The sequence below is a fragment of the Phragmites australis genome, chromosome 5 (genome assembly GCF_958298935.1).
Source record: "Phragmites australis chromosome 5, lpPhrAust1.1, whole genome shotgun sequence".
In the NCBI taxonomy this organism is placed as follows: Eukaryota; Viridiplantae; Streptophyta; class Magnoliopsida; order Poales; family Poaceae; genus Phragmites; species Phragmites australis.
In genome coordinates, this window is record NC_084925.1 from 44,695,534 (window position 1) to 44,765,217 (window position 69,684).

At 41.0% G+C, this 69,684-nt stretch overlaps 5 protein-coding genes and 1 pseudogene across 9 annotated transcripts; 4 read left to right on the plus strand and 2 right to left on the minus strand.

The window, feature by feature from the left end:
* Nucleotides 1-8,340: 8,340 nt before the first annotated feature.
* On the plus strand, nt 8,341-20,110 carry LOC133919944 (alpha-aminoadipic semialdehyde synthase-like). 2 transcript variants are annotated; one of them, XM_062364524.1, is made up of 26 exons: nt 8,341-8,560; nt 9,498-9,568; nt 9,668-9,931; nt 10,086-10,172; nt 10,242-10,371; nt 10,617-10,790; nt 11,290-11,369; nt 11,546-11,662; nt 12,031-12,106; nt 12,531-12,702; nt 12,965-13,061; nt 13,157-13,320; nt 14,095-14,149; nt 14,295-14,435; nt 15,702-16,022; nt 16,210-16,290; nt 16,893-16,958; nt 17,094-17,211; nt 17,414-17,543; nt 17,681-17,760; nt 18,149-18,307; nt 18,396-18,654; nt 18,852-18,960; nt 19,438-19,599; nt 19,685-19,754; nt 19,842-20,110. In XM_062364524.1, exons 2-26 carry the CDS (start codon nt 9,548-9,550, stop codon nt 19,895-19,897), a joined length of 3,189 nt encoding a protein of 1,062 aa, XP_062220508.1. In that variant the 5' UTR covers nt 8,341-8,560; nt 9,498-9,547; the 3' UTR covers nt 19,898-20,110. The 2 variants fall into 2 exon arrangements, with proteins under 2 accessions (XP_062220508.1, XP_062220509.1); XM_062364525.1 differs by lacking the exons at nt 8,341-8,560; nt 9,498-9,568; nt 9,668-9,931; ... (4 more) ...; nt 11,546-11,662; nt 12,031-12,106 and adding an exon at nt 12,421-12,440.
* Nucleotides 20,111-20,625: 515 nt separating this feature from the next.
* Nucleotides 20,626-24,609, minus strand: LOC133919945 (26S proteasome regulatory subunit 7A). The gene is made up of 10 exons (XM_062364526.1): nt 24,420-24,609; nt 24,083-24,164; nt 23,466-23,557; nt 23,236-23,313; nt 23,087-23,148; nt 22,120-22,264; nt 21,800-22,018; nt 21,517-21,698; nt 21,108-21,283; nt 20,626-20,955 (listed from the first exon to the last, which is right to left on the minus strand). The coding sequence occupies exons 1-10, from the start codon at nt 24,504-24,506 to the stop codon at nt 20,798-20,800; spliced, it is 1,281 nt and encodes a 426-aa protein (XP_062220510.1). The 5' UTR covers nt 24,507-24,609; the 3' UTR covers nt 20,626-20,797.
* A 1,575-nt stretch (nt 24,610-26,184) lies between these two features.
* Nucleotides 26,185-27,145, minus strand: LOC133918119 (beta-1,3-galactosyltransferase pvg3-like; annotated as a pseudogene).
* Nucleotides 27,146-33,057: 5,912 nt separating this feature from the next.
* Nucleotides 33,058-35,115, plus strand: LOC133919946 (large ribosomal subunit protein eL33w-like). Its single transcript, XM_062364527.1, has 4 exons — nt 33,058-33,220; nt 33,321-33,549; nt 33,656-33,699; nt 34,824-35,115. The coding sequence occupies exons 1-3, from the start codon at nt 33,153-33,155 to the stop codon at nt 33,695-33,697; spliced, it is 339 nt and encodes a 112-aa protein (XP_062220511.1). The 5' UTR covers nt 33,058-33,152; the 3' UTR covers nt 33,698-33,699; nt 34,824-35,115.
* Nucleotides 35,116-37,802: 2,687 nt separating this feature from the next.
* Nucleotides 37,803-47,731, plus strand: LOC133919948 (anaphase-promoting complex subunit 4). 2 transcript variants are annotated; one of them, XM_062364528.1, is made up of 19 exons: nt 37,803-38,013; nt 38,680-38,791; nt 39,498-39,589; nt 40,222-40,305; nt 40,498-40,737; nt 41,673-41,750; nt 41,884-42,023; nt 42,364-42,524; nt 42,613-42,713; nt 42,795-42,869; nt 43,243-43,422; nt 44,619-44,701; nt 44,788-44,877; nt 45,381-45,485; nt 45,751-45,889; nt 46,013-46,225; nt 46,327-46,476; nt 46,722-46,803; nt 46,902-47,731. In XM_062364528.1, exons 1-19 carry the CDS (start codon nt 37,936-37,938, stop codon nt 47,006-47,008), a joined length of 2,310 nt encoding a protein of 769 aa, XP_062220512.1. In that variant the 5' UTR covers nt 37,803-37,935; the 3' UTR covers nt 47,009-47,731. The 2 variants fall into 2 exon arrangements, with proteins under 2 accessions (XP_062220512.1, XP_062220513.1); XM_062364529.1 differs by having other exon boundaries at nt 46,016-46,225.
* Nucleotides 47,732-50,121: 2,390 nt separating this feature from the next.
* LOC133919949 (uncharacterized) lies at nt 50,122-60,078 on the plus strand. 3 transcript variants are annotated; one of them, XR_009909978.1, is made up of 23 exons: nt 50,122-50,514; nt 50,599-50,747; nt 50,842-50,923; nt 51,051-51,466; nt 51,910-52,339; nt 52,453-52,676; nt 52,993-53,188; nt 53,285-53,427; nt 53,498-53,672; nt 53,785-53,838; nt 54,015-54,191; nt 55,070-55,182; nt 55,332-55,514; nt 56,135-56,192; nt 56,465-56,524; nt 56,621-56,662; nt 56,745-56,875; nt 56,954-57,089; nt 57,174-57,251; nt 57,930-58,046; nt 58,968-59,030; nt 59,111-59,457; nt 59,734-60,078. XR_009909978.1 is itself a non-coding variant. In XM_062364530.1 (22 exons), the coding sequence occupies exons 1-22, from the start codon at nt 50,269-50,271 to the stop codon at nt 59,210-59,212; spliced, it is 3,375 nt and encodes a 1,124-aa protein (XP_062220514.1). In that variant the 5' UTR covers nt 50,122-50,268; the 3' UTR covers nt 59,213-59,622. The 3 variants fall into 3 exon arrangements, 2 of the variants coding, with proteins under 2 accessions (XP_062220514.1, XP_062220517.1); XM_062364530.1 differs by lacking the exon at nt 59,734-60,078 and having other exon boundaries at nt 59,111-59,622; XM_062364533.1 differs by lacking the exons at nt 50,122-50,514; nt 50,599-50,747; nt 59,734-60,078 and having other exon boundaries at nt 50,862-50,955; nt 59,111-59,622.
* Nucleotides 60,079-69,684: the final 9,606 nt, after the last annotated feature.

The window sequence follows — 69,684 nt, forward strand, 5'->3', positions numbered from 1 at the left end:
CATGGAGATGATGTTGGAGTCCAAGTTTATGAGCATTTCGGTGATGCATGCTATCGATTCTTCTGTTGTCTATATTTCAGAGTATGAACAAATAATACTCATTTTCTTTCTTATTTTCTCAACACTATTTACTTATCTCATATATCACTTTTCCTAGACAGAGCCAGCAATGTCAGTAAACGCTATATCCTGTCTCGCATGGCGGGTTGGAGGAATAACTGGGAGTAATATCGATGTGTTCTAGTGGTTGACTAAGGATTTAATTTTGTATTTGACTTGTACTATTTTTCATTCCCTAAGGTATATTAGACGAAACTCTAGTTCACCACTAGGGCTATCGTATATGCCATTGTACGTTCGGTCGATATGTTTATTATGATTGTTACGGAATGGTCTGAATACAAGTCAATGGTTTGAATACAATCACAAAACAAATAAATGGTACATGAAAGATATTATGACAGTAACAATAATATAATATAATGAAGAAAGACAATTACATAACACCATAAAACTAATAATGACATATGAGCCTACATGTTACGTCCCTTCTTAGGGATGAGGTGTCTGGTCGTATTCGGCCACGGGACCATGCACCTCCTCACTCTCACCTAGTTAGCTAAGTACGTCAAGGGGTCCGGTGGAACGATCGGCCGCTCAGGCCGTCCGGTGGGTGGTGGAGTGGTGTACTCGTCATGTGAGGGTTGTGTCCCTAGGATTGGCGCACCAGGTAGCTGTGACGCACCAAGCTCGTCACTTTGTCTGAAGATGAAGTCATACCCAGGGACCTGAGTAATGTCCCTGCTAAGTAGCTCGATGTAGCTACCATGCGCCCCTACGTCCTGGAGATCGTCGATCTCTGCACATGGAACAACGAAGGAAACACATTATCACTGATAAACTATGACATACGTAACAATTTAGTATGCATGAAGTGAGTGTCATACCTGGCGACACAAAAACTCGAAGGACCTAGTCCACGGAGGAAGGGCGTGTCACTTCGCTGGCGACGTAGAAGTGGTAATCGACACTGGTGAAGGCTGGCCTAGACGGTGTGATGCCATAGTTGGGGTCACCGGCACCGAATAATGAAAGCTGAGGCCACGTGCCACTGTAGTGTGGGTTACCAGCCCCAGTGAAGGACTGCCTCGCAGTAGTAGGGGTCGAAGAGGAAGTCGGGGGTCGAAGACGTCCTCAACGACTCGACGGCGAAGGTCGGACATACCGGTGGGCGTGGAGGCTCAGTGAACATGGAGGACGGGCTTGTTGGGAGATGAGATAATGCTCGCGCTCCCGTCGTAACGTCTGAGAACGATTTGCAGCTCATCGATCGAAAGACCTTCACCATGTTTCGAATAATCCAGCCAAACACCGCGCTCATCTCACCCCTGGAGACCTCAAGGTCACTGTCCGTCAAGCTGCAGCTTCGTCACACATGCATCAGGATCAATCTGGTGCAGTATGTCTCTCTGCAAAGAAAAATTTCATTTGATTACATAATTTCTACCAACAATTGTAGTAAATAAGGACTCACGTAGTATTTTTTTTAACCTCAAACGATCGTGTCTAGTCCCTGTGTGTTAGATACATGTCGCATACGTCCGTCATGTGTCGTGTAAGCTCAATCGATTGCCCACAATGTTAATGGTTAGCTCTTGAACCTTGGAGTCTATTTTGAAAACCTGCATCAACCAGGCGTACAAGTGTCTGATATTTTTGTGCATAGGTCTAAAGATACTCTTGTCCATTGACTGAAATATGAACTGTATTATCCCTTTCAGATCATATACTATTTCACCGTCCCTATAAAAAATTCATAAACTACCACATATTTGACATACCTGATAACCATCGACAAAAACCCTCACATTATTGTGATAGAATAGAAATAATTATATAAAACTACATCTACAATGAAAAAATCATTACAAATATAGCCCAACATATAATCTATACTACAACAAAATATTGCTGAGTCGCTACATTAAACACCTCTAGATCTTACATTTACCACATCAGTTATGACTACACTATGTCTCGATCATACATCTAATACCTAATATATGTCTGAATACTACATCTAATTGTTAAAATATACGTACACCAACAAGATCTAGCTACTAAACTATATCTAGGCCTGATTCTAAAACTAGATCAACATTCTAATTACGTCTAGTGACTATCCTACCATGTTTATAAAAGAATCATATATCTAACATATGTTAAAACCTAGTACTAGTAGCTATCCTACCATATTTGTTACAAAATCAGAGGAAAAAACATATCTCATTTCTCCAGCAACGCTTCACCGCAAAATTTCCGCTCCCCTTCCCTCTCCTCTCCTCTCCTCCCTCTCTCGGCTCAGCTGGAATCAAATGACGGCTGATATTGATAGGGCCGGTATGACCGAAATATATACCCAAAGATCTTGCCTACAGGCGAGACCTTTTGGTGGACCCACTTGACGTCGCAGCCATGAAGTTCTCGCTCGTTCAGCGGGCATGATCAAGTTTTCGCCCAATAAACGAGCGAGATGTGGATTTATCTGATTATTTGATACACTAACCACCAGGATCCACAAGTATTCACCTATTTAACGAACAAGATCTTGTTCTCATCCGTTGAATGAGCGACGATAGCCTATACCTATTATTTTTTGAAACGAGCATATATTCTTAAAAATATTTAAAAAAAGTATATATAAAAAATCCACCGCTTGATGTGTATCTATGTGCCAGCTCAATGCCCTCATCTCTTTGCCTCGCATTACTGTCACTAGTAAATGCCACAAATATTTTGCTAGGTGTGGATTACAGCTCACTCGAGTATTTCTCCCCCCTTCACTTAGTTATTTTTTTCTACCATCCGATCCACATCCAGTGGACATCCTATCTTCTTCTTTAGCCCAATCTATCTCCTTTGGATCTCTCGTCGATACATCTCCATAACGTGATGCTCTCACCCCACCCTCCTGCTACTGTCCCCGGTGACTCCCGCTACCGAATCTACCATCATCGTTGGCCACCGCACTAGCCCAACTTTATTGAGTTGTTGTTATAATGCCCCTGCCCCAACCGGTGGTCTTCCTCTCACCATCGCGTCCCTACGCTTTTCACCACCGCTAAGCTGAGCATTCCTCTAGTAAACCTCATCCCCAAACTCATCCTAATCTCGCTGGAGACGAAGACTATGAGACACACTTGGATAGAGTTTAGCAATACCGTTTTGTTATTGCAATGTCTTTAAAAACCGTGGCTCTGTACTCCGATGAGTTTGTGTTTCACTAGTTCGATGCCGAACTCCAACTCACAGACTTCTTTTAAAAAAAAAAAAATTAGCGAGGGAGCTTCTTTTTCCGCTAGCAGTGTCCACGAAATAAGCAGCTAGTTCCGAAAGACAACCTAAACTACGACCCCAGATTGCGTGTGATGTGCTCCGATCTACTTGGGGTGGTCCACGCAAGCAACCATTTTGTGCACCCAAGCACGGCTCTTCTCGTCGATCGTCGTCCTCACAACTTATCTCATTGTTAACTTGTTCTGATCGTCACCCAACCATCCGCATGAGCCATTGCTAACTTGTTCCACTTCGACACGCTGCAAGAACGTGGCATGATAACTACTGAACAATAGAGCCAAATAACACTAGTGCTTATCGTGTTTATTACCTGGCTATTTAATCCGAAAAAAGTCTTCGTTTGCCACGTCGGCACCAACGTTCGGCTCCTATGAAAGCAGAGAAGAAAAGAACTCCACGGTCTGTCTGCGTCATCGTTCTGGGTGCTGTGCATCAGTCCACGGGAGGCTCATGCGGATGGGTAAAAAGGCCCGCTTTTTTCTAACGGTGTTTCCTTATCAAAACCCACAAATTCTTAATATGTTATCGATATGTTTATAACGTATGAAGCTCACCTTAATCAACAGTGACATGTCAGCGATTTTTCTAACTTTTTTTTTTGCTCATTTTCTCAGTTGCGTTTCAGCCAGCGAGAGGACGAGGCCGCGCAAACGCATGGGGGTCCTTTTCTGGATCTCTGCCGTTCGACGTCGTTTTCTGAGGTGGTGTCGAGTATAGACTGAAGCACGTCAGACGGCGATCGAGCATAGACTGGGACTGACTTCACTCACCTTGTGCGTGACAAGGCACCGTCCGATGCTAAATAATCCACAGGGAGAAAAAGAAATATTGGAAACGTGAAGAGTGTAACCAGCACAAGCAGCAACACAAACATTTGCGCCGAATTTGATGGAGATTTTGGGTTTGCGCATAATCAAGCAAAAGCCCGGCGACATTTCGACACGAATTCACTTGCTTAGCCATCTCTAACTGAATCCCTTCGCAATTCTCATTTCTTTCGTGAAAGTATTCTTATTCTTTTCAACACTCCAACAGTTTTTTCTTCACAATTCTTACATATATTTCTTTCATCCTGAGATTCTCTTTTTCTCTTCATAAATCCCTTCGAAAGTAAGTTATTAAAGATAGGATAGAAATAAAGAAAATGAGAAAGGAGAGATGAATCAATAAGAAAATGAAATAAAGAGAATATAGTTATGGATGATCTTATTGTATAAACCGGTGGCTTCGCAGTCCGTATGGGGATCAGGCAGAGTGCATTATAGCCTTTTGTGCACCACGACATGAATACAAAAATTACATCAAACCATACAGACACATGTTTTATCATGACTTCTCATATGTATTGAGATTCATACTATAGAGATATATAAAAATAAGAGTATATAAAAAGGTCATAAGATATATAAGAGAGAGAGAGAGAGTGTGTGTTGAACATCAAAGACGGACAATTACTAATCACTGACCCCATGCGTCAAAGATATACAGTTACTCATCGCTTACCCATGCCTTCAATCGGGGATCTTTTTTGACGTAATGTAAGAGCATCTTCAACAGCTCTTCTATCGTACGCGCCATTCTACCTGATAGCTAAAATGAGCCAAAATCAATCAATCTCCAACATAACCTCCATCATCCACGCCATTTTGACGAGGACACCATCCCGCTCCTCCGCACGTGACATCTGGCGTCCCTCTCCCCACACACCATACTCCAACCACCGCTGCCCAATGCGCTCCCGCCACCATCCAGAAGGAGGTAGCTCTGGTTGTCATGGAAGGAGAGGACGAACAGCGAGACGGTGACAACGTGCCGGTTGAAGGCGGCAGGGCAGGGCAGGAGGAGCTCCTCTGCTCCTGCTAGTCCGGGTTCGTGGGGAAGGAAACGAGCAGCGCTTGGTGGTGTCCAGCAGCTAGTCCAATTGATGTGGTTGACGATGATGCTCGGCTCTAGTGCAACATCAGTGGGTGGTCTCCACGTGGTCGCGAAATCAGGGAAGAAGACCGTGCTTCAGTAGCTTCTTGGCGATGGCAGCGGCTTCAGCAGCTTTAGGTCTTCATGGTGGCGCTGTAGGTTGGCGAGGTTTATGCACATGGACGCGCTGAGCGAGAGCAGCAACAGCAGCAATGCCTAGGTCCGATCTGGCTTGGTGGCCATAGAGCGGAGGTGGTAGAGAAACGGGTAGTGGCATCGATCAGGTTGCACTAGCAGCCTGAGGAAGAGGAGTGCTAGTGCTTATGATTGGTGACCACGATTTGGTGGAGAAAGAAGGGGAGTAGATGAGATGGTGGTAGATTGGATTGAAAAGCAACGGTGGCGGTGCTCACTTGCTTTGGTCTATTTTGATGAGGGAGAAGAAGAAAGGAAGGAGTGGTGGCTAGCTTGGAGAAAGAGAAAAGGAAAAGAAGATAGAGGGTAATTTGGGAACAAGTACAAGGTTAGGGTTAGGTTAACTAGTGGGCTTTATATGGGCCTAATTATTGGTCCAAAATAATTTTAGCCCGCAAAATAAATTGATACAAATTTATTTTCTAAAAATTGGTATGCATGAATTTTGTGAATTTTGGACTATTTTTTTGAAATTGAATTAGAGTGCAATGAAATAGTGAAACAAGCCGTTGAAAAATAGCCGTTGAAAAAATAGATTTTGGAAATGCTCGTGTTGAAAAAATATCTGTTAAAAATATAGCCATTCTAAAAAATAGTCATTACGTATATATTGTTAGCTATAGAATACTATTAAAAAATAGGAGAGATAATATAGAGGGTGAAATATATTATATTTTTTTAGTTGTGGTATGAACTATTTGTTGTGCAAACTATATGTTGTGCGAATTATTTATTATACGAGTTATTTGTTGTATGAGCTATTTGTTGCGCGAACTATAGGTTGTGTCAAAAGAAACTGATACATTAATTCACAAAGAACTGCATATTTCATCATATATAATTTAAAAACACTACTTGATAGGTTTCAACTATATTATTGCAAATGTTTGCACTATAAGAACTACGACTCTATATACAGTTACCATAGGTGCTTGACTAGATCATCTTGAAGCTGGGAGTGAGTTTGTCGGTCCCTAATATCATGATTGCTCTTAATAAACTCCGTAAACTGAGACAGCTCAAGGGTATGCTCATCTTCAATTATCACCCTTTCTCCCTCATGATCGTAATGGAACCCTTTCGGCTCATGATCGTAATCAAAATCTTCCAGCTCATCTTTAATTATCATGTTATATATGATGACGCGTGCTGTCATAATTTATCCGAGTGTCTTTTGATCCCAAAATTTTGTTGGTCCATGAACAATGGCAAAAACGAGTATGTAGAACTCTAAATGCTCGTTCGACATCCTTCCTAGCACCTAGCACCTTCTTGAGCTCACAAGAAAAGTTTTTTCTTATTCCCTTACGGAGATGGTATTATCTTCATGAATGTTGCACATGGTGGATATATGTCATCTGTCAAGTAATATCCCATTGTATAGTTGTGACCATTGATATTGTAATTCACTTCTAAAGCCTGTCATTCGGCTAGCTTTGCAAATAGAGTGGAACAGTGAAGAACATTAATATCATTGTGAGACCCTGATAAATCAAAGAAAACGTGACAAATCCAAAGATCTTGTGAAGCAACAACTTTCAGAATAATTGTGCGCTCATGCACATGTCCGATATACATTTCTTCAAGACATTTTTTCCACTTCCAATACATGCAATCTATGCTCCCTAGTATACTGTAAAAACTTCTTTCCTCTCCTATTTCAAGTAACCTAGCAGTATCAATATTATTTAGAGATCTTAAGTACTCATCTCCAAAGACTTCCATAACAGCTTATACAAACCTTTTAAGACTCTCAATAGCAGTACTTTATCTAATCTGAATAAATTCATTCGTAGCATTCATTGGTACTCCATAAGCTAGCATGCGAAATGCAGCGGTAATCTTTTGCAAAGGATAACCTAAGAATCCCAGTACTATTTCTTTTCTGCACGAAATAGTTATCATGCTCTACTATAGGTTGCACTATATGAAAGAATAGAGAACGAGCAATTCTAAATCTGTACAGAAATAATAATAAAATGAGACAGAAGGATAAAAAATAAGACGAATAAAATCATATTCACTAATTACAAACTTGCGCTGAAAGACAGCTAGGCTGTAGGTGGGAGCCTCTGAAAAGTAGTCTTGGTATAGTCTCGCATGTCCGGCTTCTTTGCCACGATGAATTACTCGAATGTCCTAGCCCAGAGCCGCTATGGCGTCGGCATTCAAGTGTTGATCTTCATCGTACACTTGGAATGCTATAGCGACAATAAGTTCGTCGCCGTCGAATGAGGTCGACAACGAATCCATGAGAATTTGTTTGACGATGTTGCGACACCTTATTGTGATATCGGAGAGGAGATAAAGATATGTGGGAGGGATATAAAGAGAGGTAGGAGAGGAGACACAGCTCAGGAATAAGAAATGGACTTGCATATATAGATATGAAAAAAATAGTTGTTGGAAAAATAACTATTAAAAATATCCATTGAAAAAAATATCTATTATAAATGTAGCTCTTGAAAGAATACCAGCTAGAAATATACTCGTTAGAAAAATATCGATTAAGAAACCATTAAAAAAATAACTGTTGGAAAAATATCCGTTAAAGAATATCGCTTAGAAATATAGTCGTTACAAAATATAGTCATTACGAATATATTATTAATTATAAAATACTATTAAAAAATAGGAGAGAATATAGATGGTAAAATATAGATGTGCTTTGAAATAGTAGAGTAATATAATTTTTTTTATAAGCAATAATTATAAAAAAAATATGAAAGATGAAATATAGATATGTTAATGGAATTACTCTACGTCCGCTGACACGTAATAGAACCCTGTCCCACGCCTTCCGTACCTTTCGGGTTCCCGTCGGCTAGTGCGTTCCCAAACGTGAGACAACTCAACCCCCGTCTCAGCTCATGTGCCTCCCTCGTCGGCGTCGCCATCCGTCCTCGGGGCCGGAAGCCCACGCAACTCGCTCCCAAAACCTCCAAAAATTTAAGCCGAAATCGTTGGCGTGTCCAAATCGAAACGAACAGCTCGTCCTCCACCATCAGCACCGCCTATTAAGCTCTCCGCGCGCGACTCCCCACGCCACCTCACCTCCGCTCCGCCCTCTCCATTCCGCCGCGATCCTATCGAGGTATGCCACTGCTTTTCTACGGTGCCGCGTCACCAGCCTAGCTAGCTTTTGTCGTCGTCGTCGTTGTTGGAGCTCCGCACGTACGCGAGCTCGTGTGTGGTGTGGGTGGGGATTCGCGACAAGGTTTTTTCGGCGTCCGGGTTCGCGGCTCGGACCGCAGGCGGGGTCCGACGATCAGTGCGGTTTGCCGCCGCTGGATGCGCTGGTGCTGGCGATCGGTCAGTCGGCCGGGAGGGATGGGTTTCACGGCGTTCGGGACCGACACCGACGGCGCCGTACACGTGCATTTCCTCCTCCCGGGGACGGGGAGGGGCCTGCCACTGCCAGCGCTTTAGAAGCCAGTTTGGGTAGTGGTGTAGGGCTGCGTGTAGGCAGGCAGCGAACCAACGGCTCAAACAAGTGTGAGCTTGACACTGCGGCAGGCAGCCCGTGACGAGGTAGCTACGGACAGTATGGGCGTGAGTGACTTCACTAGGTGGCTGCCTGGCTACATGCGTGTCACTGGAGCCGTGTTGGTGGGGTGTGAAAACGATTAGTTGCAGTTCAAGCGGGGCAGGTAACTTCTTTTTTTTAAAAAAATCACTCTGTTCAATCATGTCGATAAGTAGTACTACCTTCTCTTTGTCCGGCCGGAACCTTGATTTGGACCCTTTGATTGCATCGTTGGCCCGCAGAGAGGACCCTAGGATGCTGTACTCACTGTGACAACTCTTTGTTTGGATTATTAAAGTCCTTTTATTTTTTGCCACCCAACATCTGGCAATTAGCTAGCAAAATGGGTGATTTTTGACAGATAGTTTTTTGTTTTAACGCTACGTTGGCATGCAGTCAGTCTTTATTCTGAACCCTACTCCTCGGACAGACATGTTAACTATAATAATTCATTCGTTGGAAATTTTGTGACGACCTGATTATCATACACTCATTTCATTTTCAGGAGTTGCTGATTGCAGGCTCGTGATCGTGGTGCCTTAATTGGGCTCCTATATGGGTTCTGCTGTAACTGAAGTGTGTAATTTGATCCTTTTTGTTGTTAAAACTGTGCGGTGTATGCTAGTTGGTTCTTTATATCAAGGTTAATTATGCTGATTACATGTCCACTCACAGAGCAATGATACCTTGCTGGGAAATGGAGTTGTTGGGATTCTTGCCGAGACTGTTAATATGTGGGAAAGGAGGGCACCGTTAACTCCTTCCCATTGTGCTCGTCTTCTTCTCGGAGGAGGCAAGAGCGGAACTAGAGTAAATCGGATCATTGTGCAGCCAAGCACAAAGAGGATCCATCATGATGCTCAGTATGAGGACGCTGGATGCAAGATTTCAGACGACCTGTCAGAGTGTGGTCTTATTATAGGCATCAAACAACCAAAGGTTATATTACTCATTAAGCTAGATACTCTATTTGATGTAACAATGAGAGTTAATAAAGTTCCCTTTTCCAAAAAAATATACTCTATTCGACCATGCTCTGTACTCTGTTTGGACCATGGTTCTAAAACGTTTGGAGTTGTCTTCCCTTGGGCAGTTACAAATGATTCTTCCAGATCGAGCATACGCGTTCTTTTCTCACACCCACAAGGCCCAGCAAGAGAATATGCCACTATTAGATAAGGTATGTAACATATATTCAACATGCATTACCATTCCTGTGGAATATCAAATAGTTTATTTATGTTCTCAGATCCTCGAAGAAAGGGTGTCTTTGTTCGATTATGAGCTAATCGTTGGAGATAATGGGAAAAGATTGCTAGCTTTCGGGAAGTTTGCTGGTAGAGCTGGGCTGATAGACTTCTTACACGGTCTTGGACAGCGTAAGAACAATTACCATTATTTCTTGGTTCATGTATTCACCTGATAATATTATGCCTTTGGTGCTTGGGTTAGCTATCTCTACTTATTATCTACTGAACTAGTGTTTTTCATCACGGAGGCCAATTTGCTTGTTTACAAGTAATTGTTTACAATGAAGTCAATTGCTGATTCATAGTACAACCTAGGTCTGTGTTTGGTGTTGTTGATTATTCAAGCGGCTCAAGGTTTTCCCATACAATTTCAGGATATTTGAGCCTTGGATTCACAACTCCGTTTCTCTCGCTGGGGCGATCTCATATGTATCCTTCACTCGCTGCGGCCAAGGCTGCAGTCATTGCAGTTGGTGAAGAGATAGCAACATTCGGACTCCCATCTGGAATTTGTCCGATAGTGTTTGTATTCACTGGAGTTGGAAATGGTAATTCTGCTGTTAACATTTTCCCATTTGTTGATTTTAATTAATAGAAGCCTCTCGTACAAGTAGCGGCAACCATTTGTTTGGGCATATGCATCTTTGAGGGGTCTTGCGCCGTTAGGAGTTAAGTGTCCTTTATTGTGTTGTACATTGTATAATTTCGCTGATGAACATGCTTATAATCTTGCCTGTCATTTTAGTTCAAGCTCAAAGAAAAGAATATTTTATCGATACCCTTGCCTTTTCAAGATTGAAGTGACCTTACCTTGTTGACATTTTCTTGAATTGTGGTGATTAAATATAATATTTGAAACTGAATACCCTTAGGACAAGGGGACATTGATAACGTTGCGTAGACCAAAAAGGTGTACAGATATAAACTTTCACAAAAGGAAATGGAAAAGTTGGACCTTATTTAATATATTATCACCTTTATTATCTTAGGTATGCAGTTTGATCCTTAAAATTTTACGCCTCACGTATATAACTTCATATGTGACAGTTTCTCAGGGTGCGCAAGAGATATTCAAGCTATTGCCCCATGCCTTCGTTGATGCTGAGAAACTTCCTGAAATTTCTGCGGTATTGCGCTATTACTCCTTTTCTTGTCATCAGTTCAACTTAACTAGTTAATTAACAATTTCTTTTGTAAGTTTCTCTTTGTCCTGGACAATTATGCAGAAGCATAATTATCTCTTTTTTTTTTTTTTTTGTGAGCGTGCTTCCTAACAGACCTACTCTATTATTTAATTTTACAGGCCAGGAAGCTGTCTAAACAGTCTCAGTCAACCAAGAGAGTATTCCAACTATATGGCTGTGTTGTGACTTCAAGAGATATGGTCTCTCACAAAGATCCCAACAGACATTTTGACAAAGTAATGCACATCTCTTGAACCATAAGTAGATTTGTAGTTTCTACTAGGAAATGCTCAGTTATAACAACACTACAATAGATGTATTAGACTGCATGCCCCACATTTTAATTTTATCATGTCCAAATATAATCATTTTTTCATTATACTGGATATGTATTAATTACATTAATACCTATCTGTTTTTTGTTACATTGACCATGCCCTTATGTAATTATCTTCTTATGCATGTGATATTTTTGTCTAATAAAATTATGTTCAGGTGTTTTTATACACATTTTTTATCCTTTTTTCTTATTAGCCGAGTACCTCAGTAGCAGTTCCTTAGCTTTTCCATGGCCTCACTTAGAAATCTTAAAATGACTCTGCAGGCTGACTATTATGCTCATCCAGAACACTACATCCCTGTTTTCCATGAAAGGATTGCTCCGTATGCATCCGTCATTGGTATGGTCTTAGCTGAGTGCTTTTTATCTGATATTGTTCTGTTGTGCTCTTCATAAGAACCAACTAAAACAGGATTTGTCCATCTTGAACGTGCAAGGCCATTCATGTTGGATATTTCCTTATTTTTACAGTTCACACAATCTCTAAAACAACTCTCAGACATGCAATTCTCTTCATATGGATGATTTAAGTATTGTGAGACATGAGTACCATATTCTCTAAAACGTGAGAGCCGTTGTCTAACTCTTATTCTGCATAGCTTAGAACAGTGCTAGGGGAAAAAAATGGTGTTGCCTTGATAAGATCGTGAATCTGGTGAGGCTGTGGTTGTAATGCATGTAAACATGCTACTTCTTGTAAAAATTTGCTGTACAAACCATTTATCCATGATATTCTAATATGTGCCTATTGATGGTTTCTACAGTAAACTGTATGTACTGGGAGAGGAGATTTCCACGATTACTAAGCATCAATCAGTTACAACAACTGATGAAGAATGGTTGCCCTTTAGTTGGTGTTTCTGATATTACTTGTGATATAGGAGGTTCCATAGAATTTGTGAACAAGAGTACATCAATAGAGAGGCCTTTCTTCCGGTAATGCATTCCTTTTTTTTTCTGTTGCGTATAATTAAAAATTGGAAAAAGTCTAAATTACCCTTGAAAAGTAGTCATTATACTCTAAGCTATGTTTTCATTACCCGCATCTGTCCTCCTAATTCTTTTGGATATTTATCACAGATGCATAATCTGCTTTACAGCGCCTGTAGATACTTGGTGGCTGCTTCATGTGGTTACTGGTTTTAGTAGTTCTCGTAACAGTAATAATTTTGACTAATTACTGGATATACAACTGCAGCTATGATGCTTCTACTCATTCATACCATGATGATATGGAAGGTGATGGTGTGGTCTGCTTAGCTGTTGACATTCTCCCTACAGAGTTTTCTAAAGAGGTAAGAGATTTCTTATTGAACGAAAAAGCAATTTTCTATCAGCATCAACTCATTGCATTGAGATTACAGTTGCTCCACTGTATTTAACCCTGTAGGCTTCCCAGCATTTTGGAGACATGTTATCTAAATTTGTTGCTAGCTTGGCCTCGGCTAAGAGACTGGTGGAACTTCCTTCCTACTTGAGAATAGCTTGCATTGCACATGCTGGCAGACTGACTTCTCTGTATGAATATATTCCTAGGATGAGAAAGACTCTGGTGTAAGTTCAAATACTCCTCTTCATCTGCATCATTGTACTCCTCTTGGATATTTCCCTGAGATCCTGTAAAGATACAAAGGAGCTAAATATCTAATCTTGTTAAAAATGTGGTATATGTTAGAGTGTACTTATGCTCATTACTATCCAAGCTTCAGTTGGCAGACTTCTTCATGAAGTCACAGACTAGGGCGTAACATAGCTTGTATCTCTCCTTACTCAGTGTTGTTGATCCGCTCTGACTTTGAGGGTTATTAGAGTGTAGTTATGCACTGCTTCTAGTCTCATGTATAGGGTGCTACTTTGCAAATATTCCTTGCACTCCTCTATACATATATTGTCCCATTGGACCTGGGAGATGTGTGTTTGCACTTGTATCAGTTTACACCAAACAATAGATAGCACCAAATTGTTCATGTCTTATGCTTCTACAGTTCTACTCCTGTAAAACAAAACACTGCAGGTTGGGTAATTAAGGGGGAATCCTCAGTGGTCTAGCTTTTTCTTTGTCATCAATTCTCTGCTTTGTTCGAATTAGTATTTTCCATTACTTAGCTTTTGAGAAATGAACAAGCAGACTATTATTCATGTTTCTTCTGTTATCATGTAAGTAGTTTGAGCACGGTCATTTTCCTCTTTCATTATTATTTTTTCGGCATTCTGTGTAGTATCTTATAGCCATAATTTCCTGGTTATGACATTGATATTCTTACCAGTGTCTGCCATGTTTAAATGGAACATAATGTCCTTTTGAAAATTATATTTTATTCTTTGCAGAGATTTGGCACCCATCAGGGCAAATCCATTGCCTCATAAGAATTACAGCAGCCTGGTTAGAAAATATTTTTTTTCTCGCAGTACAGTACATTTATGATCTATATCTGACTATTATTTGATATATATGCAACAAGGAACTTGAATATGATGTATACTGAAACTCAGTTATTTTTTTCTCATTTTTTTAATTAATTAAACAGGTATCTCTCAGTGGGCACCTCTTTGATAAGTTCCTTATAAATGAAGCTTTGGACATTATTGAAACATCTGGAGGTTCATTTCGCTTGGTTAGATGTGACGTTGGACAGAGTATTGATGATATGTCGTACTCGGAGCTTGAAGTAAGAAAATAATTTCTCATTGATGCAGATTATCTAGGATGGAAATTTGCCCTAAAAAATTGGATGAAGAAAAATCAATATTGCGTGTTATAACCTGTTTGTACTTACTAGTTTGTTTTTCAGAAGAATTGTCTAGTTTGTTTTTAAGAAGAATTCATCTTTTGCTGCCACACAGAGAGACAAGTTTTATAATTGCCAAGAAAGCGAAGTGATCTGAGAATCGGAATGTGTCATCTTTTTGGTGTCACATAATCAGACATTCAGAATTATAAATCTCCCATAAAAATTATCTTTTCCTTTTGGGTACCATGGTAAATCGACAAGGAGAGTGAGTAATACTTAGAGGGGCTCTTTTTTTATTGACTAATGAATTTAAGACAGTAACTAATATGATGGATTTCATCCAAGAGAAACTAATATAATGAATTGAAATGGTATCCAAAAAAATGAATTAAGCACCAGGCCCACTTCTGCCCTAGTGCCACAGCAAAAGGCAGAGGTTTCCATTGCGATCAATCCCTTAGTACGTCCATGGTAGAGCTTGAGGAGTTGCGGCGATTGTATGGGTGATCAGCAGAGGGATAGGGCTTGTAACCCCGCCGGCCAGGCGCCGTGACAGTATCCTGATCGACGGTGTCTAGAGAGAACCAGAGAACAAAAGAAGGGGCACAAGAGACTTCTTATTGATTGTTTGCAAAACAAATGGCAATTGTCGTGCTACTTATAGCCGGCCTTTCCTAACAGAATGATCCTAACAAACTCAATCGAATGTTGAACAAACAAACCAATTGAACCTTTGTCCTAACAACTAAAGTCTCTGGAACTTATCTGCTCACCTAAACCTGATCCTTGGTCGCCTGCTTAGTACTGTGCCTATGGTACTTCTGGCTTTTGGCCCTCCTTTCAAAGTTGGCAGCTATTTTTACCAGTTCATTGGAATTTGACTCTTCTTTTAAAAAAATATCAAGAACTCGTCCTTCTATTAGATGATATAAAACATCCTGTTAATTTAATACTAAATCTACCTGAAATACCATATCTGAAGTAATGAGCATAGATCATAGAAAGTACTGAATGATTTTACCTTATTTATCTTAGCTGCCCTGGATCTTCTTTGTTTTGTTGTTGGGTGTGTTTTGGATCTTTTCTTACCTTATATCCAATGTTTCACTATTTTTTAGCTTAACATTTTACTGGCATTTCTTTGTTGTCAACATAACTATAGTTTGATTTGTGTCTGAAACATATGATACACACCTTTTTCAGATAGGAGCAGATGATACTGCCACATTGGATAAGATTATTGACTCCTTGACTTCTCTAGCTAATGCACATGATGGAGATCATTATGCCAGGGAAGAAACTGAATTATCTCTGAAGATAGGAAAAGTCAATGAGTGTGGAACTGGCAACAGCATGGATAAAGGAGGGCCAAAGGTTTTAATTCTTGGAGCTGGAAGAGTCTGTCGACCAGCTGCAGAGTTTTTAGCATCATATCCAAACATTTATAGTAATGGTGCTAATGACAATAACACAGACCAACTTCATGTTATTGTGGCATCTTTGTATCAAAAAGATTCAGATGAGGTAATTCTCACAGCGTTTCATTCCCTAACTCTTGACACTTTCTATGTACTTTTTGGTTGCCTGCATGACTTGCTATTAACATGCTCTATGAACGTCAGTGAGCAATAATTCAAAATACAGTATTCTGGATACGGTATTTGTAGGATTCAACCATTACTTTCTCATGTCTATGTATCTGTACATGCAGACAGTTGATGGAATTAAAAACGCAACAGCTACTCAGCTTGATGTTACTGATACTGGAAGTCTTTCAGATCTTGTTTCACAGGTAACTTTAATTCTGATATATTGTCTGTTGAAGAATTCACCTTTCACATTTTACAATGAACATAAGAGTGGAGACTTAAGAAAACGTGTCAAAAAAAGGTACCAATTATTTGCAGTTCAGGATGTTTATTTGTACTGATTTGGTCGCCCAGCCATTAAAGAATGGTCTGAACTCCCTAGTCATACTTGGGGCCTGGTTGCTTTGGAAGCATTGAAATGATTGTGTTTTTAACGGTGCTTTGCCAAGTGTACAACGGGTTTTGCATTTAGCCAGTGAGGAAGCGATTCTTTGGGGTTTGGCTGGTGCTAGGGATTTAGCACAGCTAGACAGAGGGTTAGATTAGCGGTCTGTTTTTGTAGTTAGTCGTTTCTTTCTTCTTTTTAAGGGCGCGTGTGTGCTTAGAGTGATGGTTGGGTGTGTGTGTGTGTGTTTGGGTTTGTGTGTGTTGTATTTTCAAACTCTTTTTTCCTCCTTAATGCAATGATGCGTAGCTCTCTTGCGTATTCGAGAAAAAGATATTTTAAATTTACACCTGAATTTGTTAATTACTACACTAATTGGCCAGCAGATTAAGAATTTGATTATGTGAGCTTCTCTTGCAGGTTGAAGTTGTAATTAGCTTGTTGCCTACTAGTTTTCATGCTGTCATTGCAAGAGTATGCATAGAGGTAGTCTTCTACTCTTCTTACTTGCCCCTGATGTATAAAATCCTTGAGCCTCTATTGAGGCCCTAAACCATTATTGACGAGTTATCTATACTGAGGAATTTCTTCAGCTGACTTAGTCAAATTCATCCATTACAGCTCAAGAAGCACTTGGTCACAGCGAGCTATGTTGATGAATCCATGTCAAAGTTAGGCCAAGCTGCTGAAGGTGCAGGTGTAACTATACTTTGTGAAATGGGCCTGGATCCTGGCATAGGTATTTCCTCAATGTAATGGTCAATCGTTGCAGTTAGATGGAGATACTTCGTTTGCATATGGTACATGTGTCCATGGAATTATTAGGGAATAGAACATGCCTAAATATTGTCACTGCAAGTATTATGAAGAAGTGAGAAAAGGCATTCTCTCATCTAGGTTAAATTTTCTTGTAAAATCAAGCTTAAATATATTTACCGCAGATCACATGGTATCAATGAAGATGATTGATGAAGCACATGCTCGAAAGGGAAAAATAAAGGCATTTACATCTTTCTGTGGTGGACTTCCATCTCCAGCTGCTGCGAACAATCCACTGGCCTATAAGTTCAGGTTAATGTTATATCTTTCGAAATAATTCAACTATCTCTTGTAGTATAATGATATTTCTACATCCGAAGTTTGTCAGTATAACACTGCATGCAGCAAGCTTTTCCAGAAATAGTAATCGTTATTTTTCTTCTTTTTAGTTGGAACCCAGCTGGTGCCCTCCGAGCTGGGAGCAATCCTGCTGTCTACAAATTTCTTGGACAGGTCGTCCATGTAGACGGTAAGTTAGCTAAATGTATCATCACGTGGCTAGGAAGAAAGGAGCACACTTTCAATGACCTGTCCTTTTTTAAAAAAATGGATGGTAGGAGCTCTGCCTATTCATCAAAGACCGAAGTAGAGTTTACAGATTACAACACCCTACCCAAATAAACTCACCGAGAGGAATATTACCAATACAAGACCTACATATATGGCCTGTCTTATTAATGACACGTGACTGTTTCAAGGACCAGTCTTATACTTAACCCATATGTCAGTTTCCTATCCACTAATAGACAACTGTGGAGATTTCACATAAGTTTTAGTATCCTGAAATCTAACAAGCTGTTGAAACAATTATATATTCCACATACAGTGGTCGAGTGTTTTCCTTACCATTTTGACAGGTAATAAATTATACAACTCTGCAAAGAGGCTCAGACTACCGGAGCTTCCAGCTTTTGCTCTTGAACACTTGCCAAATCGGAATTCCTTGATATATGGAGACCTGTATGGGATCTCCAAAGAAGCATCTACTGTATACAGGGCTACTCTTCGCTATGAGGGTAAAGGATTGATTTACCTTTTTCAGTGAGACATTCTTTTTCACTGCAAAATTCATTTCCAATCCGCAGTTTGGTTGCATTTGAACAGGATTTAGTGATATAATGGCTACCCTGTCAAAAACTGGGTTTTTTTATGCTGCAAATCATCCACTGCTGCAAGAGATTAATCACCCAACATATATGGGTTTTCTTGATGAACTCCTTAATGTAAATGATATCTCTACTACTACCACAAACGTAAATGCTGAAGTTTCCGGAGGACATGATGATGAATTGGTCTCGAGACTATTGATCCTTGGGCATTGCAAAGACAAAGAAACAGCTGTTAAGACAGTCAAAACCATCAAGTTAGTTCCTGATCCTGTGCTCAAAAAGTCACCTCTTTTATGAACTGCTGCTATAGTGTCATGTAAATAATGTCATCAAGACGTATATATCTAGATAATACTCTGCGCAATAAATAAAAATTTATGTTAGAAACAAGCATCATTAATGTTGAAGTTGTATGCTTAGAACTGACAAAACACAATCATACACTGGCTAGGTTCTTGGGACTACATGAGGAGACACAAATTCCTAAGGATTGTTCTAGTGCATTCGATGTGATTTGCCAAAGAATGGAACAGAGGATGGCCTATCACGATGATGAGCAGGTAAGGGTTACTATCTGACCACCTGTCTTGCTTATATATCATGTATTGCATGTAACTGTTATATTGGGTTGTAGTGCAGAATATTTCACAAAGTAATATTTTTAAAAAAAATATCAGTATATGAAGACTCAACATCTGTAACATCTGTTTTTAAGAAAAAGAAATTAGAGAAGATAATATCAGAAGGCAATTATCCTCATACTAATAATTGCACTCTTCGTCATTGCCTTAATCAAACATGAACTTGACAGGGATGAAATTCACATGAATAAACACACATTATCGATCGACTATAGATTGTAGTAGATTGTCAATTTAGTGAATAGTGATAAATCTGAAGTCTGAGCTTCAGCTTTTCAGACTGCGATCTACCACGATATGTCATAAGCTGCTTTTGCATCATTCTCGAAAAGGATAATTAAATCATTAACCTTCCTTGAATCATCACTATTCGCATATATTGCTCTTGTAATTTAGGACATGGTACTGCTACACCACGAACTGGAGGTGGAATACTCTGACGGGCGGCCGACCGAAAAGCACCAAGCAACTCTACTGGAGTTTGGAAAGGTTGAAAATGGCAGATCCAACACTGCCATGGCGCTCACCGTCGGGATACCAGCAGCAATTGGGGCGTTGGTAGTTAACTTAACCGCATTTGTCCTCACACATGGATGAAAACAAAAGCATGTGTTCATTTATTTACTCTCGATTCATATTGCAGCTCTTGCTCCAGAACAAGGTACAGAGGAAAGGAGTGATCAGGCCTCTGGAACCTGAAATCTACATTCCAGGTGAGCGCAACGCAGACCATGGTTCTTATGCTTATGGAAGTACTACGATGTGCAACTGTACTGAATCGTGTGTTTGCGCGTGTGCAGCACTAGAGATCTTGGAATCATCAGGCATCAAGCTGACGGAGAGAGTGGAGACTTGAGAATTCCAAGTTACTGCATAGATCGATATAGCAGCGTACTTATAGCCTCCGCTAGCTTCTCTACATATTATGTTTTGTTGTAAGCGAGGGCAAAGAACCAACTCCCAAAGAACATACGATGGCTTGTCCTTGGTGTAATTAGTGGACCCTCTGCTCTATATACCCCCTATGAATGAATAAAATACCAAATCAGCTGGTTCGTTTTCGGGCTTACCTGGGCTGTCCCATTGCAACATCCTGAAGTTGTTCACGCAGAAGGCACAATCGCTCGGCTCCTCCTGCATCTGCAACTGCGTGCGGACCTCAGGTCTGATCTGTGCTATTCCCCGCGGCCGGCGCTGGTCCTGGAACGCGGGCCGCGCTGCGGCACCGCGTGCGGCCGTGCCCGGGTGTGCGTGACGCTCGGTTGCGCCCAGTCCACAGCATGCACAGGCTCTCGGCTCGCCCGCGGCCGAACGCAATCCGATTGTCTACCTCACTGGCCGGACCAGCATACTGGAGATGCGCAGAGCAGTAGAACCTGCTGCTTTCATAGTGCGACAGGTTACGTCGTGGACTGGCCGGATCAGTCCGATAATTTGTACGCTTATCATACAAAAGTATTCACTCCGAAGGTATACAACCTGCGTTGGGGCTGGAGTGCGTTATATCAGTTCACAACATGAACTTCAGAACCTCAATCTTTGCACAAGTTCATCACAGTGATAAAGACATGAGCAATGAATCGCTGAGTGAGGAACTCTGGTTGTCTTAAAATTTGTGGTACAGGATCATGAAGTCACCAGTTCACCAGAGAGATTTTTGAAAAACAACAATCTTGGCAGAGAATCTCATGCTGATACAACCATTACAAAGACCCAGAATTCTAAAAACAACAGGTCTTATACTGTGACACTCTGATTAGTTATACACCATATACTTCGGTGTTGCACTGAATTTCTGATAGCCCTTAATGACCTTGTTCACTGCATCAAGGAAATCCTTTTCCGTCACGGTTTTCCTACGGGCACGAATGGCATACATCCCAGCTTCTGTGCAAACACTCCTTATATCGGCTCCTGAGATAGTAAACATAAGTATGTGAGAACCAGATTGATAGTAAACATAAGTATGTGAGAACCAGATTGTCTAACGTGAGAAGGCTTCCAGGTCATATGCCTAAAACAACCGGTAAGTCTTCATTAAAGGAAGTTGCATGACATGCACTAACCAGTGGAGTTGGGACAGAGGCGTGCCAGAAGTTCGAATCGGATATCCCGCTCACAGTTCATGGTGCGTGTATGGATCTTGAAAATTTGGGTACGACCCTCCAGGTCAGGTAGGCCAAATTCTACTTTCCTGTCCAGGCGACCAGGACGCAGAAGCGCAGGATCTAAGGTATCAGGCCTGGAAAAAACAGAGAAAATGTGGTCACCTTCTCAGATCAATTCATATGGCAAGATGTTTTAGCCGTGTCAGTTCAAGACATTGAGTCTCTTAATGACACTTTTATTAGATTTTTGCATTTTCAAAATCTTATGTTTCTTCAGATAAATCTTCAGAATACCGAATACAAGCTAAGCACCTAACAGAATGAATCTTAAATCACATGATAAAGCAGGAGTGAAAAAATAGAATACCTATTAGTGGCCATGAGAACTTTGATGTTCCCTCTCGCATCAAACCCGTCAAGCTGATTTACTATTTCCAACATTGTACGCTGCACCTCATTGTCACCACCAACCCCATCATCAAAACGAGCACCACCAATAGCATCAACTTCGTCAAAGAAGACAATGCATGCTTTCTTGGAGCGGGCCATCTACAATAAAAGAATTCATTTCAGAATGACTGTTGATGAAACAGAACACTCTAGTTCAAAAAACTGGGTGAATCTTTGTGAATTTGCAACCCTCAATATACCTGAAACAGTTCCCTAACCATCCGAGCACCTTCCCCAACATACTTCTGAACTAATTCACTTCCAATTACACGGATGAAACAAGCATCTGTTCGATTTGCTACAGCTCTTGCAAGAAGTGTTTTGCCAGTACCAGGTGGACCATAGCAAAGCACACCTTTTGGAGGGTCAATACCAAGCTTGACAAACTTTTCTGGGTGAAGCATAGGAAGTTCAACAACCTGCAACAGTGGTTCAGTAAGGAGTAAATAAAATAAGTCCAGAACTAACTATATGATGTAGTATGTGCAGGCTTGCAATGCAAGGAAAAAGGTTTGCATACTTCACGCATCTTTTCAATCTGCTCCTTGCATCCACCAACATCGTTGTATGTCACATCCGGTTTTTCCTCAACGGTCATCATGGTAACACTTGGGTCAATTTTCGGTGGCAAAGGAATTTGAATCTGGTACTTGTTACGGTCAACACTGCAATAGACATCCATTGTGAGATCACATATTTCACTCAGTGGGTACAGAGGTTCAATTTATTTAAGAATGATAGTGTACAAAGCATAGGGAAAATAGCCTAGATATCCCAATCCCAAAGATGCTTAATCAAGAAAAAATGCACAGGATCAGTTTTAGTTTAATCAACTTTGCCATCTTTGAAGATTATGTAGAGCAGCAAGTTCTATATTCTAGCATTCTAAGAGCAGAGGAAAGGAACCTGTACCTAAGCCAGCAGCTGACAAGAAATTGTTCCCAGATCCAAGATGTTCACAACTAATAATTATTTTCTATATTCAGATAACACTACGAAGCAAATAATGTTTATACACATCTGCCAAGTTTTATAGGAGTTATATGTACATTGGATTCAAGAAAGCAATGTTTTACCCATCTATGTCAAACATGTAAAGTTCATGACGCCTTTCCATGGACACGGTAATCACCACAAGAAAGGTCATTGCTTTTCTAAGCACTGTTCTAGTAAGTTTCTCATACCAACAAGCACTGTTTCAGCACTGTTCTTGCCTTCTCGGAAGTTTCTCAGTTTTACTCATATCAATAAGCACTGTTCTCGGAGGTTTCTCGGTTTGCATGATGGCGTATAACATTTCTTCCACATAATCACCACAAGAATGAAACAGTCTTATAGATTACAGTAACTCAAACACATAAATGCATCAGGTGAAAACAGCAGGCAAAAAATGCTTGAGTCGAACTGAACAGTGTCATACGATACACTAAGACTAACATGCATAAAGATTTGTAATACGCTAAAGACCAAAAGGCAGGACAACATACCCGACCCTCATTCCTTCCTCAATATCAGTTGGAGAAACCTTATCCCCCAATCCGACCACAAACTGCATGATCCAAAATAAAGCATAAGAAAGAGGTGTGAAATTTCTAGGCAATATATGATTTAGAAAAGTGGCATAAGCTTGGCATACCTTTGCAATTTGTTTTACATTTATCACATATTTAGCATCATCAGTATTAGGGCTTATAATCTTTGTACACCTTGCTACCTGCAGAGGGAGAAAGAAAACTTATTAGTACACTAGCACATGTAAAACAGAAAAAGAAATGACTTAGCGTCTAGCTATCATGCACGCTGGCTTGCACCCAAAACTGTAAAAACTAGGAAGAAGTGGCATAACAATGGGTTCAGTTAATGTACTTGTAATGGTTGTTCTTCTTGCATCATCTGTTTATCCGAAACCAAATCCCACTGGCTAGGTGGAGCCAGCCCTGTATCAGACTCCTTTATCCCTGGGATTTAGCAGAGAGCAAATGTCTCAGGTAAGAAAATTGAAAAGTGCAACTCTCCTAACATCCAAACAAGCTGACAAACTGCACAGGACTATGAATATAATAGAAAACTGGAGACATGAGTTAAGGTCGTGATAGCTGGTTCATCTAACTACGCTACTGAGAAAGGTCAAATTTCTAGTACAGAAATAAAGTTGGGAGATATATTTTGTATGCTATATATAACAGCAGTTGTATGTCGATACCGTCAGGGCACAAACTAAATAAGCAAGGCAACAATCCTTTCCCTTTGTTGAGAAGAAATAATGACCTAAAATCTTTAATGTGTGATCAGCTGAAACAAGTGTTGCCAAGTTAACTATACATTTACCATTATAAACCGAGAGACTAATTCTCGATTTATCAACTGATCTTAAACTGGCATATGAATAAAATACCAACTGATCCCAAGGACCCGAACTCAGCAGTAAGTTGGGCTACATCTCTAGGCTAAACCAATAAATACATAATAAAATTTTCACTCACCACAAAGGTCATTGATCTTCTTGGCCATTTCCTTAATCTCCTTTTCGACCTTCTTAATGCTGGTCGAGTATGGCCCAAGCCCCTGCAGCAACAGCCAGTCAACCAAAATTAGCAAACATCAGCGGTTTCTCGCCCAAGCAAATCGGGTCACAAATCACACACACACACACACACACACACACACACACACACACACACACACACACACAGAGCTCATAAAAGCCCAAACCCCACCCAATCCAACTCTCAAGCCCCAGCCCGAGACAAAATCACCAAGAAGAACCCTAGATCCAACAGATCGGGGAGAGGAGATCCAAACGGGGGTCGCGGCACGCACGTAGGTCTTGAGGAGCGCGATGTCGTCCTCGTCGAGCGGTCGCGGGTTCTTCTCGTTCATGATGTCGTCTTCCGGCTCCGGCGCCATGGCTGCCCCCGCGCGCGCTGTGTGTTCTCCGTCGGCGGCAGTGGCTGCTCAGGTCCGTGGGAGCGGGGAATTTGGGGGTGCCTTCGGTCTGGGCGTCTGGCGTACCTCGACTTTTATAGTTTTATGTTGGTTTTTTTTTTCTTTCCTCCTCTGCAAGGGACGTTTCTGCGCCGTTTGATTTGGCTGATCGGACGGAGGTAGGTATCGAAGTTAGAACTGACAGTTAGGATGCTCTCGTTGCCTATATGTTCTCCAATAATTTTATTTAAGGTGTGTTTGTTTGGTTGCACGAGTTTAATAACTGAGCAGTCCGTTTTAATTTTTTTATTTTTTTTAAATTTACTTTCTATAGAATATGATGTAAACGATATTATTTTTGGAAAAAAAATTCACAGAAGGCCTAGAATTATCTCTAGTTTTGTTTAGGATTTTTTATTTTTTTAAATTTTCTGAATTCAAATTCGGGTAGCGTTCGGTTTTTGAAATTGGACTGGAGCGGTAAACTCAGTAGCCGTGAATTTCATCCAGTTGCCGTCGATGAATTGAACCATGTGTCCATGCCGCCGAGTCCATTCATCATCGACCATAATTATAGGTCAATGCAGGCCTACCTCCACGCACCACCATCTGGGAATCCCGACCCTAAAAACAACAATCACATCCATACTTTGTAGGAGAAGACGGACACAATTCACATCACCAATTGGAAAAATGAATGCTCAAGCAAATCCAATTGCAGGGTATTCAAGTGATGTCCTATAAAAATAATACTAGATAAATTCGTTTATTTTGTTCTCCAATATGTAGAAGAATTGTACATCTTTGTATTAGAGATAGAGAAAACATACATATTTAGTTTACAATGCGAACATGAAACATGAAGTGCTCGCTAGGTGGAGTAAATGCCCCAATCGTTAACCTACTACTCACAAAGAAAACAACAGAGAATAAGACTACGGGTAGAAGCCTAATCCTGAGCTAAGATGCTCCCTATCCAAGAGAAGAGTTGTTCCTTTATCCTGACAATGAGCTGTGTACTGGACATGCTCCCCTTCCGGAAGAGGCGCGCATTGCATTCCAGCCAAAAGGGTCCAAAGGATGAGCAGATGCAGTTCAGTCCTCGCCCGTACCCCGCCACTCTGTTATGGAGTCGACTTTGTGTTCATTCCTGAACAAAATGACAAATTCTTTTACACGTTTTCTAATCTTAAGGTGTATTAAATCATGCGAGATTTTAGTGACGTTCACCTCCGACCAAAGTTAGGGATTAGTAGGTTTTGAGATTCGGATTTGAGATGATTCTATGGATTCTTGACTTAGAAGAAGCTCTGGAGGAGGTAGATCGTGCCGGCAAAGGAGGCAGGCGCGGGGGTTGAGCGGCGTGGGCAGCGTCGGTCGTGGGAAGGGGAGGACCTTTGGTAGGCCAGTGTCAGGATGAAGGAGTGAGAAAATGAGTTGTTACAGAGGCGGGGAGGTAGAAGAAGACTGTTATGGGGCAGGTCGAGAGGTTGAATAAAAGTGTGAGTTGTTGGATGCCTATTCAGTGGCTCACAATTGTCATTTGAAAAAGAAAAAAAAACAGGCACCTCGGTGGTGCTTAACGCTAAGGAAATACATGATCCTGGTAGTGAAAGCTCCTCAAATTAACCGGCCGGCATGCAACTCATCCGATCCCTAGTTAGTTGATCTTGTAGAACTTGTACGGCTTGAGCCCGGCGGTGACGTTGAAGTACTTGAGCGTCTCCGCCCACCGCGGGTTGTTCTTGAGCCGGTGCACGGCGATGGTGCTAGGCATGAACTCGTGCTCGCACTCGTCCACCGGCACCGGGTTCAGGTAGTCGTGTATGGCCGGCTTGGCGTTGGACCGGTTCTTCCCCTTGTCCCCGATCCGCAGCCACTGCCCAGTGAGCATGTCCTCCGTCCCGACGCTGTGGTGGCGCGCCACGTCGGAGGTCGCGATCCACTCGACGAGATCCCACGACAGCACGTACCCCATGCCGGCCATGTACTCCCTGAACGGGTCCGTGCTGTTGCACGGGATGGTGGCGCCGTAGTACATGTCTTCCCGCGGCATCGCGCCCAGCGACTCCGGCAGCTGCGGCAGCCGGATGAAGATGTCGTCGTCGGACTTCATCACGTAGTCGTACGGCTCGTCGGCGTACAGCTCCGCCACCGTGGTGAGGTAGGTATAGGTCTTGCCGCCGTTGAGGTTCTCCTCGCAGCCGTCGAGGATGATGACGTCGTCGTGGGCGAGGATCTCGAGCGGGACCAGCACGCGCTGGTCGTCTTTGTACAGCCGGCAGAAGACGAACCGGACGTCGATGTGCGCGGTGAGGCCGCCGGACGCTAGCTGGTGCCCGGCCGTACACCATGCGGAGCAGGTGCCGCCGCTCGTAGAGGTCGGCGCGGGTGAGCACGCTGATGAGGAGCCGGAAGTCAGGCTTCCGGGTCACGGCCGGCTCAGCAAGGCGCGCCGCCGTGTGCGCCCCCGGCGGAGGGACGCACGCGCTCATCATCGCCTGCAGCTCGAACTCCTTGGGGTACACGAAGAAGAAGATGAAGACCAGGAGCAGGAGGGGAAGCAGGACCGGCGCTTTGCTGGAGGCTGACAGCTTTGGGAAGGCGCTGTGCCTCTTCATGGTGGCCTGGAGATTCAGTTGGTGATCTCCAAGCTTACCGGTGCTTATGGACTTAGCAAATTGCTCGGCGGCGGCGGCGGCGGCATCGCGAGCAAGAAACAGAGTCGTTGCAGAGCTGCTTCGACGCAGCTCTTGCTTTGATTCTTGAAAGTTTGCTAGCTAGTTACTATTCACAAGAATTTCTGAGTTTGATCAAGTTGCATGGAGAGCATGCATGCAACTATCCAAGTGAGCGGTGGTGATTGATATGATGCTAGCTAAGGCAGGCTTTGAGGCATCGGTTCTTTTTGCTGGCTCGTGAGCACGATCGGTGGGGAGCTTGGCAGGTACGGTGGGGAGCTTGGCAGGTACGGTAATGGCGACGCTTTGAGTAAAGGCAGGCGAGGTCGATGCGGAGTCAGTGGAGTGGAAGGGGAGGCCAGACATGCGAGGTCGGATCTTGGGGAAACGTACGTACGTAACATGTCCTGGCCGTGGAGTCAACGTTTCTACAGCATTGCATGGATGCATGCAAATATCGCGCATTGGAAGACAGGTTTGGACTATGGAGGAAGAGAAGAACGGGTTTCTCGATCAGTATTTGCTGAATTTGGATCCATCAGCTAACTGAAGCCGTATCGTTTGATTCATAACATTTCTACGCCATTTAATTAACAGAATGTCTATACATCAGTCCAGTAAAATTTTGCGAAATCTCAGTCGATAGTCACCTTACCGGTGCTATTCCGATAAGGTTAAGATCATCTCTAACCATATTCCTTTTATTTCGTTCCATTTTCGATTCTCTTTCCCGTTCCCATTCACTTTATTTTCTCTCATCTCCAACAGCTTCCCTTCAAGAGGAATCGCGAAGGGAAAGGAGAGAGAGAATCTCGTTCTGAAGGGAATGACTTGAGAATCCCGTCGTGAAGGAAACCATAAAGGGAAACCGTTGGAGCACTGAAGGGGATGAAAATTCCTTCACGACGGGATTTTGGTCCCCGAATGGAAGCCGTTGGGGCTAGCCTTAGGGCCCTAAGTTCGCCCCCCCCCCCTCCCCAGCTTAGAGGGAGGATAGGAAGGCGGCGGCCATGGGATTTGAGGAGGGTGGTGTGTGGGGCTGATCGACAGGTTTAGGTCCCTGTCGGAGGATTAACTCATGTCGCAGGGATCCCGAGAGACCCCTTTTTTAAAGATTCGGGCGGGGGATAATCCTGAATAAGTTCGTCGGAGAAATAAATGGAAGTGGAAGTAAATATAACGGCCGGTGGGGGGGGGGGATGATCGACCTAGTGCAAAGGGAAGTAAATGCACCGGAGTTTAGACATGTTCGAGCCGCACGAGGGCGTAATACCCTACTCCTGTATGGATGCTATATCTTACCCTGAGGGGGATTCCTCTTGGATATATCTGGTTACAAGAATATATTGTCTAACTAAGAGCTTGAGGCTCCTTATTCTAGCTCTGCTCAGGCTTGCTTGCAATGTTTTCATCTGAGTGTGGCACGGTCGACTGCTTGGTTTGTCTTTTTTCCAATTGTCCTCTCCTCCAATGTTTCCAATTGTCCTCTTCTTTTCTGTATACCGATCCTTTTATGCACTCGCCGGTCGCGACATACCCCGAACGGGAAGGAAGGGGCACAAGTTCTAAGACGCAACGACTGGAAAAGGCGTCATCATTTCCTCTGGGCGAAGTGACAGGGGCGGTGGAAAAACGCGGTGCGCGTCCGGCCACTCGTCACTGTGGACGCCCTGGCGACGGGCGCCGTTGAGAGGGCCCACCGGGCAGCCACATAGGCACCCGGCGTACCCGTCCTGTCTTGTTCCTCTGCCACGGCAGGGCGGCGGGCGGAACGCCTTGATCCTGGCAACGTTATCCCGAGATACACCGGATGATACGGGACGGGACCCGTGCAATTAATGGCCCCACGCCTCTCTGCCAAAGCATGGCAGGGACTGACACTGCGGCGGGAGCAGTTGGGGATGTCAGGCCGTGCACGCCCATTAAATGCGGCCTCGGACCTCTGACTGCTTGACACCTCATCAGCGGGCCCCTCGGGGGCCCTTCTGGGTCGTCAGGGCACCGAATGCTCGGGGGTACTGTTCACCTCCTCGAGCACTCTCTCCCGAGCACTCTCGCACGAACCTTCAGGGAACCGAGTGCTCGGGGGCTGCCACGTGCAACCCCGAGCACTCTCTCCCGAGCACTTTTGCACTGACCCTCGGGGAACCGGGCGCTCGGGGGCTGCCGCACGCAGCCCCCCGAGCGTGCTCTCCCGGAACTTAGCTCTTCTGATCGTCGGGGGACTAGAGTGCTCGGGGGCGACCAGGCACCTCCCCGAGCACTTTCTTCCCGGTACTTGGACTCTGCGGGTCATCGGGGAACTGGGGTGCTCGGGGACCAGAGGCTGTGGCCCCGAGCACCTTCTTCCGGGACTTAGATTTTCCTCCTCCCGCAGGAGGGACCTCGCGGGATGATGACACGTGGCGGGCGGTTGGCCTGGCCTCGGGACTTAGGGACCCCCGGTTCCTGATACACCGACAGTCCCTGTAGCAAACATTATTTTATTATATTATAATTATAATTATAGTGATTAATGATAACATAGTTATTGGGATTAACATATTTGTCAGTAATATATTAATAATAATATAGTCATTGAGATGTAATATACCATAGCCGGGATAAAAATTGACTGAATTGAAAAAAGTTATACGAGAATTGCTCTCGCTGGATGCTTTGGTGCTCTGTGTGTTGAACTCATCGGAGTATTTCTGACAAAGGGGGAGAAGGCTGAGGATCCCGCCAGATAGTCCGGTGATCTGCACTGGGTAATACCAGAATATTTCTTGTAGAGAAGAATACAAGTGTAGAAGACTGAAGATTAACCTACCGGATGGTCCAGTGCTTAGTTTGTGCACATCGAATTATAGCACCAAATAATTTCTTGCAGAGGCGACTGCAAGTGTTGAAGAATGAAGAATAACCTACCGAAAAGTCTGGTGCTCTAAAGATGAATGTATCGGAGTATTTTACACAGAGAAGCTGTAAATGCTCAGATGGCTCAAGATAACTCAGTGGAAGGTCTGGTGATAGATTTAAGTTGCATCAGAGTGTCTGGTGTTCACAAAGACATTGAGTGGAGTTCTAATAGCTAGTTTATGATGTTGTACTCACTGGATGATCCGGTGTTAGTACTACTGCTCTCACCGGATCATCCGATATTAACAGCTTTTATGAGCCGTTAGAAAAATAGCTAGTTGATAGGTTTGAGACTATAAATACTTCTTCATTCAGTCATTTGAAGGTGTGGCATGATGTTAGAGTCCAGAGAAACTCATACACACTGAAGAAGACATCAAAAGCCATCAAAGTGCTTAAAGTGATCATCCAATGTAATTAAGTATAAGATTGGTGAGTGATTAATATTTACAGGTCTAGAGAGAGTGTTGCTAGATGATTGCTGCTTAGAGAGTGGATTAAAGAGTGATACTAACTTGTAACAAGAGATATGCCGATACCTTATAGTCTTAATGACTCATCGATAAGCTTGTTGACCCTCCACCTGGTGTGGAGCAGTGACAAGACACGTGTATGTGGACGAGAAGACCTTTACCTTAGTGGCTCAAGCTCCAAAGTGATCACGACGGTAAGTGACCAAAAGAGAGACCAGTGGTAAGACCTTACATTGGTAGCTTGGTGGCTCATCCGGCTCGAGGTTTTGCCTTGGTGGCTCAAGAGTCATGACCAATTACCGACGAAAGCATATTTTTGGTGAAGCCCTAACGTAGATTAAGAGTGACATTCATGTCATCGATACCATATGATTAAAATCTCTTGTGTCGAGTTTGTCTCTCTAACTTATTTATGTTTTCGCATTTACTTTCTTGCAATTTACCTTGTTAGAGTATATTGCAATCATCTTGAGCGGTAGAGTAGGCACGCTAAATAAATTTAGAGCATATTTAGATATAATTTAAGATAAATTTATCTTATAAATTTTTTAAAACTATTAATTTCTAAGTGTTATAATTTATCTGTATTAGTACGTTACCGTTTCTTACAGTCCCTTTAATTAATTGGATGGTAACAGACTCAGTAGTCTCACTAATAAGCAGTATATTCACCACTTCATTCATTAGTGTCTTCCCTTCTTTTGTTTGAGCCGGGAGTACTAAGATGGCTGTATTTGTCAACACTCAACACTCGAACGGACAATTTCAACAAATAACCATGACACCTTGCGTAAGGAGCATACCAATGCGACGTAATTTCCGGAGATTTTGGACTTCACATGCCATCTTTGCCAGTAATGACAGCAACACAATAGGATTATTTATATACAGCATCGCATCTACGCAACGTCAACAGCTGGACTGGCCACTAGCTGACTCTATATATGGCCAGAGCTCACTGAATGTTCAGACTTCAGCGCGCCGGTGCAAGCCATGCAAAAGCGTTTCTCTTCCTAGGTGGGCCAGAGACCACAGGTAAATTCTAGGCACCGGATCGACTATACTGGAATATAGTTTTGCCGGGCAGTACATGCAAAAGCATTTCTCTTCCTAGTGGCAGTGACAAAGCTCGATCGCGTTCTGGTATCAGCTGGAATAAGAATAACAGCTTGGAGGCACCCAGGTGCGTGACATGGAAGAAGTTGAGCGTTCGCGCGCACTTGAGGCGGTCGTTGGGCTTGTGCACGGCGACCGTGTCCGCCGCGAGCAGCTCAACTCCTCTCCATCCCCTCGTCCCAGTAATCGTTACATCAGCGGCGGCGCGCCGTACTTGTTCTTCCCCCTCGCCGCGCCGGCTTGTACGCCCTCTGGCTCGCTCGATCTGGTCGCTCCGCGCGCTGTTCGTCCGTCGAAGCGATCCACGCCGCCGCGTCCTCGACACGAGGTACCCCATCCCGGACATCCACAGACCCACTTGTCCATGTCGTCATGCCCATGTCATGCTCGCTGCGCGCCTTGCCCCGCAGCGTGTGCGCGAGCGTCTGCACTCTGCAGGCGGTAGTACGGGCACGTTTGGTTTGCAGCCCTATCAAATTTTTTAGCACGTTTCAGATAATTGGCTGCCGTTTGCATGGCTTTTAACTTTCGGCACGTCCGATCATTTCAGTTTTGCACACGGGCGAGAACAAGTACAAGTGTTCTGCTCAGCTCGTGTTTTGGCTGCCCAGCCAAAGCTATGTGGTAGAATGGCAGTTATGCACGAATTTTTAAACTCATATATTAACAAGTTTCAAATTACTATATTTAGTGTATAGTATATTTAAATTATGATATATTTGTATTGTTATATTTCTTACAATTAAATCTATAAAATAAGATGACACGCTATAAATTAGATTCAAATCAAATACACGAGATCAGATCTTATATGATTATTTTTCATCCCACGACTAGCCTTACTAGGGGTGGATTTTTTATATTTTGTTCCTTTTTAAAATATATTCTATAAATAGATCATTTTGCATGGCATCATAACATTTAACATTGTGGTTAAATAGCACGACACCGTGATAATTGACGCTACGATAGCTGCCCTTATACGTTAGACTTGCAAGATCATATGTGACAGCTACCACAATATTAATTAAGATAATGTCATACTATTTAATAACACGCCAATAGTCATGGCGCCGTAAAAGATCTAGTTTTTGAACATTTTCCCCTATAAATCCATGGGTAAAAGTTTTTTAAAAGGGCCAACGTTTAAAATTCCACCCTTACTGGGCCCATTCAAGCGACTAAAAACGTGGCCACGTAGGCCTTCTAAACATTCCGGCCCAATAGCCGCATTGGGCGTAAACCCTAGCCCACCGCACTCCCAGAACTTAACGCAGTAATCCTAACCGTCCAGTATCCAATTACCTCAATCCTGACTGTTCATTGTCGGAGCCGAGGAATACTTATGTGTTGCTAGCGCCGCCCACTAGGGTTTCTCCCCTTCGTGGTGTCTGCCCGCCTCCTTCGGACTCCACCTCCGAGCTCTCGTCTCCGGCGGCAGAACCAGCAGCGGCAAGATGGTGAAGGGGCGCACGGGGCAGCGCGTGAGGCTCTACGTCCGGGGTACCATCCTCGGATACAAGAGGTGAGCTCTCTCTCTCTCTCTCCGACCGATCGCCGCTCGATCGGCTGCAGAGTTTTCTCGTCCGTTCGCCGCGGTGTGATTCATGGGGGCTGGTGTGCAGGTCGAAGTCGAACCAGTACGAGAACACGTCGCTGGTGCAGATCGAGGGGGTGAACACCAAGGAGGACGTGGCGTGGTACTGCGGCAAGCGGATGGCCTACATCTACAAGGCCAAGACCAAGAGCAGCGGCACGCACTACCGCTGCATCTGGGGCAAGGTCACCCGCCCACACGGCAACTCCGGTATCGTCCGCGCCAAGTTCAAGTCCAACCTGCCGCCGGAATCCATGGTGAGCTGGGCCGCCCTCCCCGTGTCCATTCGTAGCACTGCCTCGTGTTCCGGCCTGGCATTTTGTGTTCTTGGCTAATTCTGCTGTTGTGTATGCTTTGTTGCAGGGGCGCAAGGTCAGAGTCTTCATGTACCCAAGCAGCATCTAAAGGTTCGTACCCATTGCACTCAACATAATTTAATGTTATGGATTAATTAACGAGTGTGCCACATGCGTCCACCAAGTATATCAATAATATGCTCAGTTATTCATGGATGAGCATTTGGTTACTGCTGGACGCTCTTATTCTTGATTGAACCCTTGGAACCTATCTCGAATGCATCTTCATTCTATCGTTAGCAACTTGTTTGGCTAGGCAAGGGTTAAAATGGGCTAAATGGTTTTCTCACTGAGGAATGGTTTGTACATAAGTGTGCTCGATTTATTACATGAAAATATACAGTGTCATCATATGACTGTTGGGTTGGCATGTAGCAGTGTCCTGTTTACAAATGTCTTTCTTGTTTCAGCTGCAAGAACAATTAAGGTTTAGTTGCATATCATTTGACCTGTCTGTAATTGTGTGCACCACTGATTAATTGAGTTATCCAACCTTGCTCTTAAGCCAAACTTTGCATGTATTGATAGAATTGCATTGTCTGAGCCTATACTTTTTGGAAAGAAAAGACACATCACAGCTATTTCTGTGATCATGAATTGGAGCATCACAAATGATCTGCAGGCCACTTATGCTGCCCGATTTCGCTTGAACTCATTAATGCGGTAGACATACCAAACTGAATAGAATGGTAGCTGACTTATTTTGGGTTTAAAGGACCTAATGAGTAGTCCAATTTGACATTATGCTATAATATGATTGTTTGAATTATATGAAATCAATTTGAGACATTGCAATATACTCTCTAAATTCGCTAATTCTTAGCATTTGTTCAAAAAAATTTGGTAGACAATATCTGTCACTTGAACATTTCATAGGCATATTTCTTGCAGTGCTGTTTCCAGCTGAACCCATTTTAATTTATCCCCTTGATTTGTTCTATTTAGTGAACAAAGCCAGGTATTTTGATTTCTGAACATAGTTATTATGCTTATCTTTTTTACTTTTGTAGAAGTACTTTAGACTATAGAATCCGAGTGCCTCAAAAAGATGTATTCGTGTGATGATATGTTCTTGGTATAATTAAATATTTTGTGCATAAGTTATGCTGCAAACATACTTAATTCTCAGTTCACAGGTGTTATCCATTGCTAATGTTATGTATCATCCAATGCAGATAATTTCAAGGTGTGGAGGATCGTGCTTATCTGCTAGATTTTATTTTGAGCTATAAAAATCCTTGTAAGGTGTGGTTTCAGGTCAAGAGGTAGCAAGTTGGACTGTTTCTTTCAGAACCCGTAGAAGTTATCCTTAGTTTTGATGTTGCAGACCATTTAAATCATTAAATGGAGTTGGAGTTAGAACAAAATGTGTAATCTGCCATTTTATTTTTGTACCTTTTGTGTTTACCATTTTATATACCCATACCGCTCTCTGATTCCTGAATCAGAGATGTTTTCCTTTTGTTATGTTGTACTATCTCCGACTTACTGTTAGTGGGTGTGTTTCGAGATCGCTCTGAAAATAAGCCGTCTAGATTGGTGGCATTATTATACACTTCCGTGCGCGTTTAGTATCAAGGGGAAGTGGCAACCATTTGTCTCAGCCGTTCGTCGCTGTGTTAACACTTCCTGCTATGTCCCTTAATGTGCGTCCGCGTCAACGGGATATACTGTTCGAAGCTGCTATGTGGGCATGCTTTATGTCATGGAGCCGCGTTTATCCGCTGCGAGGTTAGCTAACCCTCTCAGCTGGATGGCAAGTAACCAAGCTGCTTGGCGTCAGAGTTAGGAGTGTTACTGTTTTTTTTTTTTGGACAAAGCCAGAGTTTATTCATTCAACAAAAAATGTTTGGTACAAGTTTGAAATATGGAGGACGCAGAAGCCAAAGATCCCCCCCCCCCCCAACCTCCAGAGAACAAGAAATTATTTCGATAACATGAGCTTCACCATTTGAAATATTTGAATCTCTGCCTTTCATGCTTGAAAACGATCTCCGGGATCGAGCTCGACCACCTCCAGACAGTCCGACGCCAACACACGTGAACTTTTGGTAGGATCTTGAGCTTCCAGAAATCCTTCCATCCATTTGATCTCCCATTTACATCTGAGCATTCATCTCTGCTCTCTAGATAGTCCTCCCGCCTGAATTTATTTTGGACCAACATTCTATATGCTGATCTGACAGTGAACAGGCCAGATCGCTCATAGTGCCAGGCCCAAAAACCATCTTGCCGAATTAGACTGAGAGGAGTCTGCTTGATTGCTTGGACATCCATATCAAAAAAAAACCATGGATGTCTGATCAATCAGCTCTGAAACCCGAGCAGGAGGGTTCGAATTTTTTTATGCCACTGGTCTCAATAAACCATCACGAGGAATCCAATCGTGACACCAAATACTAGTATCATCTCCGGAGCCAATTCGCTTGACAATACCTTGAGATAGAACATCTCGGCCATTCAAAATTGCTCTCCATATTTGGGACAGTCTACTCCCTAGGATGCATTAAAAAAAAAATCCACATTGGGAAAGTAAACTGTTCGTTGAAGCTGAGCACTCAAAGATTCGGGATTCTGAATAATTCTCCGTGCTTGTCGAGCCAAAAGGGATCAGATTGAATAAATATTTCTGAAGCTATGCCTCTATGAACTTTTGTCGTGTCATCTTCTCTCACGCCACCCAGCATGCCTTGCCATTCCTGCTGCCCCACCAGATAAGGGAGTTTATTTTTGTTAGAAAACAGCGATCCAAGCCGGACAACTCCTTTCAGGAGGGTGTTTTCTGAACGGACACTCATTTATCACTATGATTATACTTATATACTCATTTAAGATACTACAATGTGAATTACATAAAAAAATTGAAAATAAATTCATCAATTTTAATAGATTTTGATAATACCTTCATATTTGTATATAAAATATAATATACTAAAAATGTATAAATCACCTAAAAAGTATACATACCACTTGGATGATCTTATATACTCACATACTTCATGTACATACTATTTATCACATGCTTCATGTACATATTATTTATCATATGAAATAATCTTTATATTATGAGATACGTATGTGAGAGTATATACTCCCGGGAGTAATACACACACATACACACACACACATATATATATATATATATATGTGTGTGTATGTATATATATGTGTATGTATATATATGTATATATGTGTATATATATATGTATATATATATATATGTATATATATATATGTGTATGTATATATATATGTATATATATATATGTGTATGCATATATATATATATGTATGTATATGTATATATATGTGTATGTATATGTATATGTATATGTACATATACATATATATATATACATATATATATATGTATATATATGTATATGTATATATACATATGTATATATATACATATATATACATATATATATATATATACATATATACATATACATATATATATACATATATATATATATACACACATATATATAACGATCATCAATAATGAATAAGTTCAAATTATTATCTGTTATCTGCTACTTTGCAATCCAATTACTCTCGAAAAATTTATAACAAATACTCCTTGACAAACTGAAACAACCCATTGAGTAAGTAGATGTAGCTTGCATAACGGATTTTATGAGTATTTCCTTTCCTCCTACCGACAGTGTTTGCTCCATCCACTCTTGGACTCTTACAAATTCTATCTTTCAAGAACTTAAAGATTTATTTGGCACATTCACAATCTGTTCTACTTCAATTCTCAACTGCTCGCTACAGCCCTTACGGCAGAAAATAGAGGATTTGTCCTAGTTGATCCGTTGACTCGAGGCATTGCAGTATCTAGTTACTGTTTTGTTAACACCGAATCATATATGCAGGTAGAAAGATTGTCTAACGTTACTACACAGGGTGACACCATCACTGAGAGTTGAGCTACGTATCAGCGACAACTAAGTGTGCAGTCATATAAGAGGAACCGCGTATCACCCGGGCTAGGGGCACCGTGCAGTGATTTGGGTCCAGCCGCCTGGGCAACACACGAGCCTCGCGTTCAGATTAGGCCCATGACAAATTTTGCTGCTCAGCGTTGGACTCGAGCGGGGCTCGTACCTAGACTGGGCTTTATATCGGTGCGCTCGTACCGCTACCCAAGGCCCAGAATCTGGTCTCGTCTCGGCGCCTCGCCGCCGTCGCCGTTCGTTCTTCCTGCGCGCCCGCCCGCCCGCTCAAAACGAATTTTCCCCAGCCAGAATCCCACCTGCCTCACGACCCTGACCCAGCATGGCGGAGGAGCAGATGGAGGAGGCGTCGACGGCCACGCCGTTCCAGCTCCAGTTCGACAAGCCCATCCCCTTCCAGGTCTCGTCTCCGCTCTCTCTCTCCCGCCTCTCCTCTCTTTCCAGCCTAAGTGCTGGGCGCGCTCGTCTCGGTGCTTAAATTGATCGAGCGAACCCGGGTCGAGTCCTCGAAGTAGCGCGCTGCCGCTTTGGTCCTGGGTATTGACTGGCTCACGGGATGGCACGCGTGAATCTGGCGGGTCCAGGACTCGCCGCCCCGCGTGCGTGTCAACCGTTTGTTGAAATTCCTACGAGAGTTAGGTTTACCGGAAACTGATTCATCTGACCTCTGCATGAGTCGGAAGGAGCCACTTTACTGATATGGAGCAATAAGCACCACCATGTTTACCGATTTCAGTTTCGAAGCAAAATGTTGTTTAAGAATTTGCTTCGAGTGATTACACCTTTTTTTTTGGCACCTTGTCATGCTTAACCCATCTCATTTCTCCTATTATCCTATTAGTTATTCAGTATCAACAATGCTTAAGTTATAGAGAAGCTAATGGTAAGCATACAGATCAAACAGTTGTTTCAACTTTTGTCGCTTTATATGCTTTATATGAATTTCAACTTAAGTAATAGATAAATGACTGCAGTGAAATTCACTTTCCATTATTTCTTATTAATTTCCTTATATGTGCTAAATGAGGCATCGGGCACTAATCTTCCCATGTTTCACTACTTGTAGATAAAAATGGCAGAGTGGAATCCAGAGAAGGATCTTCTTGCTATGGTTACTGATGACTCCAAGATTCTCCTCCATCGCTTCAATTGGCAACGGCTGTGGACAATCTCTCCAGGTTGCTACCCTGCTACCCATGATCCTCATTTTTTTAGAGAGGACTAAGTCCATTTTAGCCCTTTGAACTTTCTAGAATCTCTGATTAACCCCCTGAAATACAGTTTCAGTTTTCTTGACCCCTGCAATCTTTTGAATCTAGGTTAAATTACCATCCCCCCCCCCCCCGCGCGGTAATCTTTTAAATCTAGGTTAAATTATCATTTGAGTAGTGTTACTTGGACACAGACACCGGTGTTAGAATCTGACTCGGATTTGGGTGTCCGATTCGGCAAAAAAAATTTGAACACGCGAAATACAACTCAAAATCCGACTCGGATTCAGGGTGTCCGATTCGGCAAAAAAATTTGGACACAGGTGTCCAGGTAACAATGCATTTGAGGTGGTTTGACTATGTAGTTTCGTTGATGTGTCACCTGATTTGCTACATGAACATGCACGCCGCCAAGGTAACTTTCGAGGGGGTAAATGAACTTGTTACAAAATATTAGAAATATTTTTTGCATGTGTTTTTCTTATCACTGCTAAATTTTTATAGATAATATTGGTTTGGAGGAGAAGAGTTGTTATTGGCATTTCTTCTTATCTTGCATGTCCAAAGAAGCATGCGTAGTGTGCACTTTGCCTTTTCAATAATAATCCACAGTCTCAGTGGACCCTTTGAATTTTAAAAAGGTTGTGAGAACTGAATATTTATAATTTTGCAGGGAAGTGCATCACATCTATTTGCTGGAGCCCTGATGGTAAAATAATAGCACTTGGCACAGAAGATGGTTTGGTTCTTTTGCATGACGTTGAGGTGTGTATGTTGATGATGAATACAAATTGTTGATGCCTTTTGTTGTATGTATTTAACATTCTTTCATACTCCATAAAAACCTGACCCAGTGTCTATTTTCTCTTAGTAATTTGCGAATGGCTCAGTTCTCATTTTGACATTCGCTTTAATGTAGGCACATTATGGTGTCCATTCCATTGTTGATAAAAAAACTTAGTAATTAACATTGAAAATGAATTTTACAAATCTACTGCTTCATTTTAGGATGGGCCATTAATATGTTATCTTTGACCATCTTTCAGTAACTAATTTTCTTTTCATAAGCTGAAAGTGCTAGAGGTGATTAATTTTTTCTAATTCTTTCCTTTTCCGTTGAGCACAATGTCTAACTTGGAATATATTGCAATTTCGTTAATATTGAAGTTAAATATGTATTATTGCTAAAGTTATTAGTACCATTTGCTATAATTCTTTATATGCTCCCTAGCAGCTGTAATTAGCATATGACCTATCTTATGTTTCAAATTCTCCAAGTTTACCGTTTTCAGTTACTATTGATACCAAACAATCTCTCATGCTATCAAATTCTACTATTTAATTTTGCTTTACTTTACCATTTTGTGCATTTATAACTGAAGGGAGTCTGATTGCAGAACGGGAAGATGCTAAGAACTATAAAATCCCATGATGTTGCCATCGTATGTTTGAATTGGGCAGAAGATGATCCACTATCAAGGGTATACTATTCCTCTTCCATCTATTAGAAACGTTAACTATGAATAGTTGCATCTCATTGTAAAATATAACATCATCCCGTTTAAAAACATCATCTATTATGTTCAATCCATGAATGGCTTTGCTCTAATTAAAATTAGTATAGGTTTCCACTAAAAAGTTTTGATTACTGAGTCTTATGCTAATTTCTTCAGACTGACAACGATGATGTGTTATCCTATGAAGACCGCACCACACGTTTCTTTCCTCCTGCTCCTGTGATGCCTAGGACAGGTGGACTAAGTTCTGGAGATACTGGTCTTGCCGATGAGAATGAAGAAGCCATTCAGGAATATTCTAGTGCTTCCTGTCAGCGTTTTAACATCCTCTGTAGTGGTGGGAAAGATGGTTGCATTTGCTTCAGTATTTTTGGAATATTTCTGGTTGGAAAGATAGTAAGTAAATACAAAAACCGAGTGCTCATCGACATTTGAACTCAATAAAAGTTTGTCACCTGTGCATGCTTTCTTCTGATTCTGAAGTTTCTTTTTGTTTGTCCCGGAGACCTTTGTACCCTAACAGAAAACATGATATTAATATTATGAACTGGTTCTTCTGGCAATTTGTTTGCATAATTTACAAAATTCCATATTCCATTTCTGTTTTCGTTGTGCATTAATCCCTAGTGCTAGTGCATCAAATTTGCTTAGTATTTTTTCTTTTGTGCTCCGTGCTACACCATGAGGGCAAGACTGTTACCAAGTTACTATGTCCAGCAAGAAATTTTTGTCATGCTACTAAGTTGGCAGTTGCCAAATAGACATTGCATCAAGAAATAGTTTCTTCAGATGCTTATTTTAAAAAGCAAAGCAAACAGAAATGGACTTTTAGTCTTTCAGGTTTGGTTATTGCTATCATTGGCTGACCCACCATATTTCTTGGTTTTGCAAAACCAACATTTTTTTAAAGAAAAGTATCCTTAGTATTTTAAAGAGTGATGCCTCTACTCACCACCTTTTTCAGTATGTATTTGAATTTTGAAGTATTAATGCTATGTTTAAACTTTAAACTCATTCAAGCAAATGCTGGAAATGCCCCTGATTGTTGCCAACGATGACAATCTAATCTTTACTTCCATTATCTGATTATGTAGGATTTTTCTGTTTTTCCACGTGGGCACGAGCTGGTGTTGTAATATGATGAGAGTAGTGAAGTTCATGTCTTTTACGTGTTTCTTTTATTTATTTATGTAATCTTTAAGGGCCAAGTCTATGGACATAGCCACTGTTGCCTAATCTTTTGTGTTTATAATTTTTTATGAATACCATAGTTCTTTTTATCCAGTTCATTGTTCCATAAAGTCAATAGTTTTATGTCTTTGACATTTCAGAACATAAATAAGATTCCAATCCATGTTCAATCCTCTGGAAAAAGTAGTTACCAATTCCGGGATGCTTCAATAAGCAAGGTCATTAACTCTACATTCCCAATGCACATGTTAATTGTGAAGACTAGTGACGTGACTATGTGTACTGATGGCATGGTCGCCTCATTAATCTACTACATATGAAATTCTGCGCGCTCATTGTTCTTTATATCAGGTCTCTTTATCAAGAAACCTCCACAAATTGGTTCTTCTGTGCTCCGGAAAGCTGATTGACACTGACAACCTTTCTCGCAGCAACAGCATTTCTGTTGGGTTACATTGTCTCCACCTGGATTCTTCTATCTTTTTCAACAGGTAATGACATAACAGTTTCATTAAATTTTACATCCTTCTGTCCTTATTCGGAAACCATTATATTGCTGTTCTGTTGCATGACGACTTCAAAATGTATATTGAGATCCACATAAAGTCATAGAATTACCCATCTTTTAATGGGCCCACTCACTTTCAAAACTACAATTCTGCTCTGTAGCCAGGTGCAAATACCTCAGACTGTTGTTTGCCCCTCTAAAAATATATCAGAAGTATTTCATTACTAATTTTGTAAGGATATTAACTCTCGTGCCATGCACATATTTCTGCTTATGTGTCACATACTAAAATTGGTATTTTATCATCAATAAATGTGTTAAAGGAAAAATGAGCTGCATCAGGTGTCCCAACAAGCGTCAAGTATTCAAGATCTGGTCGAAGTTGTCCGTGCTTCAATATCTTTGATGTCGAAACAATGGTCAAGTGCTATGAACTTATTTCATGAGAAATTTAGTGCTTTGCCCTCTCTGATAGTTGCACATGGTAAGATTGGTTTCTCTTAAGACATAGCCATCAAGATACCTGTACCTTTGTTCTGTCTTCATTGGTGAAAGTTTCTGAGTGCTTACAGGAGTGGAATCTAGCTCTGAGGATGAGTTTCTGAGCCTTTTGTTTGGGACACGTACAAGTCCAGCACTTCACCAATTCTTAGCCAGTTCACTTGGTGAAGCGGTATTTGTTGCCACCACCACAACTTCCCTACCTTGTTTTCTGGGACAGTCTGCCTAAGCTTGTCATATCATATGTGGGTAGGGTCTCAAGAGGATAGCCAAGGCTGTAGACGGTGCTGGAAGAGAAATTCGTGGTGTTGTCAGCGAGCATCTTCAGGTTAGCTACTACCTACCAATGCCACAGAAATGTGAATTATTTGCCATGTTGGTTCACTTTTCAGTGGACACTGTATGTTTTCACACCTTTCTGCTATAGTCAGTAAATTAATTGTGATATTTTTAGTGTTTTATTTGTTATCTCATGGCTTTAAACCAGGTAGTGTTGTTAATAGTTTAAGAACATTGGACATATCCTCCTGCAAAATTAGTATCTCTTTCCTGCACAGAAATAAAACTTAAAGTCACGTGGTTCTTTAAATTGATGGTCATCTCATTTGGCTGTACTAACATGTGCTGCACATACTTGTACCCTTTTTCTAGTTTCTATCATGAGAATTTAACCGCTTCTTATTTATGTTCTTTATTTACAGCCTGCAGTTGAAACTATTTCATTTAGACTCGCAGAACTAAGAGGCCTTGCAAGATGGCGTTCACGATTTCAGAACATTGGGTTAGATGAAAAGCTTATTGATGGTGTAACTGAGAGTATAGGGATGCTAGTTGTTCAAGTTGAGCGCTTTTCAAGGGTTGCGGCTACCGTTCTTTATCTGGTACCCTTTTCCCTTTTGCATATTTTTTTCTTTTCTTGAACGTTTTTTGTCCTTATAACATGATGATGATTTGATAACTAATAATTAAGGGTTTACTAGAAATACGGTATATCCTGAGGATGGAGTACCATCATATACGTATCTGTTAAATTGTACGTTAGGTTTAATAACCGTCATGAGACAAATATGGCATGTACGGTTATTCGAGTCAGTTCATTGTGTTCTACGTGGAAACTATCTCCGGATTAGGAAAGAATTCTCCGGATAACACATCAGAAAAGTTACGCTCGAGACTCCGAGTATGGTACGCCTCCCCGATCCGACTATATAAGGAGGGGGAGGAGGTACACCAAAGGAAAAGAAGGGAGAAGTGAAAAAAGAGTCTGAGACAAGCTAGTGAGAGCCAAACAGAAGCAATACGAGGTCGGATAGAAGTAGAAATAATTCATTGAGATCCACAGGAGATTCAAGCTACGATCAGATTTATCTGATGAGGGCTTCAAGATCTAAAACACGAGAGAAGTCGCCTAGATTCATATGATTAGATCTAGACACATTCCTGTTGTAATTGTCTTTTACTAAGATTTATCAAAACAACACAAGACATATGGCTGCTATCCTAAGAGATGTCCAAACCTGTATAAAATCTCGTGTCCTCTTCGATATGCACAGTTGATAAACATGTATCCTTATTTTAAATAAATATTTGCATAATCGACTTTACTAATCGTCGAAAAAAATGAATCTCCTCCCCGGAAAATGGTCACAATCCTTTTTACGACCAGAGTATATAAAAATGATTCATCCTATTGACTGTGTTCATTAGAGTAGTAGGCTGAACAATGATTCGAGCAGGTGCCTGCCGTTTGTTCGGGACTGTTTGGACAATCAATTATATTACCATTTTTAAAGTTTTTTTAATACTCTAGATTCTGCTGGTTTGGTGGATCAGACTGCCACATGCATATTCAAATCAAACTGTAAATTTTGATCCACCTAAATAAGAGAATTTGTTATTAGTATTTATTCATAGAATGTGCTTGTGTCAGTGACATAGCTGTTTGGAATTTTTGTGTTTGTGTGATATTATTTGCTTCCATGCTCAGTAGTTTCCGATATGCAGTATGTTTAGTGATAATGTGATACATTTAGGGGCTTGTTCTATAGTAACTTCCATTTGTTAATCTGCTCCCCAGTTTCAAAATTTCTTCACCTGGGTTTTGAAGTGTGTTAAGATATTATTAACTGAACCAACCGATCAAGTTCCAGCAGCAAACAGGTTAGCCTTTTTTCCTGTTATTCCCTGCATTCATAAATCTTGAACCAATATTTTTTCATTGATTACAAGGGCATCATCCTTTGTAGTGAACTTGTGGTGATTTTTTTGAAGTTTCTTCTTGATAAGGATCCAATCAAACAGCTACTTGAAGCAGATGAGAGATTTGAGTGTGATATGTAAGTAGCATGCCACTTGATTTCTATTTGCTATGCAAGTACGTAGTCTCAAGCTGCTATTCACCCATCCTTTTTGATAAGCTACCTTGTCATGCACAATATGTCACAATCTTCAGTTGAGGTAGATGTATACCTATAGGCACATGGTTATATCCCTACATGATTGGTGGGTTGTACCATGGATGTATCAATAAATGCTAGTTAACTCACAAGAATAACTTCTGAAATGTACAATTTTCAGTGTTTCTGTTTATACTTGGTGTCGTGGTGTTGTAAAATGCTTTGTCTCACTGAATCTGGTTTTTCAAGATCTTGGGATGTATGATCTAATAAATCCTGAGTCCAAATCAGCAAAAGTGATCAGAAGTCATTCAATCACATGGAACTGTTGTTTGTTCCTCTTATGTTGTGTTTTTTCATCACTATATAGCTTTCCTTTTTTTCTGATGATGCGTTCCTGGATTCCTGCATTTCTTAACTGTACTGAACATGCTTTTTTTCAGAGATACTACAAGACATGTTGAGGAGCTAGTAGTTTTTGGAGGATTTACAGACACCCAATTTCTGGAAAGGAGTTTGGTAAAACAACTTAATGAATTGGAAGAGAGGTGAAATCATTTTATCACTTGGAAATCTTTACTAGTATTTTGTTCTAGATGGCTCGAGATTGGTATTCAGTCTATCTTAATTCTTTACACTACATTATTTGTTATTTGAACAGTCAATATTTTATCAGTCAGATCCTTTTATTTTCACTTTCCACATAGTAAACACTTTCGAATCTGTTGCTTGTTGCTTAAACATAGCTGATCCTTTCCTTTTGCTAAGCAGTGTTTATGCTGCACTTACCATTTTGTTTGTCATCCATTTCAGCTTGAAGGAGGCTTTCTTGATGCCATTTACCACTATTTCGTCACAAATACACTGTCAAGGATTACTTCCGCTTTATCCTGTTACATCATCAGTTACCTTGTCATCAACCTGTGTGCTGACATCGCTATCATTCTATAAGGTCATAAAGTGAAACTGTACTCGTCATATGTTGCTGTTCTTGTCTGTAACTTCTGTATACACACTTTGCACTGAATCAATGTTTCTGTTGCTCTTAATGTTCTTTACTCATTAATTGAAATAGCAGGATGAAAATTCACAGCATGATGAGTCCTCATATAGCTTGACTGACTACTTATGCTTCAAGATACCTGATGGATCATTAAATAAAAGAAATTGTATTGGTGTCATAAAGGACTTCTGTGACTCTTGTACTGCCTTAAGCATGCCATCACCTTCAGGTTTTCTGTTGCGTATACCTGATGAATATGAGTGTGTTGACCTGTCTCTTTATAAGGTATTCCCTGTTGCATCTGTTGAGGTCTTGAGGCAATATTCCACTTTTTGTACAGTACTTGGCATAGCTTACAGAAGAAATGTTATCCATTTTAAAAACAGGACAACCAAGTAGTTCTACTACTTAGTGAAAGGTCCTGTTGTGATGGTCCTGGAAGATCTTGGATGCTGCTGCTGCAGATAGATAACTTTTCTTTTACACCACTCTCGAGAACATACCCTGCAAATATTTACAGTCTGCAAGAACTGGTGGTAATAATCCTTGTAAATGTTAAAGTTCATCTGTTTGATGCTTCTAGCACGCACTTCATTTCATTGCAGCTAGTCCTTCAATTAATATGTAATCATCAAAAGAAAATAAATAACTGTCAACTGGATCTTGCAATTGGTGTATTGACAACAGCTTATTTTATGCAATTTTACTCATTATGTGACCTGACCTTACTTTTCTGGCAAATGGTAATAGCATTGCTTCTTTCCTGTCATGACACTTGTAGGAACTGGATCTCCAGTTGGACACAGATTGCGGGAAAGTTCGTAGCATACCTCATACCGTATCTACTCCACTGGCAGTCAGTGGTATGTTGAACAAGAACTTCTTTATAGGAATTTTAATTGTTATGCATTTTACATTATGTGTGACTCCTGGTGCTCACTTGTCTGAATGTTTTATGCAGCCTCAAGAGGGGTTGCTTGTGTCTTTTCATCTCGGCGACATGCCTTGGTTTACATCCTTGATGAGGATGAGGATGAGGACGGGGATGAAGTTTCTGATATGGAGTGATCGTTATCCAATTTCTAACAGCTTCAGCACACCATTTCGGTGAATGTCATCATACCATCTTATGCTGGAGAAAGAATGCAATCGCATTGTCTTGTGCTGAAGAAAAGAAAATCCAAATGTCCGCCGCTGTGAGCAACGCTGTCTTGTTGAGCAGGAGCCAGGGGCTAACATGATGTTCATGTCCTGAAACTACCGCATCTCTCATTCCCACGACTAAGCAGCGCATCCTCTGGTTTTGAAGCTATAACAGCCTAGCAGCAGGTGATCTATCTGCTTCTCCTTTTATTGGTGAAACCGTCAGCAGTATGGGTGTGGTTCTGCAAGTTGGACTTATATATCTGCAAAACGAGCTTTGACGAGAAATGGTTTCGTGATATCCTAATTTATCGGCGTTACCCCATCTCTCTGATCGTATTGTGCTACAAAGAGTACTCGTGTTACAAATGTGGATGCAAATTCGTCGAAAACAGAAATGTGGATGCAATGGTAACTTGGAAAAGAGTTGTATCGCTAATCGTGATGGGCATTAAGGCTGGTTGTAAAACCAGGGCATGCTACTGGTGTTACATGGCTTTATTTTGTATTTTTGGAGCTGCTTTAATTGGGAAGTATGAAGTGTAGACCGTAACCCTTTTTTCTTGGTTTAGTACGCTAGTGTACTTGATTTTTTTAAATATCTGGCAAGGACATGACCTGTAGTTCTTGCAAGGTACCATTGGGCAATCTGTAGCAATGATGATAAGATAATATAGGGTCTCGTTGCAACGATAAACGCAGCACGAAATCCGAATTATCGATTCCTAATCCAACAGAACATTGTAGCAGCTTGCCATTGCATCACGGTGGTGGATGATACATACCCTACATCATCACATTATCCACTCAGCATACATAATCTTAGTACTAATGACTCGATTTGTTTTAGCTAGCATGTGATACTTTGATTTGCCGTGCCAAGTCACGTAGTACCAAAACTGCAGAAGAGTCTGTACTGAAATTGATGTAGCGTGCTTCCCTGCAAACTACTACTTGGATCCTTTGTGCTAGACGAGATCAGACACAAAGGCAGTACTTGTACTGTTGTATAGCAGCATCTACTCGTGCAGTCAGATGATGGTGTTTAGTGGGAAAAAATTCAAAAGTATATAACATACTTATTTATATTTATCAAAATAGATAATATATCATTGTATTGACAAATTTAACATACGTATTTGGTATCTTATTTACCAAAAATGATGAACAGTACCTTATTTGGCACTTGAGATACCTAATATAGTACTGTTCACAATTTTCGATACCTAAAGTGCCAAATATTAACTATATTTGATACCTGAGGTGTCAAATATGATCAACAGTGCCATATTTGGCACTCATATGCGAAATACAACACAACTCTCCGTCTACTCACGTACATAAATAGTAGCCACGTTGATTAAATTTTGTTTCCACTCTTCTTCAAAACGATGGTCTTCTATTACTCAAAAAATTGAAACCTTTTGTATGTGTTCCATAATACATGTGCAACCCATTTTAATTAAATTCACCCAAAAATCATTTGTTTATTTTAAACTAAAATTCTTCAAAAAGACTACTTTTATAACTTCTAATAATTGCTAGTGACTCGAATAAATTCCCAAAAATCTAAAAAAAATCACTAATATTCTTCTTATATGATGGACTAATTTCTAAAATTATTTTTAGACCTAGGTTACATGATGAAAAAATAAGTTCCTTTGTAATGCTCAATTTATATATATTTCTATCATTTCATATGATATTTTTCTTTTAATTCAATTTGAATTCAAACAAAATTCAACTATCTCATTATTTTTATCCCGTTGATATGCTAACATTTTAACTACATTTCTGAAGAACGGTAGGCGCGTTGGCGCGTATCTTGAACTATCTCATTATTTTTATCCCCTAGTTTGCACCGTTAAAGAGACGCGCTAGCTCATCCACCGTTATTCTGAAATATAGTTAAAAGGTTAGCATATCAATGTGATAAAAATAATGAGATAGTTCGATTTTGTTTGAATTCAAATAAGAATATCACGTAAAATGATAAAAAATACATATAAATGGAGCATTATAAAGGAACTTATTTGTTCATTATATAATCTAGGGATGAAAATAATTTTAGAACTTAGTCCATCACATAAGAAGAATACTTGTGAATTTTTCTAGATTTTTAGAAATTTATTTGAGGCACTAACAATTGTTAGAAGTTATAAAGTAGTATTCTTTAGAGAATTTTAGTTTAAAATATACAAATTTTTTTTTGGGTGAATCTAATTTAAATATGTTGCACATGGATTATGAACATGTAAAAAAATTTTAAATTTTTTAAGTAACGAAAGACAATCGTTTTAAAGGAGAGTGAAAATAAAGTTTAATCAACGTGGCTACTGTTGATGCACGGGAGTAGACGAAGAGTTGTGCTGTATTCAGCACCTGATGTGTCGGATATAATACTATTCACCATATTCAGCACGTGCCAAATACGCATGCTAATTTTATAAATACGGTGACATATCGTCTATTTCAGCAAAGACGATCGACTATATTGTCTACTTTTGGATTTTTGCCTGTTTAAGGTATGATCAGTCGCTCAGTACGGAATTTTGATCATATAGATTGTAAATGCAGATAAGAGGAAGGAGGTTGAATAAAGTTATATTTATTGAAAAATAATTTAATTGATTATATTTGTTTAAATAGATTGGACTGTGTTTCTATTTATTTGATCGAATCTAGATTTATACGAGCGGATGTAAGAGTATATATTATAATTAATTGTTAGTATGAAGATAATTTTGTAATCCCAACAAGTAAGTTCAGCTTTTATACCTGTCAGATCAAGCTGTAATCCCTCATCGGCTAAGCTATAAATGTATATTTATATTTACCAAACTAGACCAAAATAGTATATACATATAATTAGACATCTTCTCTTACGATTTTCCGCATTCATCCGGCCGTATCATCCGTCCGGCAACCAATCAGCCCATTAAGCCCGGACGCTAACCTGCCATCTGATGTGATCTTGAACTCTCGTGGACAGATTTAAATCTGCAAAAAAAGAGAGAGTAAAAATAAGGGCAAAAACAAAAAAATACTGCTGCATCCCCTGCATCGCATCGGCCACCAGTCCCCGTTTCCTGTCCCCCCCGCCCTTCCCTTCCCAGATCTCCCCGCCCCGCATCTCGCCCATCCGCCACCGGCGAGGGGGCTCCCGCCGGCCCGCCGCCGCCGCGATGTACCTGGCGTACGGGTGGCCGCAGTCGATCCCGCTGGACCCGAACGACTCGGACCGCGTGGTCCTCCTCCGCGTCCTCGGCCGCCTCCTCCTCGTGGTCTGCCCCGCCTCGCTCCACCTCTGGTCGGCCGCCCACCACCGGGTCCGCCTCGCTCGCCTCGATCGCTCCCCGGACTCCCTCGCCGCCCACGGCCACAACGCGCACGCCGTATGGAGCCCCGACGCCAAGACCGTCGCAGTCCTGGTCAGCCCACCGCCCTCTCCCACCCTCTCTCCGCTTGCTTCGGCTTGCTCTCTGCAGGAAACAACTCATCGGCTGTGTGTGCAGACCTCCTCCTTCTACCTTCACATATACAAGGTGCAGCACTCGGGGAAGCCGCTGATCGTCGCAGGCAAGCAGCTCCCGGGGCTTTGCCTTGCCAGTATATCCCTAATCATCGCGGAGAAGGTTCCTCTCGCCAATGGCGTTGCTATAACGTACCGTGTTCGCTGCTCCTTACTCTTTACCCACAAAATGAAGTGTACGAGTCCTGCGGGTGAGCTGACTAGTAAGTTTGATGTCATGTTGCAGGAGTAATTTCGTATGTGACAGCAAAAGCATGCTCCTCGGACTGTCCAGTGGGCATGTGCAGGTCGTGTCCTGGAATGCTGAGGTACATGGAAATGAATGCTACTTTTGTTTCTTGTAAGTTACTGATTATTAGGTGTGAAATAGTTCTGTCCTACTTGCTTCCTGCTTGCTATGCTAAGTGTGTTCCATGTATTTTTGTTGCTTGCCAGTTCCCGGACAGCTTCAAGCTTGGTTGCTCCGCATGCTCGTCTGAGAAAACTACTGCTGTCGTAGATGCATTGGTGTTTGATCCTCCCAGTTTGCAAGAAAATTCTAACGCAAGGCCTGCTCCTTGCTGCACAGGGAATTCTTCTATTGTTCATGTTGAGCTCTCGGTGAAGCTAAGGTTGCTGGTTGCTTTATACTCAGGCTGTCACATTGCCCTCTGTACCGTTGGTAAGAAGGGATTAAAGCAGCCTGGTAGCGTCAGAGTGGAGAGATGGTTGAATACTGATGATGCGATCTGTACTTCTGTGGCTTCTGAGCAACAGATTCTTGCTGTCGGATGCAGTAGAGGTGTTGTTGAATTGTATGATCTGGCTGAAAATGCGCGGCACATACGAACGATTTCCTTGTATGATTGGGGGTAAGTCTCGCATCAACATTTGGTTTTGCCAGAGATTAGGAGCTGTAGTACTTGTTACAAGGATACTTCTGGCTGCTGCCAATTTTTCTGGCAGTTGATTGCAAATTCATACTAATTTAGAGGAAAACCTGCTTGACAGAGTAATGAAATGTCAGGAGAAATGATGGATTTTTTTTCTTCTTTACTAAATTCCTACTCTACAAGTGATGCAAATGAATGCAAATTTGGGAATGCCTGACATCATATTGTTGTCTTGTGTTTAGGCTTGATCATTTAATTTTGCCCAGAGTTATCAAATGTTTAACATTTTGTAAATCTCTTTGTTCTCTTCTGTGGTTCATGTGTAACTATGTCAATTTATGCAGCAATGCTTTTCGGTTATTCTAGTGAAGCTGAGACATAACTCCTCTTTTTCCCCTTCTTTTCTTGGGTAAAAAATGTAGGTATTCAGTGGAAGATACCGGTCCTGTTGCTTGTATATCTTGGACACATGACAATTGTGCTTTTGCAGTTGGATGGAAATTTAGGGGACTTACTGTATGGTCTGTGTCTGGATGTCGGTTGATGTGTACAATTCGTCAAACTGGATCAAATTCTGCCTCATCTCCAATGGTGAAACCTAACGCTCTAAAATTTGAGCCTCTAATGGGAGGGACATCACACATTCAATGGGATGATCATGGATATAAGTTATTTGCTGTTGAAGAAAGCTTGTCAGAAAGGGTTCTTGCTTTCTCATTTGCCAAATGTTGCCTAAACAGAGGACTTTCAGGCACAACATATTCCCACCAGGTTCTTTATGGTGAAGATCGAATCCTATTGGTGCAACAGGATGATGCTGATGAACTGAAGATTTTGCATCTTAATGTTCCAGTTAAGTGTTAATTTCATCTACCTTTGATTTATTTATTTGAGAGGTAAACAAGCTGCAATGTCTGTTGTTTCGTGTTGCATTTTTAAAATAATATATATATTTTTTTAAGCAGGTTTCCTATATTTCCCAGAACTGGCCAGTTTTACATGTAGTTGCAAGCAATGATGGGATGTACTTAGCAGTTGCTGGCTCTCATGGGCTAGTGCTATATGACTTGCGAAATAAAAGGTGGCGTGTTTTTGGTGATGTTACACAAGAGCAAAAGATTCAATGCAAAGGCTTATTGTGGCTGGGAAAAATTGTTATTGTATGCAACTATGTCGAATCGTCAAACACGTGAGTTCTCACTTTCATACCTTCTTTGTCGCTATCCCTTTTTTGTAACTGCCTTAAAGGCTGAACTTTTCTGGTTAAATACAAGAGACAGCTCTCTATTAATCATCGATGTGAGCTGGGAGTTTCATGAATGGAACTATATATTGCTTGAAATACTAGTCGAACTACATTTTTCTGGTCCAAAGTGCTGTATTCAATGTCTCATTTTTTCCTTAGTGCTTCGACACCTTTCTAATTACCATATTTTTCCTTCACTATGAATTGTTATATGACGTTTACCTATATCTCTATGACATGTTTCTTGCATTTGTCTTAGGTACGAGCTTCTCTTTTTCCCAAGATATCACCTTGATTTTAGCTCCTTACTCTACCGGAAACCACTGCTTGGAAGACCACTTGTCATGGATGTTTTCCAGGATTACATATCAGTTACCTACAGTCCATTTGATGTGCATATCTTCCATGTGATGATCACAGGAGAATTGTCACCTGCTAGTAGTCCAGTTTTACAGGTGATGTCTGATGTGAAAAATTTGCAACCGCAATTCAGAATTTGTTGCGAAATTCTTTCCGTAATAGATATTTTTATCCTTTGTATGGTTAAACAGCTTTCAACAGTGCGAGAACTTTCAATCATGAGTCCTAAGAGTCCACCTGTTTCAATGCGCTTCATTCCTGAACAAAATGACGAAGGAGTGCTGAAACGAGATACTAATGGATCTTCGGATCTTTTGTCCCAACAACCATCAAGGTACTTTTTGGCCCCAGATGTTACTCAATCCTATTCTCCTTGATTTTTATTCGGTTTGTTATGATATCAGATGTTTGATCTTGCGGATGAATGGTGAACTTTCTGTGCTGGACATGGATGATGGACATGAACACACACTCACAAATTCAGTTGAACTCTTTTGGGTCACTTGTTCCCAATTTGAAGAGAAGGGTAGTCTTATCAAAGAGGTTTCATGGCTTGACTACGGTCATCAGGGTATGCAGGTTAGATTTAATATTATTATTTGGTACATAGTTACTCCATGCCACCTCTATCAGGGGATAGTTATTTCTTTCAATTGCCCCTTGCTACCCTTTTAGACAAAGCTGGTTGCAGGTATGGTACCCATCTCATGGAGCAGATCCTTTTAAGCAAGAAGATTTCTTGCAGGTATAAGTTTCTATCACGAGATAGTTAAATGTCTGTTTTGAGTTTTGCTGCCTACCTTTTGTGGTATTTATTGTAGTCATAATATTTTCATATTCTGCTCCCCTTTTTTTGCATTGAAGACCTTACAATGATGATATTAACAGCTAGTTGTACATGCTCCCCATGTGATTCTGTAGTTGGATCCGGAGCTTGAATTTGATCGTGAGGTGTATCCTCTTGGTCTTCTTCCAAATGTTGGTGTGGTCGTTGGTGTTTCTCAGAGATTTTCCTTCTCAACTGCGGAGTTTCCATGCTTTGAGCCTTCACCTCAAGCCCAAACAATATTGCATTGTTTACTACGACATCTCCTTCAGGTAAAAGCACCATGCATTTGTAGATTATATTTTGTATTTTCATTTATGTATTCTAGATGTTATTTATCTAGAGAGAAAATAGTTGGTGTTTCAAAAGGCAGGCTAGGCGCTTGTCACTACCTGGCCTCCAAGCCTGACATAATCTGTAGTCTAGGCGCCAGGTGCCACCTAGGTGGGTCTTGGGTGGGCTGGGTGCTGCGGAGCTGGCGCTGGGGCATGCATAGGAGTACTCGTTGGGTTCAGGGGGCATGCAGAGGATGGAAGGGGTGCGGCAGCAAGGGAGGAACACATGTGGGGTGGGGGGGGGGGGGATCAAAGGGGGCTCGGGTGGAGTGCGAGAGGATTAGGATTCTGGTGGAGGCAAGTATTATGGTTATTGGGACTTGGGAGGGGCAGCCCGCAAGCCCCAAACAGCTTGTGAGGGGAGTTTAACTTGGATAAGAGCTATGATTTGTGCCCACCGATTCATCATTTTCTTAGTTCATTCCACCCTTGTGCAACTGTCTTTCGGATTTGCTAGAATTCTACCAAATTATTAAATAGAGTTGATTAATTGTGCTGCCCCCTTGGAACATTTGGATGCTCATTCAGTAATTAGGCAGAACGCAGAATGAAGGATTATGTTTCTTATTGAAGGTTTATGTTGAGTTATGTAGCAGGACTTCTTTTTACCCAGATTTGAAATAAATACGTAAGATAGCTTTGCCCAGAATAAATTGGGTTCAGTGTCTTGGAAGAGTTGATTACACCATGAGATTCTGTTTACGGCAGCGCTATTATTGAGCTAATTGCATCATTTTTTGTTTTGAACTATTGGCGTGAACCATCTTCCAATGGCTCAAAATTTACTCCTCCATTATATTAATTGTTGAAACCAGAGGGACAAAAATGAAGAAGCTTTGCGCTTGGCAAATTTGTCAGCAGAGAAACCCCACTTTTCTCACTGTTTAGAGTGGCTTCTATTTACGGTATTTGATGCAGATATATCAAGGTATTTTGTTTCTAACTTGCTATGTTCTGAAACAAAGGCAGACTTCCATTGCTTTACATTGTTCCATTGATAATTTAATGGCTTTGCTTGCTTGCACTCTGTTATGTTCTTTTTGCTGAAAATATTATAGCACCATCTTTTAATTACAGGCCAAGTGCTTCAAAAAGCCAAGTTTTACAAAAAAATAATTCTCCAAAGAAGTCTCTTCTCGAGAAGACATGTGATCTACTACGGAATTTTCCTGAATATATGGATGTTGTAGTCAGTGTTGCTAGGAAAACTGACGGTCGACACTGGGCTGATCTTTTCTCTGCGGCTGGACGATCCACAGAGTAAGTGTGCAGTCCTTCTATTTGAAATATGCATACTCGTATGATTCAAAAGATTATGTGCTTTGACATCCTGCAGTTGGTCTCCTGCTTGTAGCAATTACCATAGACTATCAACAGGTTCCATTTCATAGTTATATATTAGATATACCTGTAGTTTGCATGTATTTACAGTGCACACCTCTCATCCACATGATCTCACTGATTCATATGTTGACTCTATTCACTTGCCCACAAGAGAGGTCGTCAAGGCTAGTTATAATTGATTACTCTTGTGGTAAAAGGATCTCAATTGCAATAACGAGGAATTTAGAGAACTGTCTGGTTTCTTATGTTTGAGAGGACATAGATGCTACTTGATTTCTTTATGTGTCAATTTTTCATCAGCATCTTGATTCTTCATTGATGGCTATAAACATCTGTAGAGGTTCTAAGGTTACCAACACCCACATATTTCATTGATATATCAAGGTGCAAACAAGGTTTTGTATCCTTGAACTGGGGTGAACCTGAAATAAAAATTTGTACCCACACAAGATGTTTACTAACCGATAGTGTTTAAATTTGATGAAGATTTGAAATAAAATACTTGTGCTCTTAGCACGACTGATCTTTCATGCTAGGATGTTTGAGGAATGCTTCCAACGGAGATGGTATAGGACTGCTGCTTGCTACATACTGGTATGTAACTGTTGCCATCTGTTATGTTAAACCCTTTAGAAGGTTTTGAGTGCCATCCAGTGCATATGATAGTGTTGCTTCTATTTTTGAAATTGCACTTTCAACCTCTATTTTTTATTGCTTGCATAGGTCCAATCATGTATAAAGTTTGATTATTCATTATTGTATTTGTAGTTATGCATGAAGAGAACATTATTGCTAATCTGTTATTACGATCATTGTTATCATTGATTTCTGCAAGGAGTAGCATTGAAAATGTTGTGCAATTATAGGTCATTGCTAAGTTGGAGGGCCCTGCAGTCAGTCAGTACTGTGCACTCCGTTTGCTACAAGTAATTCTCTTACCTTCACCTTGAGGTGGTTTTAGTCTGCACATTAGTTATCTTGGATGTTCCAGCTCTCACTTTTGTATGATTGTTGTTTTTCAGGCTACACTTGATGAATCTCTGTATGAGCTTGCTGGGGAGTTGGTATGTTTCTTATGCTGTATGTTGTCTCTTTTCCTATATTAATACATTGCAGACAAGTAAGGGAGTTCTGTCATGTACTTAGGTTCGCTTCTTGCTAAGATCTGGAAGGGATTTTGAGAATGCCACTACAGACTCTGAGAAGCTCTCTCCAAGATTTCTGGGCTATGTTCTATTCCGTTCGCCATATAAACGACAAACTTCTGATTTGAAAAGGTACACTTTGTAGTTTACACTTAAAAAACAATTGTTTCTTTTGGAAATTCTCTCATATGTTATTCCTTGTTTTGACAGTAACTCGATGAAAGAACTTAGTCCACATATTGCCTCTGTTATGAACATTCTAGAGAGCCATGCTAGCTATTTGATGTCTGGCAAAGAACTTTCTAAGCTTGTCGCTTTTGTCAAAGGGACTCAATTTGATCTTGTGGTGAGACTTTTCGTCATTTTTCAGCACAACCAATCTTATTGTCCAAAGCCACATGTTATCGATCTATGTTGTAACATCATGCAGGAATATCTTCAACGAGAAAGGCTAGGGTCTGCTCGGCTGGAGAATTTTGCATCTGCACTCGAACTGATCGGACAAAAGGTTTTGGTCGATTTATCACAAATTTATGATTTATCATGCTTATCATCATAAATGGTACTGGTGCATTTGTAGAAATTTTGCTTCACAACTCGACGCCTGTCCTGCGTTGTATATATTACTCATAAACATGTATATTTTTTCAAAATGTCGCAAAACCCTGAGAGATGAAACTCCCTCGATTAATTCTATTCAAAATAAATCAGGTTTTAATGAATATCACTTACTGAATAATGTTCTTAGTAGACTATTAATGTTCCTTTTCTTTGATAATATATGTAGTTTTGTTCCTTTCTCCTGAAAAATTAGTTCACAGTTGAGTTTCCCCAGTTTTCTCTTGCTATTTTCTACTCTCTTTAGTAGTGTTTGATAATCTGCAGAATGAAGTGCACATCAGAATGTAATATGAACCTGAGAAAATTGTCATTTTCAAAGTCTGTTTAATACATACTAAGATGCTTACTCCAGCAAATCACTTAACAACGCGGAACCAATAAATGGATTGATCTACCTTACATTATTCAAGGGGGCAGATGCAATATTATAAATTTGTTGTACTTTGGTTGATTTGCATGCCCTTTGGTTGATTTGCGTGTCCCAGACCAAAAGGAACTGTTTTGGGTTTCCATCTGCTTTTCTTGAATCTTATTTCCCATTTACATGTTTGTATTCTGGTTACAGCTCCAAATGGACACACTACAAAGCCGGCTTGATGCTGAGTTTCTTCTAGCTCATATGTGTTCAGTCAAGTTTAAGGAATGGATCGTGGTGCTAGCTACTTTATTGCGACGTGCAGAGGTAAAACTTGTATAGTTCTATGATTTTTACATAATTAACAATTCTTGTGCACATGTTAGCTTTTTTTTATACATTATTCATCGATAAACTTGTTGGCTGTTGCCGGCTTTTCTATTTGGACTAGTTTTTTTTCTTTACTAAAGACCAAAAATCAGTCGATACTATAAGTATTTTGTTATCCACCAGGACTACCACCACTGATATTAGGGTTCACTTATCCCACGCCTGTTAGACTGTTACTCCATCTGGCGCTAGTAGATAGGCAGATGGTTGCTAATCGGGGAGGAGGGGATGGGGCTGAGGTGGAATAGTGAGGCATCGAGGGTGCCTGCAGCAGGGGAGATAGGGGTGACAAGTTGTTGGAGGTCGGTAGCAACAGAAGCAGGCAGTATTGGTGTCTGCGGTGTTACCAATTGTTTTAAGTTGATCCAACCATAAAAACATAATTGAGCAGAACGTCCCAAAGAAATACCCCTCATCCAAACACCCCCTGAAGAATTCATCTAATGCAACCAGCCACTTACATAACAAAATTAGGATATCTAATTACAGGCTATCTACATGTCTGTTTTCTAGAAAAAAGAACTTGCAGCACATGTGAAAGCATTCCCTGCAAGCTCCTAGATCACAAATACCAGCTTCTGCACATAAGTTTCTTACGTCCTAGAAGTTGCCAAAATTTGGAAAATACTGATAGGAGTATCCCTTAATTTTAGCACCTATATGATTCCCAAAAAAAAACACTGAAGCTACTTAATCGAAATTGTTGTACTTGATGTTGATCATGAGAATAGCATTTCTTATTTATTTTATTTAATATGTGAAGGTACAATTGTTTATTAGGGTTTTCTTTTGCTGCCAGTTATTTGGTCAAGCAAAAGTACTCACCCTTTCTGCTGTCATATATTTTTGTTTCCATAGGTTTTGGTGGATCTCTTTCGGCATGATTTACGATTGTGGAAAGCATATAGCATTACTCTACAGGTTAGCAGCCAAATTGGGCTTCTCTTGTTGGGTTTATGAACTTTTAAATTTTCTCTAACATGCTTACAAACAATTTGCAGTCTCATGATGTATTCAGAGAGTACCTTGATCTTCTTAATGTCTTGGAGGAGCAGCTTTCATCTGTTTCCGATCTTACATTGCAAAATGGACCTTTGTCATGAATGCGGGACTACACCGATTGAACAACCTATTGGATGTGGCAACTCAGCCTTGTGTTAATTTAACACATACAGTTAGACGGAGAAACACGGGGAATCTAATGTAAATAGAATTATTCAGGGGTTTTTCCCTTAGAGCAACACCCTAGAGGCTATAGCAGCTTTTTGTGCAGTGGATCAGCTAAGCACCATATTGTTGTATCATTAGTTTGTTGCAGCGGAGTTGCGTGTGCATTATTTGCCTTACTGTAAGTACGTGCTGCACTCTAACATTGTGAAGCATATACCAATTATGAGCAACAAGTTGTTTTTTTTGTTTCATAGAATCGCGGTTAAAGCTTATTTCATGTAGATAACCCTTCCCGATATGTTTGTGAGATATTATTAAAATTGGCATTTGTAAATGCTAGGAATTTTGTGTCCCGGTATCAAATGCATTATTTGCTGCTTTTAATTGCTTTTTTACATATCATACTGCTAGCTGTGTTACCTTGGCCAATTAATGGAAATACCTTAACCTGCAGGAGGAATTCTTACAATGGATGGGATTGTCCTCCCTAGTCCTCTGGGAGGTTAGTACATCACTACATTGTACCCTGGAGGGGAAAGCCCTATCATTTACAGTTACAGGAAGTGTATTTTACTTTGAGAGTAGGTACATGGACAACTATGTTTTTTTTTGACAGTATCTTGTACGTTTTGCAGTGTGTAGCACATTTTTAGCGTCTCTTTTACGAGCTCGTGCACATAGATAAATTTACAAAATGCACCAGAGTGTATCAAACTTGAAATGCTAGGTCATGTCACAAAGTATACATGGTTACCTATCACTGTCATATTCATTGTTGACTGATGTGTCATGGCCATCAGGCCATGTAAGCACAACGGTTAGTACCCGAAAGGGCGAATTTTGTGTCTGCACGACACCCTGATGTCTGAACTATTGCTTTACAAGTAGTTTGGTGGTTTTCTCTGTCACAGTGACCATGCCGTCAGGGCTCCGAGGGATCGACGCGTTGCATGAGCAACAGTGATGAAAAAAGGGTCTCGGTGATTAGCAGGGCAATGATTGCGTTAGCTTGTTATCAGCTTTAAAATTGGCCGGCCGATTAATCGACTAGTCAACCCAATTAATTGGGTTGTCAGACCGATTAATCTCTGCACTTAGGTCGCAAAATGACTCGTGTCGTAGCTCAGCTTCAGTAGCATACGCCCCTTGTGTCGCCATCGCTCCTCGCTTGCCCCTACGAAGCTACCTCCTGAGAGCTTCTCTTGGTGGTGTTGACTACGGTCGGCATTCAGCAGTAATTGGCGTCGAGGACAAAGGGCCAGTATCGTCGATGGCGGTAAGTGTGGGAGAGAGGAGGGAGGCCCGATAGGAGGGAGGCCTGATGGCAGGTTAGGATGGTGGGTCAGTGGCCGGATGCCGAAGAAGGGTGGTGGCGACCCGCGGCTGGATGGGAGAATTTTTTTGCTCTTTCACTCGGTTGCTACTGATTTGCTATAGGCTACGATGGAATCGTATCCTCTGATTTTGCTTCTGCAAAGTCAGAGGATGAACAGTGCTGTGACTTTAGATTTTTTTAACCGTTAGATCTGGAATGGATGCATCATTAACTGCTACAGTGCTTTGTACTTGCAACAGTATTTAGCTACAGTAAATTACTACAGTAGAATAATGTCAGGGTACTGTTTATCCAGACTCATTTTACTGTACATTTCGGTGACTTTGTGTAGCAATGTTAGAGGATGCGCGTTCGGCTATGATGCCAGTGGAATTTGGAGCTTTGTTAGGGCTTCAGTTTATATATGACTCAAATTTTACTAGGCTAAAATTTCATTGGGCAAAAAAATCCAAGGCCCAAATTGGCATGTTCCAGTTGTCCGACGCCTAAATCAGATGGCTCATCGCAATTACTCGACGATTAGCTAGACGACTGGCTGGCTAGACGTCCTAGTCGTGTCGAGCAACCTAGTTCGTGCCCACTTGCCGATCGGACGGCTAATCGGCAACTAATCTTAATAATACTGATTTGAAGCATGTACTCGTAGATTGTTTATATAAGTATTTTATACTAACTGATTAATGATCGATCAATTAATTTCTAATTAATCAATTAATCCCTACTCCTTAGTCGGCCGAGGAGCTACCTATCACCGATTTTTTTAACAATGATGTGCAATTTGCTTTTAGAGGCTGTTTGATTCTTGCCTTCAAGAAGCCAAACCAAAATTTAGTCACATCTAATAAATTTAGCTTTCGTTTAGTTTAAGGCCAACATTGGGCTGCGTCCCAAAAACTTGAGCAGCCAAATTTTTTCTATAGCAAATTTGGGCAAGATTTTGGTGCTCAAAATGGCCGCTCCAATTTTTGGTTAGTCAAAATTTTAGCTTAATCTTAAACTAAAGACTACTTGGCATAATCAAATTTTAGCATGAGCCTAATTTCAATATAGCTAGATTTTGGCTTTGCTTCCTGGTGAGAACCAAACAGCCCCAAACTTGCAGTTGGGCTTGTCCACTTGCCACTTTCCTGTCGTGGACTCGTGAAGGCCATGGTGTGCTGTTTCGTGATACTACCAGTAACCGATAATGCCCATCAGATCGGCAATTTGATTGCGAGAGCCAACAGCAGCGGTGAATTGGACCGTACATCATTTGATCAACTTTTACGGCATCTGCATCACATGGGAAGGGGCGGTCTGTAAAGTGACGGTACCGGCAGCAGCGAAGACGCAACTAGCCATTCTTGTGCTAGAACCCAATCATTCATGACGCGCGGAGCCCATCAAGCTGTCGACTCGAGCATCTTCGGTCCCAGCCACTTGATCCCCTCGTCCATCGAGCCGTTGCTACCCCCTCCTGGACTGACGTGATCGATGGAGCCGTCGAACTTGGAGGAACCCGATCGATCGAGTGGCGCCTGACGCGAACCCCAACCTGAGGGCCGGAAAGGGCATGTGTGACAGATGATCGCAACGCTATCGCGGAACCGAAAGCGAAGACGCGCTCAGCAGAAGCAGCCAAGCTGCCCAATCATGTGACGCGAGCTCTCCGGCTATCCGTGAGACCGACCGGTAGCAGCAAGGGTGCCAGAACTGGAACGACGAGGTGGCCCGCGTTCACGTGCCGGCACATGCTCCGCACTCGCCCGAACGTTCGTGCTCGCGCGCCAGGGGCTGCGGGCACAACACCACCTGGCCTGGGCACCTGGCTCGCCGGTTCCGAGCATCCGAGGCTGCAGGCCGCGCATGGGGTGCCGGACGTTGGAACAGGAAAAGTCTCCACGCTGCTCAACCAATGCATGATTCGTGTGCCGTGCCGTAGGGTTTTTTTTAAAAAAATAATTTTATTTACTCTCATCCTTACATCAAAGAAATAATAACACGGTTTATTTTTAAAAGAGTTTATTTTTAATTTTTACATAACTGAGATACGCATAGTCACGGACTAAGAAATAATAACACGGTACACCAAACACAAAATAAGAAAAAATCTAACATGAAGGAAATACATCTCCTTAGCCAATATTATTCTGTTTAGACTTGGATACGGAGTCTAGACTTATAAGATCGAGATTGACAACTAGAGGGGGTGAATAGACGACTTAATAATTTTCTTTCGAAATAGATAGTTCTCTCCTATTCTTGAACCCAATGTATCTCAAAACCACATATGAAAACAGAAAAGACAAGAACACATTGTAAAACTTCCAAAACAAATGCTCCTCTTCGATGGATGAGAACTCTAGATTCTATTTAAGACCATATTAAAAGTCATAGCGCAAGAAAGCAATCAACATGAAAAAAAAAAGCTCCTAAACAAAGAGAAATAGTCGTCGGAAGAAGGGATTCTTCAAGTTGATGGACCTAGAAGTTTTAGATGGTTTAAAATCAACTCATATATGAGATGATTAACTCTCTAGCAACAAGAAAAACACCTCTAATATGACCCAAAAGGAGAAGCTATTAAGAAAAACAAGAATCAACAAGAAACCAACAAAACTTGCACGCAAACATGAGAGCCGAAATCAAAGAGACTCGAAGTAGATGAATTCAAGTATATGCAAAAATACTTTCTTCAATAAGTTTAGAGGAACACCCTCTTTTGATAGATTATAAAGTGTTTTTCTCACAAAAGCTCTCACCTAAATATAGTCTAAATACTCCGCTCTCCCTCATCGCACAACACAAGTGGAAGGCTCTCAAAACTCTTCAAAACTCTCAAAGGCTCTACCAAAAACCACCAGTCATACCCCTCTATTTACAGATCTAGTAGGCTTGCTTAACCCTTAAGCAATCATGTCTCTAAATTACCATTCACTTACAATGCACTCTCACCTACAATTGAGGGTAGTTTCATCTGATTTTTTCTCCGTCTATCGGATGACCGTGGCACCTTCATGACTTAGCCTCGTCTTGATGCAAGCTTTACGATAATACCACGTGCACTCCATCTTCCCATGATTTTAGTAATCAAACCGGGAAATTACCTTACACGCTTCTTAAAATGTGACTTACAACTACTTGCTTACACTTTAAGCAAGTCTTTCGATGTCTTTTGTCTTCCGTCTTGCGATCTTGACCACCGGTAAGTCTCTCCTGCTCATGATCCTTCAGGCCGCCTTGTCACTTGCACCAGCATCCCTTTTGCTTGATGTTGTCAACACGTTGTCTTCATCCTCTATCCCATGTTTTGCTTGACCTCCACATATATAGCTAGGATCACGCTTGACTCCGCGCCGGCTGTCACGTCCCAAATTCATAATCGCATGATTAAGTCTAATTATGCGTCATTAACATCATAATTAGTTTTGAGGTAATTTACTTTGGAATGTTAGTGCAATTTGTTCAAAGTCAATCGGGCGAGAGAAAGAATTTTAGAAGAGAAAAGAATGAAAATCACAATTAAAATGGACCTTTTTCTCTAATACGTGGGCTCACCAGGTCGACCCCACCACCTCTCCCTTCACTTGGGAAGCACCCACCTGCTCCCCCCCCCCTCTCTCCCTCTATCCTCTCCCGTGCTCCCCACCGGCCACAAGAGCAAGGAGCTCTCTCTCCCTCCCTCCCTCTCAAGCTCCCTCTCCCCTTCTCCCCCGAAATCCCACCTCAAGAGAAGGAATCATGGTATGCATGTGGTACTCATGCGATCACGAGCTCATGAGCTATCCATCCATCCATCCAATTCATTTTCATTTTCCCAAAGGATTCGAGTCGATTTTGATGCCTTTTGGTGTTCTTGGTTGAAGCATAAGGAGCATCGGCGTTCTTCCTCTTTCCGAGCTTTTTCTCCTTCAACCGATGATCTTCAAGTTCAACAAATCATCTTGGGTGAGTTTCCTAGGCTCCCATGGGATAGATGCACGTTTTGCTTAGATGAATCCCGAGTTTGAAGTTTTGGTTGCAAAGTTCTTGAGTTCTTGAGCTTTAGAGATAAAATAAGGATTTAGATGAGTTTTGAGTTAGCAATCGTATTGCTAGGTTGGTGAGCAAGTTCTAGACTCTATAAACTCTCTCAAACATTTTTTACTTTGGTTTGGAGAAGCTCGCAAATCAAATCGGCTGAGATTTCCCCTTGAAGCAGTCTCTTTGGACAACCCGGATAATCTGGATTGACCTGGATACTCTGGGTAAACCTAGAGAAACCCCATTGAATTGTCCTTAGGAACTATGGCGATTTAGGGTGCAATTCGAGTCTAAAATCCTTCGTATAGTGTATATCCATGTTTTGGTGGAATAGATTTAGCATGCGAGTTGAATCGGTCAGGGAAAATACTTTAGAACTTAACACGACCAGAACTCGGATAGTCTGAATCAACCTGGAATGTCTGGCCCAATCCAAAGTATCTAGACTCAACCCGGAGGGTCCTGGTAAATAGCGGAGAGCCCCACTCGAAGCCTCGCCCGGAGTGCCTAGCCCAATCCAGAGTATCCGGACTCACTCGGAGGTTCCATGTTATTTCAAAAATAGCTAACCAAGAGCCCTCATCTCGAAGTTCCATAACCCAGATACTCCGAGTTTAACATGGAGTCTCCGGCCTCCTATTACTTTTTCGGTGTTGTTTAGATCGTAAGTTTGTTATTCCTCTGTATATCTTACACCTTTAACTTGTTGTTATGCATATTGTAGCATACATTGTGCATTTCATTCATACTTATCATTGCACCCGTTCTTCTTTAGTGAACGAAGAATCAGGGTGTGTCGCAACCGTGGTTGAAGGTGACGCCAGTCTGGCGGAGATTTACGAGTGTTGCACGGATAGCATAAGGCAAACACCTGAATAACAAGGTAAACATCTAAGCATACTTTTCCTATTAATTTGGGTCATATGTGATAAATTATGCTTTATGTATATTATGCATGAGTTTGAGTCGATGTCGGGTGTATGATGAGAAGAACCTATGTTGATGCACTAATTCTCCTATCTTGAATAATTATTGATCCATATCCTTATAGCCTAGGTTTAATATGTTGTTATCTAACTTAAAATGTTATATGTGATGCTTAGATCCTCGGTAGAAGTCGAGCTGTGAAATGTTTCATCGTTCACGAGCATATGCTTTAATTACCTGCACAATGATCATAATAATGGGTTGATGATGTCGGTTGGATGAGTGGGGTGAATGAGGCAAGATATTTATCAAACTAGCCTTAACACAAACATCGACTAAGCAAAAGCAATTACGAACATAGTAATCGAGAATGTAGCATTTTATAGTCTACATAATTTATAAAGTTGCCAAATCTTTCTTTAGAAAAGTTAGCTTGCTTGAAATGTTTCATATCAAAGCATCAAAAAGAACTTAAGATTAAAATATTGCTTCGCACAACTACTCAACTTAATCCAAATTCAAGTCTAGTAACTCAAAATCCTAAACATATACAAGTAAAAGCTCAACTAAAATATTTATCTTATAAGATAATATGCAATGCAAATACAATAAAAGTAAGATAGAGTATGTATAGTTGCTACTCTCACACACACAATGCTATAGGGATTACATACTCCAAGCTCTCCCTTCAAATAGGCAAATTTTATAGCATCTAGATGCTTGATAAAGATATCAATAAGCTGGTGTTGGGTATCTACGTATCTCAAATCAATGTCTCACTTCTCATTGTGGTCTCGTGAGAAATGAAATCTCACACCTATGTGTTTAGTTCTACAATGCTAGATTGGGTTATTGGCTAGGTTTATAGCATGATGTTGTCATATAGGAGTGACACCTTCTTGAAGTTTAACCCAAAGTTTCTCAAAATAGTAACCATCCATAAATTCTGAGAACAATAACTAGTAGCAACAACATATTCAACTTCAACAATTGACTGCACAACATTAGACTATTTGCGTGAAGACCAAAACACAATAGAAGTACCCAAGAAATAACAAGTACATAGGGTACTCTTTCTATCAATTCTACAACCAGCAAAATCCGCATACGAGAAATCACGAAGAGAGAGAAGAAGATACAGAAAACTAAATATCATACTTAAGGGTGTGTTTGAGATACCTCAATATGAGTTTCATCACTTGGCAGTGTGATGTCCTTGGAGAAGTTTGGAAGCAGGCACACAAACAGACGTCGAAGTGGATGTCGAGTCTTATCACCGTCAGATACAGGAGGGAGCCAATCATGCTCCTATATTCCCGCTGGTCTACCTCCTCACCATCTTCATCCGGATCAAGTACGGTCGAGGTAGCCATTGGTGTCGTCAGGGGCTTTGCATCGCTCATGTCAAATTTTTTTAGCAAATCCTTAGTTTACTTCGTCTAGTGGACAAATGTTGCTTGCTTGCATTGCTTGATTTACAATCTAAGGAAGAAATTAAGCTTGCCCATCATTGATATATCAAATTCTCTACTCATAGTTTCTGTAAACTTGATAACAAGTGCATGAGAAGAGCACCAAAAATAATATCATCCAAGTATATATGACAAGTAGAAAATTATTGACATGCCTAAAGGTAAACAATATTTTATCCATCAACTCTATCACATACCAATGCTTTAGCAAAAAAGACTTAAGCCTATCTACCAAGTCATAGGTGTCTGTTAAGCCCGTACAAAATTTCTTGAAGCTTGTATACTCTATGTGGATATTTTGAGTGCTCGAAACCTAGGGTTGTGTAACACTATGAGTTTTAGCATTTTAGAAAAATAGCAAAATTCACTCCAAATTAAAATATTTTCTAATTATTAAACTAGTATAAAATCAAGGAAATATATATTTGATGTATATATACTCGTATGTATGTATACAAATATATTATTTTGGCTAAGTATTCTAAAGAGCACCAAATTAATTTCTAAATTAATCGTTGCAATAAATTGATCATATGCATTTTGGTTTAATTATTTTTATGATTCTTTATGTAGCGATTTGGATTTGAAGTTCTCTCAAATTCGAATCCATTTTAGTGTTTCTTGGTATTTCCTAATCCAAATCCTGATACTTCCAGTTCAAATATTATTCCTAATTCAAATACCCGTATTTGAATTAATACCAAACTCCATTTCAAATCCAATTTCGATTATTCTTGTTGAAGCAATCTCAAATCCAAATCCTAAATCCAATTACTCTTATTTAGATTAATGCCAAATCCAAATTCAGATCCGAATTCAAATACTCCTATTTGAATTCAATCCCAAATATCTCAAATCCAGTTTCAACCAAATCTTCGTCGTTTTCATATTCGAATACAGTTCAAATCATTCGAGTTATAATCTAATTCTTCCGGTTCAATCGCCATCTTTGTCATTTACATATTTATATATGACAAAAGTATATGATAACAAGAAAATATCTATTAAGAAAATATTCTTTCCTAATAAACATTACTCTTACTAATAGATCACATAATTAAAAAAAATGTCACATTCATAACAATTTGTTCGGGGATGCAACTCGTTTGTCGTGTGCCGCGCGTGATAACCACGCCAAGAAAGCAAACGCCCATAGGCGGCAATGGTTGCGTGGCATCGGCTCTGATCTTTTTTGGACGGCTGATGCAGCGATCCTTGGTGTACGTGCCGTAAATCCATGTACCGTACGTGTGATGAGGAACTTTACACGGAATGATTGGGGGTCTAGGAGTACGTGTCGATGATGCGGGAAGGCCAATAAGTGGAGTGCTAGATGGTTTGTAGCCAAGTTTAGGATTATTCGCTTTTTACGAAACCAAAATTAGACCAAGCACAAAGAATCCCCTTGCCTCTTGTTTGCAGCAAAAATAGCACCGGATTTCTAGAGTAGTTTTCTTTTGAGGATGATCCTATAAATGATAGTGCAAATATATTTTTATGGGATCGTGAAAGTGCATTCTGATCTTTTTTCCCCCAAGGGTAGACACTAGGCCGATCTAAACTTTTGCCATTTAAAAAGATGAAAATTTGTAACATCCAGGATTTATAAAATGAGGGAAAGAGTGAGTGAAAGAGAAGCTAGACTACGGTAGTCTAGCATTCTGATCTTTTAGTACATCTTGTTTTAATTGTTCTTCTACAATGGAGGAAGTGCATGAACCAAAATAAACAAAACGGCACGTGCGAAGTAGAAAAACAACTCGTCTTATCCGGCCTGAAAGGGATCATGTCACTAGTGACTCATTCAGATACACACAAAACTCCACTAGAATTTGTTTAATCCCAAGTCTTTTCTTTTAATTACAAAGTTTTTATTCAAAGACATGTAACTGGCGGCACTGAATGGACGACAGAATAGCAGTAGGGTAAGACCACCTTTTTCTTGATCGAGCATTATTTCAGTATTCTTTTCGTAAGTGCAAGCGATTTCTTTTGCCCTTTTCGACACAGACCGAAGTGGAAACGCTAGTCAGTGAGCCTGCTCCAAACAAGCCTCATGAATATATTCTTCACCATATGTTTGGCTTCCAAAACACTTATCATTCTACACTTCAGAACATTTTACCGACCCTTGTCTGTTATTTTGCATTATTGGAAAAGAATTTGATTTGACCTTTGTCCTTTGGGTATTTTTCATGCAGAATATCGAATATGGCAAGCATATGACATCGTCGAGCCCCAAACTACGGTGATTTATGGCCGTCTTTTAGGTGTCGATGTCTCCGATCTTCTCTCATACACAGTGACGGATGCAGAGGAGTAGGAAGGGAGGATCATCCATCTCCAACTCTTATTTTTCCTCCTCTTCTTGCCCCTCTCTTAATTTCTTCTTCCTCTCCCTCGTTCATCAAAAAAAAATTGTTGGGGGATTTAGGGGCTTCTATCGGCGGCTGTGAAGCAATAGGGTGTTAGACCCTATAGAATCTCTTTTATTGGTGCATTTCCCAAATATGAACGTTGAAAATGATATCCAGTCCCATTGCCATTCCAATTGTGATTCATACACTACCACAGAAAGAGTCATCTCTGTCTCCTTTTTATTGCCGGTTTAATAATAATCGGCAGTGGTATATTAGCGTTGTCGATTTGTAAGCTCTATATACACATA

Coding starts and splice junctions, on each gene's coding strand:
- LOC133919944 (XM_062364524.1), top strand. CDS start 9,548: ATGGGTTCTGCTGTAACTGAA. Junction 9,932..10,085: donor TAGGCATCAAACAACCAAAG/GTTATATTACTC, acceptor TCCCTTGGGCAG/TTACAAATGATTCTTCCAGA. Junction 14,436..15,701: donor TGTCGTACTCGGAGCTTGAA/GTAAGAAAATAA, acceptor CACCTTTTTCAG/ATAGGAGCAGATGATACTGC.
- LOC133919945 (XM_062364526.1), bottom strand. CDS start 24,506: ATGGCGCCGGAGCCGGAAGACGACATCATGAACGAGAAGAACCCGCGA. Junction 23,558..24,082: donor GAAGATCAATGACCTTTGTG/GTGAGTGAAAAT, acceptor GCTAAATCCCAG/GGATAAAGGAGTCTGATACA. Junction 21,284..21,516: donor GTTCTCATGGCCACTAATAG/GTATTCTATTTT, acceptor TGTTTTTTCCAG/GCCTGATACCTTAGATCCTG.
- LOC133919946 (XM_062364527.1), top strand. CDS start 33,153: ATGGTGAAGGGGCGCACGGGGCAGCGCGTGAGGCTCTACGTCCGGGGT. Junction 33,221..33,320: donor ACCATCCTCGGATACAAGAG/GTGAGCTCTCTC, acceptor GCTGGTGTGCAG/GTCGAAGTCGAACCAGTACG. Junction 33,550..33,655: donor ACCTGCCGCCGGAATCCATG/GTGAGCTGGGCC, acceptor GCTTTGTTGCAG/GGGCGCAAGGTCAGAGTCTT.
- LOC133919948 (XM_062364528.1), top strand. CDS start 37,936: ATGGCGGAGGAGCAGATGGAGGAGGCGTCGACGGCCACGCCGTTCCAG. Junction 38,792..39,497: donor GCTGTGGACAATCTCTCCAG/GTTGCTACCCTG, acceptor ATAATTTTGCAG/GGAAGTGCATCACATCTATT. Junction 43,423..44,618: donor CGGCTACCGTTCTTTATCTG/GTACCCTTTTCC, acceptor TCTGCTCCCCAG/TTTCAAAATTTCTTCACCTG.
- LOC133919949 (XM_062364530.1), top strand. CDS start 50,269: ATGTACCTGGCGTACGGGTGGCCGCAGTCGATCCCGCTGGACCCGAAC. Junction 53,428..53,497: donor TTGTCCCAACAACCATCAAG/GTACTTTTTGGC, acceptor TTATGATATCAG/ATGTTTGATCTTGCGGATGA. Junction 59,031..59,110: donor CATATAGCATTACTCTACAG/GTTAGCAGCCAA, acceptor AACAATTTGCAG/TCTCATGATGTATTCAGAGA.